The 61689-nt window shown below is 34.6% G+C and overlaps 3 protein-coding genes across 6 annotated transcripts; 2 read left to right on the top strand and 1 right to left on the bottom strand.

Moving 5' to 3' along the window:
• The first annotated feature begins 14591 nt into the window (after positions 1 to 14591).
• Positions 14592 to 24809, top strand: ECT10 (evolutionarily conserved C-terminal region 10). 3 transcript variants are annotated; one of them, XM_088207380.1, is made up of 9 exons: positions 14592 to 14778; positions 17110 to 17147; positions 17258 to 17435; positions 17655 to 17728; positions 17815 to 18231; positions 18851 to 19194; positions 19267 to 19366; positions 22758 to 22970; positions 23823 to 24809. In XM_088207380.1, exons 1-9 carry the CDS (start codon positions 14736 to 14738, stop codon positions 24168 to 24170), a joined length of 1755 nt encoding a protein of 584 aa, XP_088063506.1. In that variant the 5' UTR covers positions 14592 to 14735; the 3' UTR covers positions 24171 to 24809. The 3 variants fall into 3 exon arrangements, with proteins under 3 accessions (XP_088063506.1, XP_088063505.1, XP_088063507.1); XM_088207379.1 differs by having other exon boundaries at positions 18851 to 19366; XM_088207381.1 differs by lacking the exon at positions 14592 to 14778 and adding an exon at positions 15901 to 16041 and having other exon boundaries at positions 18851 to 19366.
• A 1519-nt stretch (positions 24810 to 26328) lies between these two features.
• LOC110811314 (SH3 domain-containing protein) lies at positions 26329 to 52714 on the top strand. 2 transcript variants are annotated; one of them, XM_022037770.2, is made up of 28 exons: positions 26329 to 26487; positions 26574 to 26855; positions 27408 to 27467; positions 27754 to 27846; positions 30267 to 30495; positions 31561 to 31667; positions 32579 to 32641; positions 35009 to 35109; positions 36587 to 36681; positions 36767 to 36787; positions 37657 to 37752; positions 37837 to 37957; positions 38041 to 38226; positions 38350 to 38543; positions 40095 to 40366; positions 40627 to 40728; positions 41079 to 41255; positions 41360 to 41523; positions 42584 to 42638; positions 43456 to 43697; positions 43783 to 43929; positions 44610 to 44826; positions 50563 to 50691; positions 50819 to 50962; positions 51057 to 51116; positions 51210 to 51389; positions 51615 to 51674; positions 52191 to 52714. In XM_022037770.2, the coding sequence occupies exons 1-28, from the start codon at positions 26482 to 26484 to the stop codon at positions 52263 to 52265; spliced, it is 3678 nt and encodes a 1225-aa protein (XP_021893462.1). In that variant the 5' UTR covers positions 26329 to 26481; the 3' UTR covers positions 52266 to 52714. The 2 variants fall into 2 exon arrangements, with proteins under 2 accessions (XP_021893462.1, XP_021893463.1); XM_022037771.2 differs by lacking the exon at positions 42584 to 42638 and having other exon boundaries at positions 41360 to 41548.
• A 564-nt stretch (positions 52715 to 53278) lies between these two features.
• On the bottom strand, positions 53279 to 56567 carry LOC110811366 (beta-amyrin 28-monooxygenase-like). Its single transcript, XM_022037849.2, has 3 exons — positions 55528 to 56567; positions 54499 to 54686; positions 53279 to 53944 (listed from the first exon to the last, which is right to left on the bottom strand). The coding sequence occupies exons 1-3, from the start codon at positions 56480 to 56482 to the stop codon at positions 53639 to 53641; spliced, it is 1449 nt and encodes a 482-aa protein (XP_021893541.1). The 5' UTR covers positions 56483 to 56567; the 3' UTR covers positions 53279 to 53638.
• Positions 56568 to 61689: the final 5122 nt, after the last annotated feature.

Below are 61689 nucleotides of genomic sequence, written 5' to 3'. Positions count from 1 at the left end.
TATATCTTAATTTATTTTCTATTTGATACCATGATTTTCGTTTTCTTTAACAATAAATGATATATAATAAATACTTTTAGAAAGTTTGTATAATTCATAAATGATTCAAAAGAGGTTAAACAATATGATAATTGCATAAAATTCAAAATAAATTTAAAATATTACAAAACACCAAAATAAGTTCGAAACTACTCATTTGTAATACTAAATTCAAAATTTTACCATAAATGTCAAACTTTATTATAATTATAATCATTTAAATATCCAAAAATTCAAATAATTCACACACAGGTTGTTACCTTATATGATCTATGGGGGTATCTAGATAGGTTGTCTGGGTAAAATTTTAATTCAGAAATAATTACTTCAAAAATTCATACTTTTTTTTTACCATTTAATAATTCCAATTTAATATACAAAAAATCCTACATCTTTACAAATTCTTCAGCCGCTACATTATCTTTTTTAACATCATGAAATTGTCTATTCAACTTCTAGTTTAAATTCTTATATTTAAATTGTAGTAATTGGATGTTGAAAAAAAAAATTCTTTTATGTATGTATATATATGTATATAGAATAATTATAGACAGAAAAGTGGTGTAGCTGGGGAGAGGAGGAGGAAACGGTGTCGTTTGGAGAAGAGGAGGAGGAAACGACGTCGTTTGGAGGAAACGGTGCCGTTTGGAGAAGAGGAGGAGGAAACAGTGTCGTTTAGAGAAGAGGATGAGGAAACGACGACGTTTGGAGAAGAGAGAGTGAACGGCTGAGATGAGGTGAGGTGGATGGGCAGGATGAGAGGCAGGTGGGGTATAAATAGGAGAAGGGAAAGAAAAAAAAAAGAGAAAAGAAAAAAGAAAGAAAAGAAAAAAAAACAGAGAAGAGGGATCGGGGGAAGAGAAGGTTCGAGAGAGAGAGAGATAGAAGTTGGAGCGAGGAGGAACGAGAAGAGAGGGAAGAAGAAGAAGGAGGACAGTGACGGTGCGAGCCACGGGAGTGCAGAAAGAAAGACGGAGATGAAAGGAACGGTAAATCTTAAGTTTCATGTGTAGGTTTGGTATAGATTAAAAATTGTGACCGTAGGTTGAGGAATATAGGCTTCGTTTGGGATATAGAGTAAAAAACTGTGATTGAGGGAATAGGCAGGTGAAAATGGTAGGTGGAAGCATGGAAGTGTGAAAGATGTACACGGAGGAGGCCGCAGGAGGAGAGAGAATGAGGAATTCGGTGAGTGAGGGAGGTCCGTGACAGAGAGGAAATTTTGTGTGAGTATGAGTGGAGGTACATGGAGGAGGCCGCGGGAGGAGAGAGAGAATGAGGAGTTCGGTGAGTGAGTGAGGTCTATGAGAGAGAGGAGATTCTGTATGAGTATGAGTGAAGATATATGGAGGAGGCCACTGGAGGACAGAGAATGAGGAGTTCGATGAGTGAGTGAGGTCCGTGAGAGAGAGAAAATTATGTGATTGTGAGTGGGGGTACTTGGAGTGGGCCGCGGGAGGATAGAGAATGAGGGGTTCGGTGAGTGAATGAGGTTCGTGTGAGAGAGGAAATTCTGTTTGGTTGTGAGTGGAGGTAGGCATGGAAGGGTGTAGTGTGTGTATTCTGGAAATTAGGGAATAGAAAAGGGAGGCCTGTAGCGCGTGGGTGTGAGGGATCGAGATAGAGGTGTATTGGTGTAGATATGTGGTGTGCGAGTGTGAGTTGCATGTGTATATAGGTTGGTATAGCTGCTGTAAATTTCGGAGTTTGGTAAGTGAACATTACTGGTGTGGGTGTGCTAAGTGTTAGTGTGTGTCAGATGGGGAGAAGCGTGTACGTTCTGTATACAGGTTAAAAGTATAGGAGGGCCTCAAGACAATGTTGTGGAGTAAGAACGGAGTGATATTGTTCTTGAGTTGGTTGCATTGGGGGGACGCCGATATTGGTTGTCGCTACCTAGAAGGAATAAGTTGATCGCCAATAGTGGTGATAGTAGGGAGACACCGACGAGTAAGGGGTTGGGTCGCCGATATTGGTGACGGGAAAAAATAGTATCTATGTGTGTGTGTGGCATGTTAGGGGTCGAGAGATAGAAGGTTCATTGATGGTCGCCGATATTGGTGACGGATGAGAACATTTGTACGGTTGAGTGGCCTAACCCGGGTCAGGGGGGGTGACGTCGGGGGACAGTCACACTTAATATGAGTAATATTTAAAATATTGGGTGGTAAGTATTAGTCCTATGTAGTTCCATGGTAGTAAAAAAGTATGACTTAGGCTATGGAGAGAAAATACATATAGAAATACTGGATTTCATATTGTTGCATATGATACTTATAACTTAATTTTTACTGTACTGGGTTATATGTACTCATTCTTTATTATTCACAAATGAAGTAGGGATGGAGTTGGGATCAGAGTTGCTGGTTTCCGAGCCTAGCGTATAGAGCAACAGTGCAAGGATTTTTATTAGCGGAATTGAGTATGTAAAAGGTAGTAGTAGTGTAGATTGTGTGTCTGCTGGGAGTGTATGAGGTTGTATTTTGCTATGATGTCACATGTATAGTTGCAGGTTTATCTTTGACTTTGAACAATAAATTGTGGTAGTGTTTCTATGTGTGCGACTGATTTGGAATGAAATTTTAATATTTGGTCATGGAACTGTTTTAGACTACGCCGTTAAGGAAAAAAAAAAGGGCATTACATAAATAATGCGTAATCAATTTTTAAAATTTAGTTTTCTCAGTACATATTAAATTAGATAATGATTCTTTAATATCATCAAATAAATGAATATGATTATATTCATAAGAAATAATTAATCAAAAAAACTATCAAGAAATAGATATTTAAAAATCTAAAACTGTTATTGTAATTTAAGTTTTTCTAGTAGTAGTCTAAATATTTAAAAATTCATAATTTTATCGATTTTCATCCAAATTATGCAATCTTACTGTCTTCAAAAGCTTATAATATCTAAATTATGGATAAGTTAGTTTAGTTAATAGAAATTTGTAATACTCAGCTGGTTACAAAAGAAAAGAAAAAATAAATTAGTCGAAAAAATAACAAAATAGTCAAAAGACCTACTGTCATGCAGTTTACGGTCTTCTGTAACCTTATGTTTTCAAAAATTTATAAATTTTTCAATTTCCATCAAAATTATATAGTCTTGGTGTTTTTGAAAAGTTTACGAAGTATAGACTATATATAATCTTGTGTGCGGTGCTGAACTCACAATGTGCGATGCTGGGCGCGCGATGCGCAGCATATGACGCACGGCACACGACGGGCGACGTGCAGTGATGGGCACATGGCGCGTGCTGCTGGGCACTCAGCGTGGGGCATGCGGTGCTGGGCGTGTGACGCATGGTGCTGGTCGCACGACAAGCAACGCGCGGTGCTTGGCACGCTATGCCACGTGCACGATGCGTTTTGCTGAGGAAGAAAAAGCAAAATGCGTGTTGGATGGACTTGATCCGCGTGAACAGACCACGATGCGACGTTCCAAATCCGTTCAAAGATCCGTTTGATGCCAAAAATCAGGGAACCGGAGAGAGAGACTGAAATCTCACTCTTTCAGATAGAAAGCCCAAATTCGACACCAATTTTGGTAAATTTTCTTCCACCTTACATTTGGTTATTACTTTCAATGAAATCCTTAATTATATGTATGAAATTTTTAGAAAAATTGGGAATATGAAACTGAAAAAGAAGGCGACTGTATGGAACCAAAATCATGCAAAAGCTTTGCTATTTCTTCTTTCGTTGGAGATCCCAGTAAAAATTAAGTTAGCTTTCATTCTGGGATTTCATATTTTTATAAAATGATTTATTAATTTCAGAATGATTAATTTAAAAGTTTGATGGATGATTTAAATGTTGTACTGAAAAGTGTTTTGCAAAGTTTTATATGTATGTGAATGAGTGTGTATTGAGCATCGGTGTTGTTATAGGGTATATATATAATAATATAGGTACAGAAATGTCGTTTGTGAATAAATAGATAAAGATGTAGTATACATAAACTGCTATTTGTTTAACATATAGGATTCTATGTATAAAAAGTAGATGGATTTTAGGGTATGTTTACGTATGTAGCTATATATATGAGTATGTAATATGGTGATGCATACAAAACTGTACGAAAATGTAAATAGGTATGTATGTTGGTATAAACATAAATAGTCCTACGCATTGAATCTATATGTGTGCAGGTATAAAATAATGTAGGTAGTTACGTCGGTGTAGAAACCGTTTATATGCATATTTGAAGTGGGAATATAGATGTATGTATTTTGTATGAGTATAAGTGGTTTATGTATGTTCAATCATAACTAGATGAAATATGTATATTGTAAGAAAGTATATATATGTACATAATTAGAATAGGTTTATGGTTAAATATAATGGTAACAAAGTAAATTTAAGTAAGCAATGTGTATAGATATAGATTGCGGTTGCTTGTTGCTTATATAGTAAGTTGGTGTACGTTTAATACGATATAAATTGTATATGTTGGACATACATGTATGCATGTGATTGCTTGCTCAGATAATTTTGTGTGAGTCGTTTATTGTTATGTATCCTCGTTATAAGTGGAATGAGTGTGCATCTCAGTTGTGTAAATAGATGTGTGAGAGTAATGAGATTGGTTGTTTGCTGTGAGAGTAAGAGTATAAATTGATACCATTGTTGAATGTGAATTTTCTTTCAAAAATATAAATACAATATTTGAGTAGAAAAAGAATAAAATATCAAGAATGTTTGAGTTTCTGAAATTGGGATATGAAATAGAAATAATTTTTAAAGAAAAAAAAACTTACCGGGTATCATAAGAGAGAGTGTACGAACTTGATACATAGGGTGAACCCTACTATGGATGAGTCCTCAGTCGTATGGAGCTGGAAAGTCTCATATTGAACGGAGTATTGAGATGACATATAATTGTGACGCCAATTACTGGATGGGGTATGGGGATTGCCGATGAACTGTAAAAGAAATATTTATACATCCACGTGTAGCAGGAATCTATATGGGCCCCCAATGATACCTGTAAAGAAAATGACAATATGTAATAAAAATAGAGATGATCTGGATACGTATCTGGTGTGGTTGATGGTATTTGTGTAATACCCGGACCCAAAATTTGACACGATATTAATTTTAAAAATAAAAAATGTATAAAAATTTAATTTTTGAAATTAATAAATTTTAATTTAATGTGAAATTATGGAAAAAAATAGGTTGAGAATGAAATTGAAAATAATTTTAGAAAAAATGGGTAAAACTTTGGGTTCGGAAGATGTTTTTTTTAAAAAAATCAGAAAATGAGGGTCAAAACGTAATTAAAAAAAATTACACCATGTAGGACCCTCCCAACCAGCAGCCTCGACGAATCGGAACTCGCTGCGTGGTAAGGCACACTAACTCGGTACCACGCGGGAGGCAACGCTGGCGATCCGCGTGCCCCGCGATTGGATGGCCCGGAAGTATTCTCCTGCAGGTGGACGGTCCGGATACGTTCCCTCCTCAGGCGCGATCGGACGGTCGCGATGAATGGTTCAAATTTATTTTCTTTTTAAACGCGATCGGACGATCAAGATCAAACATGATGATTGCCCTAAATTTAAGCGAGATGAGTATAAATATTTCGCACCACACCAAACCCAAACTCTAGCCGCCAACCTCCTGTTGGAGAAGAAGAACCAGTTGTCGAAGAAGGGAGCAGTCTGCCACCCGCCGCCGCGCCGGAACCACCTCCGACCTGTAAAAAATGTAAAAATTCTCCTATCCACTTGAAATTTGATTCTGAGCACCCTCATGGCTAAATTGGAGCAAAAGAAATGGCAAGTGAGTCAGAAACTACGGGCAAAGCCCGACGGCGACTCCGCGAGCAAAACCCGAAACCTCTTCCTATGAGCCCCTTTCCGTTTTTCGTTTCATACGATTTATCTACCATTGTATTTACCATTCTGTTTTCTACAGGTTGACTGAAGAAAAACGCTCACCCACGAAGGTGAGCTGGCAAAGCCACCGCATCGAAAAATTTCATAGTCTGTAGATTTCTGTTTCTTGACTTTTTTTAACCAACTAAGTACTCCTTACGTGTTTTCTCGCAAAGATGGGTATAAAACTGGCAGAAACTGGCTGAAAACGACCGTCGTCACGAGCGGCAGTGCTGTGGTATCGGAATTTCAAAATTGGCCGAAAAATATTTTTTACACCTATTTTGAATTTTTTAGGGTATTTTTAGGTACGTAAAACTTGTTTTAATCTTCGCAGAAAAATTTAAGAAATTTAAGAACCGCCAATAAGTGCAGTAGAAAGTTCAATATTTTGGACATCGATTTTGGTAAGAATCTCTCACCTTATTCTCTGTTATGGGATTGAAGCTTAATAATCGATAATTTGGTATTTTGTATAAATTAGAAAATTTTGATAATAATTACATGTTACTAATAGAGGTGAAATTGGTTAATCATTTATTTGTTATCATGTGTAACTGATTGTTGAATTTATAACTTCAAATATATGACGATATACTAGAATGGTTAAATAATTCAATTGTATTTCCTTAATATATATATATTGCTTGTCTTGCGTGATTTATGGTTGATTTGTGAAATTGAAAATTAATATGCAAACGGAAAATTGTTTATTCATGTGAATTAATGAATGACACTCTTATTGGATATTTTGAGATATGGTAGACGAACTGGATACATAGAGAACCCCACCATGAACGTTATTTCATGCAGGACGGGTTATCGAGAAATAGTATTTTTGGCACTCACATCGGATGGGGTATAGGGACGACCCGATTCACCATTATACTAGACATGGTGTTGAGGGATGGTACTTTTAACGCTCATACCGGACGGGGTATGAGGATAGCCAGTTAGTTGACAATGTTGAATATTGGTTAACGTGTAGTGAGACATTCTTATGGACCCTCAGAGATACTTGTAGCACCCAATTTTTTTTTTTTTATTATTGGAATTATTTTAATTTTATTTTATCTTAATAATTAATTTATTAATTAATAATTATATTGTTTTAATTTAATTTAATTAAATAGAGATAAAAATAATAATAATGATGAAAAAGGGTAAAATTATTTTTTTGATTTAATTGAAAATGATTTTGAAAAAAAGGGGTGAAAATTTAGATTATGGGGGTGTTTTTGAAAAGAAAATTGAAAACCGAGGGTCAAAACGCAATTTAAAACAATTACCCCACATCAGCAGCCACGTTAGCAGCCCGATTAGTAGCTCCGGCCAACAAAGACACGCCGCGTGGCAAAAATGTTGACGCGGGATGGCCAGGCGAAACGGGTCACGTGGGCGATCCGCGTGCGCACGATCAGACGGTTGAGATATGTTCTCGCGCGCACGGGCGGCCCAGATTGCACACGTGTGGACGGCTCAGATTTGATCACGCACGAACGGTCCAGATCGCATCGCGATGGAAGGCCTAGATTTATTTCTAATTTAATCGCGATCGGACGGCTCAGATTAAATCGTGATGGACGGCTCAGATTAAAAGGGAAAGGTTATAAATAATCTCATCCACACCCAACCCCAAACCCTAGCCACCAGAACCCTTGCCCGAGAAGACAACCCAGCCACTGGAGGAACCGACCGTCGCCACTTGCCACCGAACCGGAGCACCTTTCAGCCGCCAAACGAGGTGAAATTTCTCCCATTGGCTCGGTTTTCGATGCTGAACCCACTTGTGGCCAATCAGAGCCAAACCACCGGCCAATTGGCCGAAAAACACCGTCGAACCCCAACAGCACAGCCGCTGGTTTTCTCAGTTTTTACCTCCGATGAGGCCCTTTCCGATTCCCATTAGATGTAATTTTTACACCACTATGACCACCGTCCCTTTCTCTACATGTTGACCGGAGCAAAACACCAAACTGCGACTCTCGCCGGAGGAGCCGCCACACCCGAGAGCTCTGCCACCGGCAAGTCTCAGTTTTCTTGATTTTTTTCGGCCCACCGAGGGCCCTAGGGGTGTTTTATCACAGGAACCAATGCAAGTTTGGCCAAATTCGGCCGAAAACGGCCAACCCGAGGCAGATCACCACCGCAAGCAGCGGCACCATCGCCGGAGCACGGCAGAGCTGCCGTGCCAGAATTTTGAAATTGGTCGAATAGGCCCTGGCTCTGATTTAGGGTTTTTTGGGGACATGTGTAGGTACTGGAAGTGTGTTTCAGTTTCCGGAGAAAAATTTAGAGAATTTAGGGACTGCCCGCAGACGCAGTGAGAACCTGATTTCAGACTCCCAAACAAGTAAGGATCCCTCACCCTATTTCCTATCACGGCATTAAAGTTTAATAAATGATTAAACGGTATTTTATGAATTAATAGATATGTATAATTAATTAAGATTGCTAATGGGGCCCGAACCTGATGTATTTGTCGGTCTGTTCCTGTTTGATGTATTTTACAATCTAAATGCAGTATAGTATTTGATTATTTATTCTGTGGTTACGTATGCATGAATCACTGTTTAATATATTATTGTTTGAATTATTGTGAACCCGATGTTGTGTTGCCTTATTTGGTGTGCGTTACTGGTTTACGTATTCATGTTGATTGGGTAATTGAGCATAAGAAAAATAAGGATGGAATACGAATTTATGAACAGATAAGTCGACAGCCTCACTAGATATCCTAGGAGATGGTGGACGGACTGAGTCCATAGGGGACCCTACCAGAAATGTGGTCTCTCATATCGGACGGGGTATGAAGACTTTAAATGTTTTGGCGCTCATACCGGACGGGATATGAGGACGGCCCGCTTCACCCTCATACCGAACAGGGTATTGAGGTTTATGGTTTTGTCGCTCATACCGAACGGGGTATGGGGATGGCTCTGGAATTAAGGTGAATGATTCACGTGTAGCGGGAACCCCTATGGATCCCCATGGATACTAGTAGACTGATAAAAGAGGAAATTTGTTACTTGATGATTGAAATACAAAAGTACGATATGTGTTATGTTACAGAGTGTGCATGATCTTATGATGTTTATAATGTTATTGTTTTCATAAGTTGTTTTCATGAATCTCACCGAGGTAAGTGGACAGTAAATGGTTTTATTATTGATAAATGAACTTGTTATAAATAATGTTCCATTGATCGTTTTTGTTTTCTAACAACATTTACTTCTGTGACAGTGAGATAGTGTGACATCTTTACTAGGGTAGTGTAGCTCATTGCTTACTTAACCACTTCAGATCAGGAGGACTTAGTTCCCGAGCCCGTTCCGCAGGAAGACGGTGAATAGAAGCCTAAAGATTTATTAGTTTTCCTTATAGTATTCATTCATAGTATTTCCTTTAGTTAGTTTATTCTTTCATATCTTTAATACGTTTTGATTATTGTGTAAGGGATGTTAATTATAATCTATTTTATTTCGCTTCCACACTTAGAATAAATATATACATTTTCTTTTAATTTCCGGGGCCGTTACAATACTAGTAGACAAATAAAAATGGAAAATGGTTGTTATTGCTCACTTGAAAATGAGATTGGAATGTTGTTTGAGTTACTATCTCTATAGGTCGATTTTAAAAACCTCGCAACGGTAAACATATGCAGTAAATAGTTTTTCTTATGATAAATGAATTTATTTAAATCAAGAGCTTCATTTGTTGTTTTTATAATTTTTACCAATATTTAGTTTTTTATATCGGTGAGTAGTGTGATATTCTTATTAAGATAGTGTAACTCACCCTTTCATTAATTATTTCATATCAATATGACCAAGACCCAGATCTCGATCAACAAGAGGGTTGTGAATAATTCACCACCCGGATTTCTTTCAAAAGCTAGTAAAAATCGTTCTAGAATTTTCAGCATTTTGCATTTTATTTATTTCTTTGATTTCGTTCGTTATTTTAAAAAAGACATTTTTGTAACCCTATTGGGTATCCAAAATTATTGTGTAAGAAATGTAAACCCTGAACTCTATTATTTTACTTCTGCATTCAATTTATGGCTTTATTTGTTTTTAAGTTCTGAGTTTTTACAATTTGTGAACGAGTAAAATTATATGAATACGAATCTAATACGATATGATAATATTTATAAATGAGAATAATATGTACGGTACCTATATATAAATAAGTTAGAATGGGTAATGAAAAAGATGTGGTTTTTAATTATTTCTTTTGTTATATTTGCGATAATGATGATGAGTAAGGTTGTCTTGCAAATTGGATTTCTATGAATATAAAATTTGCATTGGTTTTATCAAGTCTGTATGAATGTGTGTTTGCATATATCTGTTTTAAACACTACTTTATTCTTATTGAGTCCGTGAAGCTCGCCCCAATTAACATCTCCCCAGTGCAGATTAGTTCAGGCCATGAGGGAGTTCAAGATCAAAGAAAGACTTTGAAGAATCTTTTAGCTACTTTAGACGTTTATTGTAAAGTAAATCTGAGTGTATTATTATTATGAGATTTCGAAAGATTGTTGTAAGCTTCAATAATTATAATTCCGTAAAAGAAATATATTATTGATTTATGGAGATCAACATAATATTGCGCAAAAATTCATCAAGTCCACATGTGAGGTGACGTTCTTTTCTCTCCAGAGAATTCGGATCATCACATCGTATCACATAATCTATTATGCGCTCTTCTCTAATCTATTATTTTTTTCCTTCTTCTATTTTTGTTTTCTTCTTAAGGTTTTAATTTTTTTTTAACTAAACCTAACAATTAACTCATATATATAGAATGAATTTTTTTCATAATTACAAAAACAAGCTAATTATTTATACTAACTAATAGAATAACACATAAGTTTATGAAATGATAATATAACTACTATTGAGTCCATAATTAAATAATAATAATTTATTTTTTTGAACGGAGTATTACACACCTTAACCCACTTAAAATGAAATGTATAAAAATATGTAATTAACAGGATATGAGACAGATGTATGTAGAGGTTTACAAACTCGAAAAGAGTATATAGAGTATATATATTTAATGATTTATCTTGCTCAAACGTGCTCCAGTAGAGCTATACAAATTCTAATTTAAATTAAAAAATTAGATTAAGTTGGTTCATTTGGTATAAGCCGGACCTGACAGGACAACGTATGTAACACCCCAACCATTTTCTTTTTTTAATAATAATAATAATTATTATTATTATTTTATTTTAATTTTTGTAATTATTATATGAATATAATGATTTATTATGTAATAATATATGGTTTTAATTTAATTTATTTAAATAGAAATAATAATAATAATAATAATAAGGGGTAAAATTATTTAAAGATTTAATTGAAAATAATTTTGAGAAAAAGGGGTGAAAATTTGAGTTATGAGGGTATTTTTGAAAAGAAAATTGAAAATCGGAGGTCAAAATATAATTTAAAAAAATTGTGCCACGTCAGCAGCCCTGACCAACCAGGACACGCCGCGTGGCAGAGACGCTGACGTGGGAGGCCACGCGAAAGGGTGCCACGTGGGTGATCCGCGTGCGCACGATCGAACGGTTGAGATCCGTTCCCGCGAGCACAAACGGCTCAGATAAAAAACGCGCACGAACGGTCCAGATTGCACTCGCACTGACGACCTAGATTGAATCACGCACGGACGGCCTAAATTGCATCGCGATGAACGGTCCAGATTCATTTTCTATTTAATCACGATTGGACGACCCATATTGAATCGCGATGCACGACTCAAATTAAAAGCGGATGATTATAAATAATCTCATCCGCACCCAAACCCTAACCCTAGCCGCCAGAGCCCCTCGCCGGAGAAGATAGCCTAGCCGTCGGGGAGTCGACCACTGCCACCCGCCGCCGCACTGGAGCAATTTTCGGCCGCTAAACGAGGTAAAAAATTCTCTCATTGGCTCAAAATTCGATGCTGAACCCACCTATGGCCAAATCGGAGCAAAAATACCGGTTAATTGGCTGGAAAATGCCGTTGAAGCCTAGCGACGGCGCCGCGGGTTTTCTCTATTTTTGTCTTCGATGAGGCCCTTCCCGATTCCCGTTCGATGTAATTTTTTCACAATTGTGACCACCATTCCATCCTCTACAGGTTGACTAGAGCAAAATACTAAATTGCGACGCGAGCCGGAGGAGCTACTGCACCGGAGAGCCCCGCCGCTGGTAAGTTTTAATTTTCAGTGTTTTTCCGGCCCACCGAGGGCCTTAGGGGTGTTGTCTCACAAGAACCAATGAAAATTTGTCTGAATTCGGCCAAAAATGGCCGAAAACAGCCAACCCGATGCGGATCGCCATCGCGAGCCGGATCTTGGCGGAGCCGCCGTGCCGGAATTCTAAAATTGGCCGAATAGGCATTGGATCTGATTTTTGAGTTATTTAGGACATGTGTAGGTACCGTAAGCGCGTTTCAGTTCCCAAAAAAAAATTCAGAGAATCTAGGGACTGCCCGTAGGCGCAGTGAAAATTCGATTTTCGACATCGAATTAGGTAAGAACCCCTCATCCTATTTCCTATCACGAGATTAAAGTCTAATAAATGATAAAACTGTATTTTGTATAAATTAAGTAGATGTGCATAATTAATTCTAGTTGCTAATGGAGCTCTACCAGACATATTTCTCTGTCAGTTCCTGTTAATTTATTTTACAGTCTAAATGCATTATTGGATCTGTTTTATTTATTCTATGGTTTTGAACGCACGAATCACTGTTTATTTCACTACTTCTTGATTTTGTGAATTTAAGATATGCTTGCCTTGTTGGATGCACGTTACTTGATTAAGTATTCATGTTTGAATGGGTAACGGAAAACTAAGAAAAAAATAGGAAAGGGATGTGAATTGATAAATGGATAAGTTGACAGGCTCACTAGATATCTGAGAGATGGTGAATGGACCGGATCCATAGGGAACCCTACTGGGAACGTTGTCTCATACCGAACGGGGTATGGAGACTTTAAATATTTTGGCGCTCGTACTGGACGGGGTATGGGGACGGTCCGCTTCACCCTCATACCAGACGGGGTATTGAGATTTATTGTTTGGCGCCCATACCGGACGGGGTATGAGGACGACCCTGAAAATTAAGTTCGTTAAGGGAATGGTTCACGTGTAGTGGGGACCCCTATGGATCCCCATGAATACTAATAGGCTGATGAAAAGGGGATAACTGTTGTTTGATGACTGAAATATAAAAGTATGACATGTGCTATGTTACAGATTATGTGTGAATTCATGATATCTATGATGTTATTGTTTCCATATGTCGTTTTTATAAATCCCACTGAGGTAAGTGGACGGTAAATGGTTTGATTATTGTTAAATAAATTTATTCAATTTGTGCTCCATTAGTTGCTTTTAGTTTTCTACCAACATTTACTTCTGTGACAGTGATAAAGTGTGATGTCTTTATTGGGTTAGTGTAACTCATTCCTTACTTAACCATTTCAGATAAGGAGGACTTGGTTCCCGAGCCCGATCCACAAGAAGACGACAAGTAGATGTGTAGATGTTTATTAGTTTCCTTATAGTATTTCATTTCTAGTATTTCCTTTAGAGGACTTATTTTTTTATATTGTTAGTACGTTTAAGTTATTGTGTAAGAGATATTAATCAGAACATTTTATTTCGTTTCCCCACTCATATTCTTTATATACATTTCTTACTAAATTTCCGAGACCGTTACAACATACATGGTTGGTAATAGTTGGATCGAAAAATTAGATTTAAATATATCAAATCACAATTTCGACCTATAATTAAAAAAATAGTTATGAGTAATTTTTATTTTTAGAGCTTAATATAAAGTTTTAGTAATTTTTTTTATGTATTTGGTTAATTATCATTAGTTTTTTATTAAAAAATAATCGTAGTCCATTGGGTTTAGATTGAGACTGAATTAACCAAAGTCATTATGGATTAATCTAATTGAATTTTAAGCGGTATGGTCTTTGGTTCAGGATTTATGTTTTTTGGTCTCCGTTTGGTTCCATTCTACTCTGGTTGGATTCAACTTTGGATCGATGTATATCCTTTAGTTCAATTATATGTAATTAATAAATTTGTAATCTTATTTTTAATTATATTCAAGTTAATTAGACATTGATTATTTACATTGTATATCTATAATATTGTTTTATATTTATTATTGAATATTTTGTTTAAATATCATTTCAAATTATATTTTATTTTGATTAACATTTGTTTAACTATTTTATAAGAATTTTAAGATTAAAAAAAATTAAATGATGAAGGTAACAGTAAAAAATTTTGGCCTATGATGGATAAAAATCTTTCTACTAATTTCAGAAATTTAGCATGTGTGGAGGGTTGACATGCATGCCCAGTGTCTATTCCTAAATATATATTTAAAATTTTTATAATTATATAAAAATAATATAAATATTATTTTATGCCAATAAAAATTATTATCATATTAATTTTATATTATAATCTCAAAAATTATTTAAAATATAAAAATATTTTAGGAGATTCCATAGCAAATCCATTATTTTACATAAAATTACATTTATTAATTATTAGTGATTTAGTATCCCCAGTAATTTATTATTTTAACTAAAATATAAGTATTTGTATGGGTATTTAAAATCTAAAACCCTCTTTTTTCTGTTTTCAAATTACAAACCCAAAACCCTCTCTCTCTCTGGATTCCTCCTTTCACATTCATTTCCCTCTCAAAATTCTCTCGCACTTCACGTTGTAAGGATCTCTGTCAAGGAGGTTTGCAGATCTCTGGTTCATGGAGCCCGCCTTTGATCAGCAAGACCGAATCGTCGGTACTGGTATGAGTTTATCCTTATATTTGATTTTTAATTGGTGTTCACCGGGTTTTTTTTTTCGTTTTTAATTCGAACAACAGCATTCTTTGTCATTGCCGGATTTGATTGCTATTTATAATTTTGTTTCTTCTTTGACCGGGCCTGTTTCTGTGGTGTTCATTTTGATTGGATTCTTTCCTTCTTCTCCAACTTAACGGTTTTTTATGCTTGAAAATTGAGAGGACAATCGGAATCGAAGCGCTTCTTCATAATTTTGGGAAATGCGTGCCGTTTTCCATCCATTTCTTATGTACTACAGCTAATTTTTTGGGTTATCTCGTGTTCTTTAGGGCCGTGCCACGATTGCACCGGTTCAGGACTTTCGTTAGGGTTTCTCGTTAATTATTGTTAGTATCCGTTCCAATGTTGTTTTATATTGGGCATCAATCTGCAGCCAGGTCGTTGTTGGGGTCTAAAATTTCCTGTTTTAATGTACTTATGTATTCATTGTCCTTTCCGCTTTTTCAAAACCTCAAATATATGTCTAAATAATTTTTTTTTTGGTCTATTATTCTTGTTTCCATGTTAGGTAGTCGTTTTAGATTGGCGGAGTCTGCTTGTGGTTTGTGCTGGATAAATTTGATTTGACTGTTACTATTTACTTTATCGTTTGATTGAGGTCTAACCTGTCTCCCGTTCAGCTTAGCTAGCTAGCCAAGATACTTTCATAAGTAGGTGGTCTATTTGGCAACTGATACCTTATTCTCCTTGACCGTGCAGGTTAGAATTCTTGAGCAGATATTGAACTGTTTTTTATGAATGGATTTCTGTGATAGTTAGCGTGAATGTTCTATTCCATGTTGAGATATGAAGAAACTAAGATAAGTTAAAATGGAAGGGCACTCTATTCCTGTATCAGGGGTGGATTTTGTGAAAGATGTGCCAAAGAATCTGCTGGTCTGTGTTAGTTTGTTGATAAAAATTTATCCTTACCCATATTCATTGATCAAAATCTTTACAGTGGTCAAATCCCAGTAACTGTGTGGCTATCCAAATAATGATGAAATGCCTGGTGTAATTCTTGAATATTCATGAGCTTGAGGTGCTTAAGGAATTAGGAGGTCAGTGTCCTTTCAACAGAGTTATGTTAAGATAATCTTGAGCAGCATCGTACTTATAAGATCGATGATTTTGTGGGAACATAAATAAGCACGAAGTAATTGCTTACTGCAAACTGTCATTTGGCCAATGCACAAGCAAAAGCAAAACAGGCGGTCATTGCTCGAGGTGCTTTTAGTTTTTAGAGACATTTGATACGAAAATATATCCTTATCTATATTTACATAAAAATCTTTGTGGTGGTCAAATACTGCTGACTTGTGGCTATTCAAATATTGTTGAAATACATGGTGTTCTTGAATCCTGGTGAGCTTTTGTTGCATAAGGAATTAGGAGGTTAGTGTCTTTTTTAAAGAGCTATGTCAAAATAATCTTAAGCAATCAGCACATTTATAAGCTCGAAGATTTTTTAACTAATTGGTTATAGCAAACTGTCATTAGCAAATCTAGAAGCAAGAGCAAAACAGGAGGTGATTACTTGAGTACTTTTTATTTCAAAGACATTTGAGAATACTGTTTGTTTAACTTCTGTTGGTTCACTGTCTGCATCTCAATTTCTTTCTCACTTATTTACTCGGTCAATTGTGGGAACTGAAATCTTATTTTGCGTAGTTAGTCGACCTACCTCGAAATCTAAGTTAATCCAGGACTTTGGAATCATGTAAAGACATGAAATTCTGCAGTAGTATAAGGAGTTTGATCAAGAAGTGATGTTTTCCCCCTCTGCTTGGCATGAATATGGATTTGCATGCTGCTGTTTTATCTAAAATTTCTGCACCTTAATACCAGTATTGGTTGCTTGTTTCTCTGCATTTGACCTCGTCTCTTTCTGTATATGGTTGTAATGCTCAAAATGTGCCTGTTTCTCTTGATTGCTTTGCATGGTAATGGGTGTTGTCGCTGGAGAGTAATGCAAGGGCCTTTTAAGGACTATTTCCTACCTCTTCTGAAATTGTGGGACAGGATTTTTTTGGTGTCTTTATGGCTAAGACCCATGGGCTTTTAGGAATATCTCTCTGTCCGTATTGCAAATAGATATGGCAGATGTTTTGTATTAATTGTTTGTCATTTTTTTCCCTATTTGTTAGGAGGATCACTTAACCTCCCTTGATATATTTTCTTAACTTCTTCTCTAATAATATTTCTAACTTAGATAATTAATAGCTTCTGCAACTTTTTGCTTAATTTATGTGTTTCCTTTTTTATGATAACTTAAACAATTGATGCTGGATGCAGGGGAAAGACCGTTTGTGGTAGACAATTCTACAGAACAGGTACTTGGTTGAATACCTTTTGATATTGTAATATTAGTACTTGTGTATTTTATTTTGGTAAGCATAGGTGAATGTGTTCCTTTAGCACTTCATTTTTAATCTATTATCAGCCACTTTCGCCCAAGGATGAAAGGATTGTTTCAGCGAGTCTTTATCCGGATGCAGCCATCATAGGCTCTTCAAGGGATGTTGCCGAACAGGCTGGAGCTTCAGATGCAGTTGGAGATGTTGGCATTATCCACCCACCAACTCCATATGCTGCTTATGAACAGAATATGTCACGTGGTGGTTAGTCTGGTGATCCTTTTGCTATGTCAATTGCTGAACAATCTAAGCCTTTCAGTAAAATTGTAAAAGATATTCCTAATATCTATCAAGAATTGTGTCTTGATTATTGCTTTTAAAAGAAAATAATTTAGCTATTTTAGAAGTCCAACCACAATGTCTGTGTGTGTTATCTATATCATCCATTATCAAGAATGTGTAGTTTTCTTTCTTTGCATTCAGGTTATGCTGACAGCATTGGTATTTGGGATGGATACCCACAATATGTTAATCCTGAAGGCATGCACTTATCTCCGGTGAGTATGATTCCTTAACTAAATTATTATGGAAATCAGTGTTTGGACAAAGCTTACTTTTTGTTTCTTTTTCTGTCATAATTCAGTTTATCTACAATGAGAATCCATCTCTTCTCTTTCACTCTGGTTTCGGTTTCAACCCTGAGATGGTGTATGGGCAGTATTCTCCTATAGCTACTCCTTTGCATTCAATGATGATGGAAGGCCAGCTATATTCTCCGCAGCAATTCCCATTCTCTCCAACTTTCTACCCGCAACATGGTCAACAGCATGCTCCAGCAACTTTGTCTTCAGCAGTTCCAGTTTCTCCACCTGAGCTGATGACCTCAGAAAGTAGTGGTGAAAACCTACTCTTTGGGCCTGGATCAGGTTACTTAGTTCCTTTTGGATCATTAGGCGGAGGGAACATATCTGGGAATCCTGCTACTAATCCTCTAACATCTCCAGTAGCTTATCCTCAAGTGATGGGCATACTTGGGTCATATGAGCAAAATGTTGTACAGGTATGTTTTGTTGGTTATAAAATATTGTGTATCATGAAAATAGTCCTTTGGAAGCAGAAGGAATCCCATATGATTTTTTTGGGGTGATCGCTATACTGTCATTAATGGTCCTGATTGTCATATAATTTTTCTTTGTTTTGTCTTTTCTGAATAACCCTGTTTTTTCATCATTTATATCATTGCTTGCAACCAGTTCCTAAACCTTGAGCTAGATATGTTGTCCACTCCATTGAATAAGGTACTAATATATCATTATGCATAGTGTTATAAACTTTTTCTCCCTTAATAATATTTCTTCATTTATAAAAAGAAAATGTTGGTGGATGGGTGGGGATGGCTCTTCCACATTACTGATAATGTGGCATGTGCTGCCCAATGCCCCGATGGCCTTACGGTTAAAATTTGTTCGACACTGTCCTTCTTACATGGAATTTACTCATGTGATTTTGTTTGAAGTTTTTTGTTCTAATTGCAAGCAAACAACATGTTTCTTACTCTTGTTATATGTTTGCTTTCAGAAAATAGCGATGCTTTAGATTCTCAGTAACATATAGGCTTGTTGTTGACTTTTTTGCTTGATGGATTTTGAACTGATATGATTCTGCATTCTCAATGACAGAGGCAAATGCATGGTTATGGACCTGCCTCAAGTTCTGTTGGAGGTTACTCAGTTGGTTTATCTTATCAAAGCCCTAACTTCACCACTCATTCCATTTCATATTTGGGAGCTGATGACCAAAGCAGGTCGAATGTTGACAAGGGAAGGAGACGAGAGAGGGATCAAGAATCAATTTGCATTTCTAATGATTCACATGGAGTTGATCACAATCGAGGGCCTAGGGCTTCAAAGTTGAAGGGCAAGAACATCTCTGAGGAGAGCTCTTCATCTGCTAATGGAAAAAATAATTTGGCAAGCTGTGAAACATATCGTACTTTCTACAACCAGCCTGATTTTGTCACAGAGTACGAAAATGCTAAGTTCTTTATCATAAAGTCTTTCAGTGAAGACAATGTTCATAAGAGTATTAAATACAGTGTCTGGGCCAGCACGCCACATGGAAACAAAAAATTAGATGCTGCTTACCATGAAGCAAATGCGATGCAAGGAAAATGCCCCGTTTTTCTATTTTTTTCGGTATGTCACTGTAACTAACTTATTTTGTGGTTTTTATGCTTCTAACCTCCTTGAGAAGTTCGATGCCTGGGGGGTCGGGGGAAGAAGGTGGTGGTGGCAGGAGTGTGTAAGGGGCTATGAACTGATGAAAGAATGATTGCATTGATTACGAGGGGTTATTAAGATTCTAGTTTGGAAAGATGGTTATGTGTCTGTATTGGGTTGGTTATCACCTACTTTGGCATTTTTGTCCATGGAGTCTAATTTGTAACACCATAACAATTAGGTAGGCGAGCTAGTTTGTTGCACTAAGTGACAATTGATAGGTATCTTCTAGGCAATAACAAGAGTGAACTCCAAAAATTTTATTAATGCTGAACTGTTGTAGCAGGCTAGTTTCCAGGGTATTTATAAGACAAAAGCAACATTCTAAAAGCAGAACAAAAACTAAATAGAAGTGATAAAGGAAAATCTGTCTCACTTCTATGTTAGGACCTGACTTTAACATGTAATTCATTAGGATCTTAATTTAGGAAAAATATTAAAGTTGGAATAATTATTGGGTAATTCTGATAATTTTAAAAGATTGTGATAAAAAAAGAATTTAGAAGAAAAGAGAGGGGTTCTGGAAAGAGAGAAGAGAGGAAGTTGGGGAGAGAGAAGAAGAGAGCTTGTGAGAGAGAGTGGAGATTTTAGAGGAAGAACGAAAGAATGTTTTAGAAAGAGAGAGAGAGACTGTTAGAGAGAGAAACAGAGAGAAATATATAGAAAGAGAGAAAGACAGAAATATATAGAGAGAGGCTGTTAGAGAGAGAAAGAGAGAAATATAGACAGAGAGAGAGAAGAGAGAAGAGAACGACAGGAAATTTAGAGAGAAAAGAAGAAATAATCCAATATTTTATTTCAAAAGTTACATGTCTTGGGTTTGATTTACAACTAATATTTATAGACATGAAATGGTACATGAATCCTTATCACCCATTACAACTATTTGGATAAATGAGAATCCTTACCAACCATCACAACTATTTAGGTGCATAACTTATCAACCATTGCAACTGTTGGGTTTCTTAACGTTCTATTGGATCAAGGACTACCCGTGTGCCTTATTTCATAAAGAGGCTAAAAGCACCAATCTATCCAAGGAAATGGGGGGTCTGAATATGCTCCTGGAGACCCTGGCATTCTGTTTTACTACAATATTCACAAGCCAAATCTCTGTGGTGTAAGACAAATAGGATTGTGATTTGTTAAATTGGGGATTGAGGGATAAAAGACTTGGACATCATACTTAGTTTTTGAGACATTACATCTAAGAAGTATTAAGCATTAGACTTAAGGGTTTGATGCATCATGCAACCAAGGAATTGAGGAACTCTCAAAATGTATTAATGAATACTTGAATGATTCTCTCGAGGGGTTACAATCATATTTATAGGATGCTAAGCAGTTCTTTCCTAACTAGAATAGGAAATACAAAAACTAGTTTAGGAATAATATTTCTAAAAGATAGGAGTACTAATATTGAAAAGATTAGGAATACTAATTTTAATGCAAATTGAAATATAAACACAAATAGGAAACTAAATACTAAAAAAGAATAAAATGCTAAAGTTATCAAAGCCGTAATTGTAAACTCTTAAATAGTATAATAGTTTTGCATTTAAAGAATTGTAACTTTTAATCTATTTACGCATAACACATTCTTCATCACCCTGGCATTATGCTCCAATCACAAAGCTAAAAGGCTAGCTAGGATAATTCACCTCACATTGTCTTATCTAGTTTACTCCTATTTCCTTGAATATAAATGGAAATGAAACAACCAAATGTAGCCTGAAACAATCTAGCTGGCATTATACTGTAGTTGATTGTCATCTCAGTTAGAGTACCGACTATTGGCAAGCAGTATAGATAGTGCATTGAGGCTGTATGGAGAGTAAGCAAAAATCCAATACAAAGAATCCAGTATTTCTCTCTGTTGTTCTACTTACCTTTTCTCTTCTAATTCTCTCCTATTTTTGCTCCTTATTTCTCTCTTTTCTCCTCTTGAATTAACTCTTCACAAATTAAATCATAGATCGGCCACACTTAAGCCGTCTAATGAGTCAGGCACCTGAAATTATGCTAAGAACTCTGGCAAGAGTCAAGACCACACACATATTAGGAGATAAAGCATTATGCAACTTGCAGCAAATAACTAGTGTTTCTAATTGGATCTCTTGGTCCAAACAAACATTTTAACCTTTAAGGGAGCCTTCACATCTCACAAAGATTTCATGAAGATTAAATTTGTAAATGAGGGATGAATTGTCAAGAACTGAAAAAATTTTTTTGCTAGTAAATATTTTCTAAAGTGTCTAAGCCCTAAGTACCAAACTCTAAATTCCTGTCTAGGAGGAAAGTGAAACGAAACCAGTGAGGATGCTAAGTCCAAGGTATCTGTTGCTAAGACTCTGGAAAAATAAATTTTCCAAGAAATTTGATCCTCCTGTTCTTGAATAAGTAAGGAAAGATGATGTGATGAAAAACTGGAAAGATCAGGAAATGGTGGAAAAGAGGAGGTTCACCTAATCAATTGTCCAAAAAAGAAAGCAAGAACCATTTCCAACATTCAACTGAAGCAAAGAGATTTGGACTATACACTTTAGAAATAAATTTAAAGGTGCTTCTTTGCATTGTGAGAGTTCCTGCCTTGGCATCCATCTGTTTCAGTGAAGACCATTCTTGATCCTGACCACTGTTGTAGAGAAGGTATACAGTAAAATGCCATAGCCAATTGGCGATGGATATTGTTTTTCCGAGGCCTAGATTCTCATCCATTTCTCAATTTGCAATTCTTCTCCTAGCTAACCAAATTACCTGATTGAGGTATACTGCTGCCTTAAACACACTGCTAATCTACAATGTGGAAGTTGAAGATTTGCTCGATACAGGCTCCTTTTTAATAGATTTATTGAATATAAAAAATATGCACTGTTACGGGGCTAAGCATTCATTACTTCCTGAGTTGTAGTATGTGTGCAGATGTTGATGTTACGTTGGATCAAATTATCCTTTATGATTTTGGGCGTGGATATGCAATGGAAGAGAAAATTTTAGGTGTTTGTTTATTCAGGTTGAGTCCTGCTTCTTTAATGCAAAATTTGAAGATGCAGGAGAAATCAAAATTCTGCTTTGCTGCTTATACTAATTTTCATTGATGGCTAAAGCAACATTATCATATATGAAGATTCAGCAGTCAGCATATGCTATGTCTACTCTTTTTCCAGCATTGGTATTTATGCTCTTAGAAGCTGAGAAACCCGCTTCCTTGGTGCAGTTTCTTTTGATTATGTTGTGTTTTTTAATCCATACCACCTCTTAGCTTTTAGTGGAACTATCAAGTCTTCCTGACCACAATTTCATGCAGGTTAATGCTAGCGGACAGTTCTGTGGGGTGGCTGAAATGGTTGGACCTGTTGACTTTGAGAGGGATGCTGATTACTGGCAGCAAGAGAGATGGAGTGGGCAGTTCCCTGTGAAATGGCACATCATCAAAGATGTACCAAACAATCGATTTCGTCACATACTCCTCCACAATAATGATAATAAACCTGTGACTCACAGCAGAGATTCTCAGGAGGTTCAATTTCCCAATTCGCTTTTTAAAACTGTTGTACTAATTTATTTTTGGGAACTAGAAATTTTTCAAGCATTTTTTCTGTGTCCTTCTGAAGGTGTATGTTAAGTGGAAAGGTTCTCAATTCTGTTGTTTTTGTGCAAGCCTTGGTAATTGTTGCTTAATAAGGTGAGAGATGTGTAACTATATATATTGTTTGCTGAAACAAAAAATGAAAAGGAAGAAAGAACCTTAGGTGTGCCTCAAGCATTTGTCACTCAAAAGACTATAGTTAAGACAGTGATAGATGACAGTGACTGACGGCTCTTTTCCGGATTTCCAGAGTGATTGAAAGCTCTGTTCCAGACTTCCAGTTCATTTCATTTAAAAATAGAGATACCCATTTAAAGATCTTGTTTAATTGTCAGTGCTCCAATCATAGTAGTCTACTATCCCTCTCTGAAACTGCAGGTCTAAATCCATATTGACGGGATTTGGAAGAGGAGAGAAAATTTTCTCCAGATTGCAGGATATTATAGTTGATGGGTGGGACTTAAACATTCCTGGACTTGAATATGGGGAATCTGGAATTCTTAGGATGTTGGTTCTGAATAACTGTCATATATTTTTTTCAATGGTCTGTGTTCTCAGTGCGAGTAGTGAAAAATGTAATTTCATGACCACAACATAGCTAAAACATGCAAATGTTTGCCCACTTGTTATCTATTGGCTGATTTCAACCAGGATGAAACAAACACATTTCTTGGCAGATCTCTTGTATGCCTTATTTTTTGACAATAGAGGTCTTTCTATTTTTGGTTCTGCTGGTAAATTCTTTTTATTAACTTAACATGCTCTTGATTTTGGGATAATCAGGTGAATCAAGAAGAGGGTATCGAGATACTGAAGATTTTCAAAGATCATGATGTGCGTACATCCATTCTAGATGATTTTGGGTATTATGATGATAAGGAAAGAATTGTAAAAGAGAGGAAGGCCAGACAGCAGGCCAGCTCAATGAAAGATGTTCCCCATTTACTTGCTGATGATTCTATAGAGCAAATTTCTGGTCTTCTTTCTGAAAGCCTACATCTGGAAGATGGCAATGAAAACAAACAAGCACAGGAAACAAATTCTAGGCTAGGAGAAAGACTTCATAACAAATTCATAAACCAATCTTCTGATAGCTTTTCTGTGGACCCACCTGCCGGAAGAGAAGGGTGATAAAAGAATTATTGGCATCTGATGTATGTGCAGCAAATAGGGAATTTAGCCTGTTGAGAACAGGACTACAGTTAACAGCTAGAAGCAGTTAGTTTTAGGTGTGTAATTGACAGAGCTCCCTGGTCCTTTTTAATAATTCTATAGATTCTTTACTTGCTGACAACATTTGAGGAGGTAGATGAGGCATGTTGGGCCAGGGGAGCTGTGCAAGGTGATGGTCTGGTTTTTGGTCTGGTTTTTAAGCATCTTTTGTGGATTGTTCTGGGAAAAATTGTGAGGTCAAGTTACATGCGTACGGGATGGAAATTGGGACACATTGAATAGTCTGTTTATTGGATTCTCAGTTGTTTTCTCTGAAGTTTGTTGCAGCTTTGCACTGTGGGACTTTGAAGTAACAGCATGAAGAGGTATGTTTTGGGAAATTAACTTTGGTATATACTGTGTCCTTTTGATGCATTATTTCGTGTAATCTCTCTCTCTCACACATTTTTTTTTTCTTTTCCTTGGTTTTGACTTTTGAGAGGGTTTTGGGGTAATGAAAGGATTTGTAAACTTCCCCATTTTGGGAGGTAAAATCAACATTAATAAAGAATACAAGATGTTACAGATTGGCAATGAAATTATTTTTCTGGTCCTCCATTACAATATATATTGATTTTGTTTTCTTTTTGGTTTTGATGAAGTTGATGGTTTGTAGATTATTTGTAAATTTTGTTTATTTTAATTAGAAAATAATAATATCTTTTCATAAAATGATAAATTTTTGGATTTATATATAGGATTTTTATATTAAAGTAGTATCTTCCAATTTCCAGAAATATTTTGGCATAAATTGTGCTGCAAACATCTATCTAGCTGAGTAAATTATCAAGTTCATTCTAAAACTTTTTTTTCAACCTACTGCTTCAGAATATGAAGCTACTTATTTTTTAATTTCAACGCGAATAATTTATATTTATCATAGATAAAAATTAATTGCATTACAAAAATTATCGAAAGCAAATACCTCATTTTGCTCAAATGTAAAAAAATAATAACAGTAAAAACATAAAAAATGTCATCTTCCATAAAAAATTAATGAAGTATAGACTAGCAGGACATTCTTAGTATGGTGATAAGAACTAATTAAATGATTAATTAGCATAGAAATGAAGAATAAATTGAAAAATAAATGAGAACATTGCTCTTAAAATTTTAGAATACTAATGCTACTTTTTTAATTAAAATAAAAAAAAAAATATTTTTTTTAATTTTTAAAAACTGTTCTCGAATTTTGTTTACTTATATAAGTATGGAAAATATTTTTAAAAGGTAAAAATGATGTAGTAGAACAAATATGTTAGTAATTAAACATTATATTTTTATTATTTATTTGGTTTAATTGTTGCAAGTAAATTCATGTTTTTTTTTATAAATATTATTTAATTAATTTATTTATTGAAATAAATATATTTTTTGGGACACCATATATGTGATCTAAATCTAACCAACAAAACACAATCTCTACCACTTTGTTTTCTTTGATCAAAATTGTGTTCTTACATTTTATTTAAATTTAATCGTATGATATTTTTATAATCAATTTGTGATAATCTACTTATCATGTAGTAATAATATGTCTGAAAAATCTATTCATTTTAATAGATAAATTAATTTAAAAAATAAAATATTAATAAATTAATAACAATAGTTAAAAGTTAGGGACTAAATTAAAAATAAAGAATTATTATTTGTCGAGTAAACTAAAAAAGAAACATCATTTTTCTATATTTCTTCATTAATCTTTATATTTATATATATTAAATTATAATATACACTTTTAATTGTTTGTGCTAATGTACACCCTAAAGTATTGTAATATATTAAATTACTCAATTCATTAGCAATTTTGTTAACCTTAATACCACTCTACACCACATTCCCAACCCTCCCATAAAATAAACCATAAAAACCCTAAATTTTCTTTGTCAAATTCTTTGATATAATCTCCTCTTTTATTTTTGTTTTAAACCAGAAATCCACCACCTCAAACCCTCCATGCTATTCTTTTACTTGTGCAGGGTGAAATTTATAAAGGGGAGATCAAATTTGGTAATAATTAAAAATATGGGGTGTTGTAAATTAATAAATTGCAAAAGTATACGGGTGGTTTTTAATATTAGTAATAAATTTTAAAGTTCATTCATTTATATTTAAAATTTTTTAACCATTTTTTTTTTTTTTTATATCTTGTTTCAAATTTAACTGGCATCCTGTACAGAAGTCCTCTTCTCAGAATTCCTTCTGATCACCCCCGGACCAACAACCAACCATGACGGTGAGTACCTTGGATCCCCAGATCTTCCTCGAAATTTTCATTTTCTCGGAAATACATCACATCATACGTGTAATTTCTTTCGACAGGAGTCGTCGGGGACTACGCTGATGGATCTGATAACGTCGGACCCGGCGCCGGCGCCATCATCTTCGACTTCTTCTTTAGCGTCATCTACGGCGGGTTCCGCATCTGCGTCGATGGTTTCGCAGCTCCAGCAACCGCAGCAGGTGTCAAGCAAAACCACTTTGGGGGAGAAGAAGTCTAAGAGAGCCAGTTTGATGCAGTTCCAAAACGACACTATTTCTGTTGCCAAAGCGGCTCTTAATCCTGTTAGAACCAATATAATGCCGCAGAAGCAGAAGAAAAAGGTATTCTCACTCTTCCTATTTTGTGCGTATACTTAATTACGCACTTGATATTTGTAGAAAATCGTATGCTATGTTGTGAGTGCTTCTCTAATAGGTTGCTTCTCAATAATTTCCATAAGTTTCAGTGAAAAGGTGTTTCTCAGTATACTTTAGAACGTTCTCCTCCTAGGGCTTCTTACACTTTCGTTTCTGATGATCTGTTTGGAGCTGAAAATCCCCTTAAAAGAAAGGAAATTGGAGACTTGGACATAAGGATTTACTGTTAATTTTTAGAAAAAAAACAAAAACTCTATTCGTTAAGAACCCACTGCATGACTCGGGGAAATGGCTTCTAAAATTTAATTTGAAATTCTTAGCAAAACGTGGCAATCGAGATACTGATTTTCTTCAGCTACAATTGTCAAGTATATTGCCATAATAAGGAAGAGAAACACTTAAGAAACTCCACTTGGATTAAGTGTTTGTTCTGTCTACATTTAATTTTTCTTCTCAGCAAGCTGGCTCTTTTTCTGGAAACATGCTGATATTCAATGCAATTCTTAATCTTGACAGCCAGTTTCTTATGCACAACTTGCAAGGAGTATTCATGAATTAGCTGCTACTTCAGATCAGGTGAACAGCCCGTGCTTCTGTTATTTAAGTTTCTATAGTAGTGTTTTAGTTGTAAGTTCTGTTATCATGCATTTTAGGTTAGTTGAATTTGTTTATTATGAGAGAAACATCAATTGGTGCCTCCAGTTTGACTTTGACCTCTTCTAAGACCTTTCCAAGTTATATATAAGTCATTTTCCCTGTTCTTTGATAGAGAAACTTTGTAGTTTAGAGTTTAAGCTTTCAAGTCATATTTGCTATTCAAGTATTTATTACTGCCATAATAACCTTTTTAGCTTGTAAACAGAAAAGCTCTCAGAATCAATTAGTTCATCATGTGTTTCCCAAACTTGCCGTCTACAATTCTGTTGATCCTTCCTTAGCACCATCTCTTCTCATGGTATGCTTCTAATTTTTCCTTATTTTTTATCGATATATGATTGTTCTTGCTGAAATATTAAACTAGTTGTTGTTTACTTAGTTACATTCTGTAAATATTCTAACAAAATACTACTTCATGTATGCTTTTACTTCTGGCTTCATATTACAATGACCACGGACATTTTTTGTCCAACATGGCAAAACATTGACAACAGCCAAAGTTCATGCTAATATGCACAGAAACCCAGAAGATATCTTATTAATTTGTCAACTTTTTCTCTTGTTTTCTTTCTTATTTATTATTTCTTTTCCTTAGAGGTCACATTAGCCTCTTCCTTGATGTAATATTTCCTTCTTAACAATATTTTCTATTTCTTTGAAAAAAAATATTTTTTGCCCACGGAGTACTGCATCTGTTCTCGGATGCTTCGAAGCCTTCAGTTCTCTTTAAGGATTTATCTTTGAGAATGTGTAGTGGGATCTGTGTACTTTTTTCTGGAAATGTCGGTATAAATCATTTTGAAGTTGTTGCCTACTGTCTTGTCTAACTGATGTGATGATTTGACAAGGTTATGTTGGCACCGGTCCCCTGTGTCACACTTGATTAAATTTAACTGTTTCATATTTTCTACAAAATGATCTAGTGATTCACACTTGGTTGGAGGTACTGTCTTCAAAATATCTTCCCTTCTTAATAGTATTTTCTTTTTCTATGGAAAAAATATATCTTTTTCCCTTGATGAGTATCATGGACTACTGCGTGTCTTCTTTGATGCGTCATCCTTTAGCTCTATTTAAGGACTTGTCTTGCTGAATTTGTTGTGTGATTTCTACAATTCTTTTGAGAAATAAGCCAGCACAGGGGCAGCTTAATACTTTTGCAAGGCAGCTAAGGAATTAAGAAACGCCCCCCCGGAAGAAGACACAGACCATAACCCAAGTGAGGTGAAAAAGACCAATCTGTCCCATATAAATGGGGGAGATTGATAATGATATTTAAAACTTGACATTTGTTTCTAATGACAGTGTAGCAAATATAACCTTCTTTATAACATTTTTCTCCTTGTTCCTTCCCAAACCACATAGAGAAGAGTTGATGGAAACCTCAAGGGAAGGGGGAAAAACCCAACAAAGAGCTATAGCTAAGAGCCCAGTCCAAAGCCTCCAAGCCACATAATAGTGAAGAAATAGATGGCTATGAGAGACAAGATTTATGAAAGCACATCCCAGATTTTAAGAGATAATGCTATATTAGGTCTATATGTTTGGGGCAAATAATTAGTCTTAATTTAGTTTAAGACAATAATCCAGATAAGCCCCTTAACCTTAGAGGGTATTTTCATCGTCTAAAAAGCACCATGGAAGGCCAACTTTTGATAAATGGGATTTTGGGTAAAGAATTTGGAGAAAGGTTTCCAAGTGTAGACGTTAGGTAAGTCTATTCGTCACCCTATATAGCCTGGGACCAGAACAGTTTATAAGGGCTTAACAAGGTTAACAACAAAATTGACTCTAGTCTCTCTTAGTCTTTGAGGTTTTTGAAAAAAGAATGAATTGCACGAACTACGGCATACTTTTGAGACTTGAAATTTGGAATAAGGATATTATAATGTAGGAAGGGTCTATAAAGGTGTGGAAAGCAAATAGAACAAGGATATTCTCCTAACCAATGGTCTTCCCTGAACATGACGTGGGACCCATCCTTCTCCTTCAAGCGGAGTAAAGGAGTATAGAGGAAGAAGTTCATTACAATTTTCTTTTTCATTGAAAATTTTCTTTCATTTCATAAAAGAAGTATATTGGAAGTAGAAAGTGAGATTGCACTTAAAGCAGGTAATAAGCTGTTATCCAGAAAGGAAAAAAGAAAGAAAAGCATGTTCTCCAGCTGAGTTAATATGCATCCCGCTTTTTGCATAAATAGAGAAATATGCCCTACGAAACTATGTGCTTTAGGCTAACGAGACGAATTAGAGCATTATCTCCAAAAGCTCATTAACCAAACAAGGTTGTTGTTTCAAAGTTCTTGATTTTTCTCCAACCATAGGCCTAGAGACTTACAATAATAGCCCATCTTCATACACCAAATGCTCTTTATTCTTCTTGAAGCCACGTATAAAGAAGTAGAAAAGAAAATCCCCAAGTTTGGGGGCATGCCCAATACACGAACATAATCTAGTACACTCAAATCCATTGCATAATGTGGAAATAAGTGACTCTTCTATTCTGAGCTATCAAAAACACATGAAGCACACATCTGTGGTGGATATTTGCATTACCTTGTCACCACACAAATGATTAAGTGCAATTATTCTTAAGCATAGTGTAGGGCATTTTTTCTTAGCAACTTTGAAGATAGAACTATGAATTTGGTTATCAATATCATTTATCATATTTTACTTACAGTTAGAGTAATTATGCATACTTTTTGTTTTCACGCAGCTCAATCAGCAGTGTGAAGATAGGAGTGTTCTACGCTATGTCTATTATTACTTGGCCAGAATATTATCTGATACTGGTACTCAAGGTTTAAATCCAGGTGGTGGGATTCCCACTCCAAACTGGGATGCTCTAGCTGACATTGATGCTGTTGGAGGGGTGACCAGAGCTGACGTTGTTCCACGAATTGTGCATCAACTAACTACAGAGGCATCGAATGTGGATATTGAATGTAAATTCCGTTCTTTTTGTATGATTATGGGAATCCAACGTTCCAGTTATTTGCTCATCTGACTTTGCTAGTGGCATATGTTTTAGAGAAATGGATCCAGGGGCCCTCATTAAGTTCTTGGTTGTGCTTGGAAAGTAATTTTTTTTGTCATTTTACTTGTTAAGCAGCTTCTAGTTGATTCAGTTGATATCTCCTGAGACATTATTCCAAAATCTGACAGGGCCATCTGTTTATTCTTTTGTTTTGTTTTTGGTTTCTCTATTTTTTTTAAAAGTTAACAAGGTGGTGTTCAAATAAATCTTTTATCTTGTACACTTGGAAGTTGGTCCTTTTCAAATGGACTTTTTGCAATTAATTCTAACTGATTTGCTATATCTTCATGAAGTAATGGAAGGATTTTTGTTTTTTTCTTTGTTATTCTCGTATTGATGCCTTATAGTATCTATTTTTTGTTGTAAGTTTTTTCTGCTTTTCTTAATAATATTTATTTTAAGAAAAAATTGGAAGGAGGTTTCATGTTTCTAAAACTTCCTTGACTCAACAAATTTCTTCAGTTTCAGTTGTTTAACATCAATAATGATTACCTGCAAAGGAGTTTTTTTTGAGTTAGATCCCTATTGCTCCTTTCTTGGTTAAATGCAGTATTTCTTCGAAGTTCTTGATTTTATCAATTGATGCTTTTCTTGGTTAAATGTAGGATTTTTGTTTTTAACTTTTAACATTCTACTTGTTAGATCTCTTGAGCATGCTTTTATTAGAATTGTCTTGAAACTATGATTTGATGGTAAATGTTGGCTGTTGAGGTCTGTGGGTCTATTCCTTCATTTTTCAAGTCAAGAACTTAACCAACCTTCTTATGCATTTCTTAGGGATTGTAAAACCATTACATGATTGTTCAAAACTGTTTGTACACGTAAATTTCTTTTTTACTAACAGAAAGGAAAAGATGGGGTCATATTTTTGGACCTATAAATATGCCTATTTTATTCTAAAGCTTAAGATATTAGTTTCTTTGATGTGGCTATGTATGTTCTTCAGAATCTTATTTATATCTTTTCCTTGAAGTTCATGCACGAAGACTACAGGCCGTGAAGGCTCTTACATATGCTCCATCGAACAACACTGAGATATTATCAAAGTTGTATGAAATTGTCTTTGGAATTCTTGATAAGGTTTGTTCTACACTAAATTGTCTTAGTTTGATAAGAAATGTTGCATTACTCTCTCGGCAAAGACAATTTCTCTTTTGCTATTTTGGAAGAGACTGGGTTGCAAGTCTGTATTGAATATAAGGTTTTCTGTTTTTTCTTTTCTTTTTGCAATTTCTTTGTTTTCTGATTAGGAGGATATCTTATTCTCTGGTGTTGTACTTTTTGCTTTTCTCTCTCTACTAATATTTCCTTTTTTTACAATAGATTATTTTATTGTTGAAAGTGTTAGAAAAAAAGGTCCTACTCTTAGCTGGTTTGTCATTTGACTGGAAGTTATAGACATTCTTGTCATTTTTCAGAATCTTTGTTTATTTTCTTCTGTTGATCTTGAATTGTGAATCTTTATATTAAAATGGGACTCATTAAATCCTGAAGTTTCTGGTTCAAACATTGTGAGTGTAATATTTTGATCCAGTTGAAGTAACTGTAGGTATCTTCTATCAGAAAGAAGCTGTGGGCATCTTAAAAAATATTCTAGCATTTCTTGTTTAGTAATATGTATTTTTTTTGTAAAGAAAATATGATATTATTAAGAGAGAGAGAATATAATGAGGGTTATAAGATGTCCTCTAACAACATAAAACAAAGACACAAAACAAGGAAAAGAAGAAAAAGTCAATATAAAAGAGAGTCCTAGTCCCTTTTACATTATAGACAAAGGTTGCGGCCAAAAGAAACCATGTGTTTTGGCCCATAATGAAGCCATGCTGAATGCCGTGTGGAGGCAAATTTAATCATTATCATTGTTTCTACTGATGCTGTATCTAGCGTCCAATTCTTTTTTCACATTGAACTTTCTAATCTGCTTTCTCTTTTTGTTAGATTAATAAATTTTATTGTAGAGAATGTTATATTATTTGCATTTTTTTCAGGTTGCTGATGCCCAACAAAAGCGTAAGAAAGGCATTTTTGGGGCTAAAGGTGGTGATAAAGAGGTAAAGTATCATCAACTATGATTGTTGATGTTCCTTTACTTCCCAGTTATATATCTGAGCATAGTTGTATTTGCTTGGAATCTTTCTTATAAAATTCTTCCGAACTCGTTTTCAAAAAAATTCTCCAAGAGTCTATTCTCTTTTCATCTTTTACCAAGAAAAAAAAGGAAAAAAATCTTTAGAACTATTTTTGCTATGTAGTCGAGGTTGCCAAGTTCCTCGTGGATATTTGAACCTCTTTTTCCAGAGACAAAGTGAATAACTTTAAAAGGTGCCGAGGGGTTGCCCATATACATTACAACTGATCATATGCCAATAATCAACGAAGGTTCTCAGGTCCTCATTATAAAGGTTTGGCTTCATTGTCAACAATGGACGAACTCAAGGAATGAAACCAAGAATCTGTAGTTCTCACAAAAGGAGAGCTAGTGCCCTCAAGCACTTTTTTATTTATCTCTTTCAAAATAATCCAAAGAATAGATAATGGGATAGGCATACAAAGTTTTTCCTAGCTTTATTTACTTCGATCCTTCCCCAGGGCCAAAGTTTATCAATTGCCGATCTATAAACAATCCAAGATAAACTAAGGATACTTATTTCAAAAGGGGACAAACTAAGGATACATGAAGCAGAATCCCAGAAACTTTTAACCTTTAAGCATCAAAGGAGGTTATGGTTGGGGATTCGCACTCCTTGAGGCACATGCCAAGAATAATTGTGTTCCATCTTCATTGAATAATAAGTTCCTATATATACAAGTTTTAGGAACAAAAATGCAAACTTGTAACTAATTAAAGAGGGTTTGTTTTTCTTTAAGACCCTTGAGGACACAAAGGTTAGTTTTATAGGGTTAAGGTTAGTTGATTTCAGACTTTAGGTTTTTTGATTAATGGTCATCCTCTTTATTCTTTTGAGACATTGGGGATCTTATTGACATTCTAATTGACATGTATATGCTCTTTGTATATGATTTTTTATCCTCTTGGTGCATGTGAATGAATAAATACATATCTTTTATTTCAAGAAAAATTTTACTTTAATATCCTTTAACCTAGTTTAGCCCTATTTACACATAAAGCACATTCTTTAACGGTCTTCCTCAAGTTGGTGAATACATGTAATCCATTTCTAGCTTGCCAGTGATGGTGTGGAATGTTGGATTATTCAAGTCTTTCATCAACATGTCTGCAAGTTGTGAATTGATAGGCACATAGGGTGTACATAGTGGCCTATGTAGCTTCTTTTTAATAAAATACCTATCAATTTCAATGTATTTTGTCTTGTTATGCTGTACAGGATTATGAGCCATACTTGTTGCTGATTTTTTGTCATTGTAAAGACACATTATGCCATCCCATTTGACTCTTAGATTTTCCAGAAGTCTTCTCGACTTAGCTCATATATCCTTGTGTCATTGCTCGGAATACTGAATCTGCACTTAATCTTGTAGAAATTGATTTCATGTATTTCTATTATATTTAAATTCTAATTAATTATTGGTTAGGACTTAACCACTTAGGCTTTGTTTGGATAAATTTCAGTGATGGTTAATTAATGTATAGTAATGACAGTAATTGAATGATAATAACACAGGATTGTAATAACAAAATTTTTTTGCGTTTGGATAATGGTATATTAATGACATATTTTTATTTGTATGATGGGATGGTATGGTTGTATTTTTAGCTAAATTACTAATTTACCCTTACATATTATACGTAATAGTAAATGGTATAAAAGAAATATGTAAGGAAAAAAAAAAATTTATCAATATAATTATATTTGTATTTAAATAAATAATTATTATACATAATCAAATTAAAATTTTATATTTAATAAAATAAATAATAATTATTTATATTATTATATTAATTTAATAAGTTTTTAATTGTCGGGACATATATAGAATTAATTAAATTAGATGTATAATGGGAAACAAATAGAATATCCATCAAATACCACCAATTTGGTTGTTTAAAAATTCACCCCAAAATTTGCCAGTCAAATACTATTGGAAATTGAAACAAACATGGTTTTCTCACACTCGTAAAATACCATACATTAAAATTTTATCATTTACCATGATCCAAACAGATGGTTAACCCACAAGTATGTTATTTATATTAAATTGTTAGCATGTGAATTATATGTTTTTTTTCTACACATGAAAATCACCTTTCTTTTTCTGGTATAGTCTTTTGTTTATTGTTGTTTTTTGCATTTGCAAGTCATGTATTCCTCCCCTAAGCTTGCTTTATAAACCAGCCATATGCTCCTTTTTCCTTTTTCTTTTCCTCTTTTTGTTGAAGAAATTTGTAAACAATCTCATTGCTGATTAAGTTTCGATTATTAATTTTCAAAAAGTAGTCTATCATCCGGAGTAATTTGCAATATGCCGCACTAAGTGCTTTGAGAAGGCTTCCTCTTGATCCAGGAAATCCTGCTTTTCTGCATCGTGCAGTCCAAGGGTAAAGTCCTTTCTCTTTCCTTATGCTTTTTTCTAAGTTTTCTTATCTTTGACTTTGCAAATATATTTTAGGATAAATTACACAGGAAACTATGTTTTGGGTTTAATTACAACCAGATCCATTATTTTGAAAAAATTACGTTTGGTCCTTCTGTTATGCCTTTTTCTTTTTTTCTCTCCTCTTATTTTTCTGCAAGAAGGAAAAAAGTGCCTGTTACCATTTGCTTCTTCCTATCCTAATTCTGCACTCTTCTTGTCCCTTGGGCTTTAGAACCCTTTGCTTCTCCAAAAAGCAGGACGGATACTTCCATTTGCCTTACTTTTTCAGTAATTCAAACATGGTCTTGAACACTGTCCTTGTTATTATTTATCTTAGTTGTAGTTCTTATTTTTAGCCCTCCTCCCTCTTTTTCCAATGTTTTTGTGCTTCAAGCTCTTCTGGATGCTTCTTCATGATCCAATTATGTAAAAGAGGTATCCTATTTTGGACTTAAGAGGGTATTTGGAACACTTTTCTGCAACTTATAAGCAACTTTAAGCATCTTGCCCCAGTCTCCTAGTTTGGTAACATAAAAGCAGGATATTTTTTTATTGTTAAAAATGGTTTTAAGAAAATAAAAAAGAACCATTTTGTTCTTAACTTCTTAAGATTTTATAATTTTTTATTTAACCAGTTTACTTAATTACCCTCTTAATACTCTCCTAAATCTAACTAATATAATAAATATACATATTCTAATTAATTCTTTAGCAATTATCACTTTATCTTAGTATGTAACTGTTTATTTTTTAAGTAAGAACTTGCATACTTTAACTGTTTATATTTTTAAATAAGAACTTACATTCTTTGAGTAGCTTACTTTTCTGGTTTAAGCAGATTTCTTTCGGCAATCCTGAACACCCTCTCAATGTTCTCTCTCCCTTCCCCTAAGTGCTTTATCTTTTTGTCACTCGGGGTTCGTAGAAGCATAGAGAGGATAGGCTACTTAAGATATCCTGTCTTTATGCTGTGTTGCAAGCATTTTGGTTGGAGGGAAATGCTAGGATCTTCAAAGATGAACTTTTACCCCCTTAACTGTTCTTGGATTAGATGACCTTTTTGGTGTCTCTTCTCACTAATGCCCTTGGACATTATAAGGATACCTCTTTGGCTTTCTGCAGAGAGATTGGGCAGGGGTTCTATATTGATTTTTGTTTTTCTCTCTTTTCTTCAGTTTGGAGGATTGTTATTCGCTTCTAATTTTCTGTTTCCTCTCTGATAATACTTATTTTGTTATCCCATGAAAAGAAAGATGTTTATTTTGTTATACTTATTTTCTCTCTGGTAATTACTTATTTCGCTTCTAATTTTGGTAATACTTATTTCGAAGGATTCTTTATTTTGCTATTTTGGACTAGATGTTGGTTGCAGTGTTAGTAATACTTATCTTTAGACATTTTGTTTAATGTTGTGTTTAATGCAAGTTTATATGTAGCAGGGTTTCATTTGCTGATCCTGTTGCTGTGAGGCATTCTTTGGAAATTATCTCTGAGTTGGCCACAAGGGACCCATATGCAGTTGCAATGGCAATAGGTGACTTGCTTGCACACTGAACAATATATATCTTTTTTAAGTTATAAATATCTACTGATGACTCGCCTTTGTCATCTTGATGCAGGAAAGCTTATTCTCCCTGGAGGTATTCTTCCCCATCTTTGTTCTCCTCTCTGTCATTTTTTTGTCTATTTGATACCAATTAATCCAATGTCCAGGCACTTCTGTTGATTGGCATTCTCTTGTCTGATGATAGTGAAGTGGACTGTAGACTTTAGGATATGTTATCTAGCCTTTGGTTTCTCCTGACCTTCACCTTTTTGTTCTTTGAAGTAGGAATTAGGTCAAGGTCTAGGCGCACAAACTTGGAAGGGTATTTGGTATTGATGTGCTGTCCGATTCCTTCCTTCGTACTTTGCTTTCTTCTTCATACAAGGGTACTATATTGTTCTTTAGAAGACAAGGATACCATCTGTTTCTTTTTGGACTCTCTTCATCTCTTAATAATGTCTTTTTTCAGTAGACTTTCTCTGTTAACATATCTCCTTTCCTTATGAAACAAAGGGATTAATCATTTAGTACTCTCTATTTGATTCAATGTTTAGAAAGTAATGTCAAGACTCAGATCTCCAGTCAGTATGTCCTGATTTTACTTTTCTTTGTTGGTATAGGATGGTGTTCTTCACCTCCCTATGAGGTAAAGAACATGGGTTGTAAAGGATATACCTATATCTAGTTTGCAAGAGAGTTGGGAGGTCCTTTTAGTGTCATTTCTCCCCAGTTGTATTTTTTGGTTTTGTTCTTTGTTTCTTTTCCCTAAGATGATTCTTCATCCTTCTGCCATGCATTTGTCTCTTTCTTATGATAATCTTGTCATGTGCTTATCAAAAAGTTTCTAATTTAGAATTAATTTTAATGTCGAGTAGTCCATGTTATTGAAAATATATTTTCCTCTTCTATGATGGTAGAAAATAATGTTGCACTGATTGAAATGGTTTTGTTTAAATGATGCAGGCGCTTTGCAAGATGTTCTCCATTTACATGATGTACTTGCTAGAGTCTCACTGGCCAGGTTATGCCATACAATATCTAGAGCTCGAGCTTTAGATGGTAAATAACATTTTTCTAGCACTACTAGTTCTTGGAATCCATAGAATGAATGAGATGACTGGTTTCTCAATTGCTTTTGTGCAGAGAGGCCTGATATTAAATCTCAGTTCAACTCAGTTCTCTATCAACTGCTCCTTGATCCCAGTGAACGAGTCTGCTTTGAGGCAATCTTATGCATACTGGGAAAATATGACAACAGCGAGAGGTATATGTTCTTAATGCGAGATGATTTGCTTACTACACATTTAATAGCTTCCAAGATGTAGTTATCCAATTTAAATGTTGCAGGATGGAAGAACGGGCTGCTGGATGGTACCGTTTGACCAGGGAGATTCTTAAGTTGCCGGAAGCCCCATCTGTGTCATCAAAGGGTTCTAGTGCTGAATCAAGCGATGGACATCCAGCGAAGGGTTCCAAAGACAAATCCCAAAAGACAAGGCGTCCGCAAGCCCTTATTAAACTTGTAATGAGAAGGTTGATGAAGCTCTTTTTTGTCGACCCTCCATAACCAGAAGTTTGCTTGACAGTTGTTTGTAACTGCTGTTCAAATTAGCATTTCTTCAGCATTAATTCTATTTTTTTTTTTTTTGGATTCAGATTGGAGAGTTCGTTTCGTAGTTTCTCTAGACCTGTACTTCATGCAGCAGCAAGAGTCGTACAGGAGATGGGAAAAAGCCGGGCTGCAGCATTTGCTTTAGGTTTACAAGATATTGATGAAGGAGCTCATGTAAATACAGTTTCAGACTCTTTAGACTCCCTTGATTCAGAGGCTGACAACTCTCACCCTGAAGGTTTAGTTGTTTTCCTACATCTCCATTTGCAGTTTTTATTGGTCCAGATTTTTGTTTCTCAATTATTTAATTCACGTGCTATAGGCTTCATTTGGTAGCTTTATGTGAAAAAACTTATTCTTAAGAGAACTTAAACTAGTTATTGTGATTTAGTTTTGCTGTTATAAGAAGTAATTGGTGTTCGATAATTTATTTTTTTAGAAATATTATTGCGATTGATGTAGAACAAGTTAGGGCTTAATTTGCTGACTTAAGGATTTGAGGATACAAATTTTGACATCTCATATAGGGTTTCTTAGATATCACATTAATAAGTCTTAAACATCATATTTAAGGGTTTGATTGTATATACAATCAGAAAATTGAGAAACTCTCTAAGTGTTATATTGGATAATTGATGATGATCTCGAGGAGATTAGAAAGATATTTTATGAAGTGTTAAATGGAGATTAGAAAGGTCTTTATGAAATGTTAAATAATTCTTTCCCGAATAGAATTAGATTAGCAAATAAAACTAATAAGATTAGGAATGCTACTCCTAGTAAGATGAAAAATACTAATACGAATAAGATGATGAATAGTATTACTAATATACCACGCTCTATCTCCAGATATGTGTGTCGTGATTTAAGAAGTGTAAATCTCATTCCTATTTACACCTCCATTGTGAGAAGCAGGGAAAATATGGACTAGATTGCTTAACATGTTTGGAATTGTTCAGGTCATTCCACCCACAGTTAAGATCTGCCTATTACCCTATACTTTATATTTGAAAAAAAAAATGATCTGCCTATACATACCCATAAAGGGCAATGTGGTAAGGAAGCAAAAAATTGTGGAGAGGGGCCATTTTCTCTGGTTTATGGACATTATGAGCTTGTGAGGAGCCAAGAACCTTCAATGACAGACATACATCTTCTCATGAGCTATGAAAGAGAATGATTTTCTTGGCGACCTTATGGGTCAAAGAACATAAATACTTCTCGAGATAGCAATTTCTGATCTCCATCGAAATTGAGAGAATATCATCTTTTCCGATTAACTGGTCATGCATTTTGTCATTTAATATTGTGTTAATGTTTTCTTTTGTTTGTTATCTCAGAAAAAATATTTTCTTTTTTTTCATTAGGAGGATGTCTTATTTTCCCCTTTGTATAGTTTCCCCCTTTTGTTAATGATTTTTTTTCTATCTAAAAAATATTGTTAATAAAAATAGGAAAACTAAATATTAATAAGAATAAAATCCTAACATTACTAAATCTATAATAATAGACTCCTAAACAATATATTAATTTTATATTTAACAGAATTATAATTTGTAATCTATTTAAGCAATTTAAAATGAATCTACTTTGCAATTATCTACCTTGGTTGGAGAAAACTTGACCACGAATTTTTAAAGTGTCAAATGATATAAAACATTGATCTTTGAGCTTCCTTATAAAATTTTAACAAACTATGCTCGATCTTGCTTCAAGAAACTAGGCAATTCAAGGGTTAGTTATTTGATCTTGCTCTGCTTTTCTCATTTCTCTACCTTATTTTAACCAGGCATCCGGAGGACCACATCTGTGTCTAATGGTACTGGCGGCAAGGATACAATTGCAGGTCTGTTAGCTTCGCTAATGGAAGTAGTTCGAACAACCGTTGCATGTGAGTGTGTCTATGTCCGAGCGATGGTAATCAAGGCACTGATATGGATGCAAAGTCCACATGAATCATTGGATGAATTAAAATCCATTATTGCTTCAGAGCTTTCTGATCCAGCTTGGCCAGCAACTTTATTGAATGATATTTTGCTCACTTTACATGCTCGTTTTAAGGTGTGTAATGGTTATAAGAAAACTTTGGATGTGGTATTTGGATTATAACATGTCTGATAAAATAGAACAGGGAGGTGATAATATGCTTCCTTTATTCTGGAAACTGTGATTAAGGATCCAATATGAGTTTGGTCTTCATTCAGAGTATGAATGGAGGCAACTGATAAGAGATTGGCAGTCCTTGTACCCTGTTTGTAGTGTTCTTTGATGTAACTTTTTTTTATAGTGCAACCTTTTTCTTTGTTTAACTGGTATTACAGGCTTCTCCAGACATGGCTGTCACCCTTCTTGAAATTGCAAGAATATTTGCTACTAAAGTTCCTGGGAAAATTGATGCTGATGTGTTACAACTACTATGGAAGGTATGCTCTTTAGCAGTCCTTGTACACATTGATTCTTTTTAATTCATTGCCTCCAAGTTTTAACTTCTTCCATTATGTTTTTTATTGGTTCTTTCTGTGTGTGATTGCCTTTTCTATTTTACTTTCTTTCGCTCTGCTGAATTACTTCAACATGTATGGTTTTTGTCTCTGCATTTATTTGTTCATTACTGGTTGTAGAAGTGTTTGACAATGGAATTGTGAAACACGCATATGCTACTGTTTGCTGACTAATGCTTTTGATGTTAGGCAATGTGTATCATTAAGTAATATACACTTCATAAGTTTTTCAAAATATTATAATTTGACATAGTTGGCTAATCAACTTCTAGACATGTCTTGTTGGAGCTGGTCCTGATGGCAAACACACAGCTTTGGAAGCAGTGACTATTGTTCTTGACCTACCACCGCCTCAACCTGGGTCAATGTCGGCACTTACATCCATAGATCGAGTTGCTGCATCTGATCCAAAGTCAGCTCTGGCATTAGAGAAATTAGTGCAAGCTGCAGTAAGAAATTTCTTGTAAATTCTGCCTTTTAGTGTTCTTCAGTTATGAATTTTTCTTTCCGAAGATTAGACTGAAGGTTACATGGAGTTGATCTTTCATTGCAGGTGTGGTTCCTTGGAGAAAATGCAAATTATGCTGCCTCAGAATATGCATGGGAATCAGCAACCCCACCAGGTACTGCATTAATGATGTTGGATGCAGATAAAATGGTTGCTGCTGCCAGTTCCCGTAACCCCACTCTAGCGGGTGCATTGACTCGACTCCAAAGGTGTGCATTTAGTGGCAGTTGGGAGGTACAAAATCTATCTTCATGGTGGCTTCGTCATTATATTTTGTTACTGCATTTGGGATGATGTTAAGTTACACATCTAGCATGTCTTCTACCTTTGTGGAGCTGACTTGTTGATAACAAGGATGAGGTTACAATGGGTGTAGTAGGAGCAGTGCCTCTCATGCAATTTACAAAATATTCATGATATATAGAGATCTTTAGTAATTTGTATTTTCCTTCCATAAAATTTTAGGAAAAAATGCAGACACTATTAGAGCTCCATGATATTTGGCTATCATGAAAGGACAAAAAAAGGAAACAGTTAGAGGATTATGTCTAATAGATAATCTAGAAATGTGAAGGAGAAGAGATGCAAGTTGGTGTATCCCCCACACACACATCTTCCCAAAGGTAAAAACAAGACCCATCCCCCTCCTTGGCCTGCACAAGTGGGTGAAATAAAACAAGCGCCTAACTAATTGCTTTCCAAGGGCTTCTTTGGGAAATGGAAGAATATGCTTCAGTCTCCCAACTTTTCTCATGCAAGCCAACTGGCTTCTTATCATCCTGTGCCACAAAGAATCAAGTTCATGTGGGAAATGTTTTAACAATTTGGCTAGAATGGAAATGTTTTCCAACCCCAACTTAGGCATTTATTTATGTCTGTTTCCTTATAACCTTCTTCTTGAGGCAAAATCGTCAAACAAACAACCTTTTATCTGAGTGTTTACATAAAAAAAAAACTTAAGACAGAGTGATACACATGCATAGGTTTGAAGTGTTTCGCAAGTGTGTGAGCTTAAATGTGTCTTCACCAGCTTCAGGCAATATATCTGCCACAGGTCTGCTCAGTGCATGGTATCTTACCCCTACCAATTTCCTATGCATAAATCCATGCACCATTTTTATTGTTTTTTGCTGCTTATTTCTGCTGTTCTCTGGTAGCCTTGACATCTTATATAGTGAGTTTATGGTTATAGTAATTTGTTTGTGGAGATCTGTATTCTATTTATTGAAGCTATGGCGGTCGTTTCATTCTGCTCAATTTCTACTGCAGTAATTCAAGTAGGAAGGTTGAAGCAAGGAGAAGGGAAGTATTGGTGATGGATATAGTAAGGACTATTTTTGTTCATTGAAGCTATGATCTACTTACCCTAGATTTCTTAAGTGCAGTTCTGGGTTTAGGAGCTTGCACTGGAGATATTATGAACACTTGAGTTGGTTAAACTATGTAAGGTTAGTTGTTACTAGGAAAAAAGAAAGAGAAAAAAAGATATGAAGCAGTTGAAAAAAAACTGTGATAAGTTGTGAACCATTAGAACTTTTTTGGTCAAGAAGATGACTGTTAACCCTTAGAGCATTGCTTGAGTTTTTGTTGTGAGCCTTAGAGCTTTACTTGAGTGAGTGAAGCTTTGTTGTCTAACAAGAGGCTCTTTGCCTCACCCAAAACAATTTGCTACCTGAGGCTCAAGATTGTTGTTATGGAAGGATATTTCATTAAAAAAAAAAGATTGTTCCTGTGGAAAGGTTACTGTTCTTGTTCATGGTACATGGTACCAACAAGTAACAAGTTGATAATTTGATATTCATGGTTCACGGAACTCTTCATTTGGGGTTGCTAGCAATTTGTGGAACTTGCCAATTTGCAATTGCTTTTGTTTAGTTTATTTTCTTTACTTATTGGGAGCATTAGAGAATTAAGAATATTTTATATATAGTATATTAGAGAAGAGTGGAGTTTTTCCTATAGTCCTTCGCTATATATCCATATTTCTTTGGAAGTGAATTCACTATATTGTCTTAGCTAAGTAGGTATTGTTCTTAGCTCTTATGTTTCTTACACAAAATATCTGGTGCAATATCATAATAATATTTCAGTTTATTCTTCTAGCAATAACCTGTCCTGCTCTTAATTCTATGGTTGCTCAGGTACGCATAGTCGCTGTTCAAGCTCTTACAACAATGGCAATCAGGTCTGGCGAGCCTTTTAGGCTACAGATCTATGAATTCTTACATGCCTTAGCACAGGGTGGCGTGCAGTCTCAATTATCAGAAATGCATCTCAGCAACGGAGAAGATCAAGGTGCTAGTGGTACAGGGCTTGGAGTCTTAATAACTCCCATGTTGAAGGTTCTTGATGAAATGTATGCAGCCCAAGATGACCTGATCAAGTAAGAAATGAAACTTTCCTGCTCTCTCTTCAAAAAGTCACTCCACAAGCATCTGAGCAAAATTTTTCATATTGACAACTATCAGGGAAATACGCAACCATGATAATGCAAAAAAAGAATGGACAGATGAAGAGCTTAAGAAACTCTATGAAACACATGAGAGATTGCTAGATCTGGTCTCCCTCTTTTGTTTTGTTCCAAGAGCAAAATATTTACCTCTAGGGCCAATAAGGTAAAGACGTTTTCTAGTTTCTCGTTATCATATGGATCTACTTCACATTGAAAAGAATAAAAACTGAGATTGTTGATCTTTGTTCAGAAGAAGACATTCTGGAAAAGGATATAGTATTACTTTAATATAGTTAATGCATAAACATGCCCCTGTGCACATGTCAAATATGACTTTCTCTCAAGCTTCAAAGACTTGTACCATATAATGATTCTTCAAATTCCAAAAATGATGACGAGATGGCTTGGTGCATCACAAATTTCATTGCTTCTATCATATTAGAATTTTTTCATAAAAGGGTTTCATCAACTGTCTACATATTTTCCAGCATCCCTTCTCAAAAGCATTTTATCATTTACAGTTTGTGGATAACAAAGTGATTTGCAAATCCCCATTATGATTCACTTTCCATCATATACTTTTGGTCAAAGCCACTTGGGGCTGAATGGTTTTGATGAGTAAAGTATCTGAAAATTTTGTGGGATGGAAGATAACGCAGGAGTTTGATTCTGCATTAAATGTTTTTTATGAGTATGCTTCTGAGATGCCTCCTATCTTGCTGTCTGTTGTTCGTTGTTTAATGTTTAAGTTTGCTGTGTTTTAATTTTTTTGGTTTTTGGTTTTAGAATTCACATATCTGATCTTTGTTTTTTCTTTGTTTTCCCTCTTAAAATCTCATGAAGTGCAAAGCTTATTGATATCTACCGCACACGGCACAACATCAGTGCATCTTCTGGTTTGAGTGATCCAGCTGTTGCCACTGGAATTTCTGAACTTATTTATGAATCTAAACCTGCCCCTGCTGAGTCTGATACACTGGATGATGACCTAGTAAACGCTTGGGCTGCAAGCCTTGCTGATGATGGCTTGCTGGGAAGCAATGCACCAGCAATGAGTCGGGTAAAAATTTGCTTTTCCTGATTTGAAATGTCAAATATTCTCTCGGCTATTATAATTTAGAAAATAAACCATGAAACTTTGTGCTAGTTAAGTTTTTAAAGCATGAACTGTTATAGTTAATACCTGTGCGGGTTAATACAGGCTTGAATGTACCTACCACTGCAATAGCAATACAGTACATTTTAAATTCCTACAAGAGAGAATAGTGGTCAAAATTAGGTAAATCAGTCATGACTGATCAATATAGGTGGTACAATCAGTACCACTACAAATATTTTTCAAATCAATATTTGAAATAAATCCAGAAATATTGCGGAATTCATTTGTAAATTCGTGCATGGTTTAGTTAGGAGCGTAAAGAATTAGGGAAGAAGAATACTATATATTTCTTATATTTCATTCCATAGGTTTAAGGATATATATATATAGAAGAGAGATCTATATATGAAAACATAAATCACCTTATTAATGCTAGGAAATCAACTAATAATTACATAATAATATTTCGTAATATATTTTGTAATATTCTAACATTCCCCCTCAAATTGAAGTATAAATATTAATCATGTCTAACTTGTTACGAAGATATTCAATTCGGATTCCATTCAAAACCTTTGTAAATATATTATCTAGTTGTTTCTCTGTTTCCACATAAGTAGTAGAAATAAAGTTTTTCTGAATCTTTTCACAAATGAAGTGTCAATCAATCTCAATATGTTTGGTTCTTTCATGATATATCGGATTTGAGAAAATATGAAGAGCAACTTGATTATCACACTAGAGTTTTGCAGGTAGTATGAGATTCAAACCCACTTCCGCTAAGAGGTGTTGTATCCATAAGACTTCACATGTGCACTGGGGCATAATTCTGTATTCGGACTCTGCACTGAATCGGAACACAGTGGTCTGCTTCTTACTCCATGATATTAGATTTCCACCAACGAAAACGCAATAACCTATAGTAGATCTTCTATCAAGTTTAGATCTCGTCCAATCAACATCTGCAAAACATTCAATGTGAGTGTGCTCATGATTGCTAAACAATATAAAAGTCCTGAAACACCTTTTAAGTAGCACAAGATCTGTTCCAAACTTTCCTAATGTTTGACTATAGGTGCATGCATAAATTGACTAACAATACTGACAAGATATGCAATATCTGGACAAGTCACTGTGAGATAATTTAGTTTCCCAACTAATCATCTGTACCTTTTTGGATCATCAAGGGGGTCGCTATCATCTTTAGTAAGGTGTAATGTTGGTACCATTGGTGTGTTACATGGTTCATCTCCCAACTTTCCAGTTTCTGCAAGTAGATCAATTACATATTTTTTTTGAGATAAGAAAATTTCTTTCTTGTTTCTTGTTATTTTTACTCCTAAAAAGTATTTTAACTGACCCAAGTCTTTGATATGAAACTTGGTATGTAAGAATGATTTGAGGAAAGATATTTCTGCACAATCATCTCGCGTAATGACAATATTATCAACATAGATAATAAAAAGTAAAAGACCAGTTGCTGATTGTCTATAAAAGATCGAGTGATCACATTTGCTATTGTTCAGCTTAAATTTCAGAGCTATTTCACTAAATTTGCCAAAACACGCACGAGAACTCTGCTTCAAATGACAGATTTTTCCGTATTCCCCCTGAGCAACAAATCCAATTAGTTGCTTCATATATACTTATTCCCAGAGATCACCATGAAGTGATATATTCTTGATATCCAACTGGTGTGAGGGTCAATTTAGAGATGCCGCAATAGAGATGAATAAACGAACATATGTAAGCTTGGCCATTGAAGAGAAGATGTCAGAATAATCAACTCCATAAGTCTGAACATAATCTTTTGCTACAAGTTTGACTTTAAGTCTTGCTATTGAACTATTTGGGTGTACTTTGACTGAAAATACCCATTTGCATCCCATGACCTTTTTTTCTTTGAGTAAATCCATCAAATCCCAAGAATGATTTTCATCGAGAGTATTTATCTCTTCAAATATCGCATTATGCCAGACAAGATTATTCAAACCTTCCTTAATTGTTTTGGGTATAGAAATCGAATCTATCAAAGCAATGCACGAGCTAGATTGAAGGAGACGGATGATCATATGAAGTAAAATTAACGATGAGATGAGTTGTCTTAGAAATGATGCACTGACGTTCACCTTTATGAAGACCAATGAGAAGATTGAGGTCCTATGAGACAGAATTATAAGACAACGGATCTGGTGCAGTCTGTTGTTTTTTGAAATAAATATGAACAATTGGTGGTAGTATTTGGGTCAGAGGCACACTAACACTATCATCAACTTGCTCAAGTAGGGCTGGAGGTACACCATCTGGAAAAATATTATTATCTGTTTGCTCAGTGAAGACTCCTGGTGTGAAACTATAGATGAGCCACTCATTGTTCGCCCCCTGACTTATAAACTTTGACAATGAGAAGAAAAACAGTGTATTCTCTGAAAATATCACATAAGTTGATACTGAGTATTTATTGAAATGTGGAGAGTAGCACCAATGTCCTTTCTGAAGGTGAGAATATTCCAAAAATACACATTTCAAGACTTTTGAGTTCGATTTTGTCACATAAGGTCGCATATTTCAAACATAACAGGTGCTACCAAATATCTTAGGTTGCACTGGAAATAAAGACTTGTTTAGAAATATAAAATTGTAAGGAACATCTCCATCAAGTACTGTAAATGACATACGATTAATAAAAAAACAGACTGTGGAAATAGCATTAGTCCATAATTGCTTAAGGACTTGCATTTGGAACAAAAGAGTTTGAGCTGTCTCAAGTAAATGTCTGTTCTTACTTTCAACAACTCCATTTTGAGATGGTGTATGTACACACAAGAATTGGTGAAGTATCTCGTGTTGAATCATATAGTTCTGAAATGAATCTGACATACATTTTTTGGCATTATACTTCTCAATACATGTATAGAAACATTAAATTGTGTATTGATTTCAACACAAGAAGTATAAAAGTGAAAAAATACTTCAGAATGATTTTTCATAAAATATATCTAAGTCATTCGAGAGAAATCATCCGCAAAGGTAAAAAATACTTAAAATATGTTTTAGATGGAACAGGATAGAGGCCCCAAACATCATAATAACTAACTCAAAAGCAGACTTAGCTCGTTTATTAACCTTTGGACCTGATGGACTACGGTGATGTTTTGCAAACCGATATGATTCGCAATATAGTAAAGGTATATCATAAAACTGAGGACATAACTTCTTCAACACAGGTAGAGAAATATGTCCTAATTGACAATGTCCTTTAAATGAAGAGATAACACTAGAGCAGACAACCGATCGAGGCACCTAAATATCAAGAATGTAAGAGACCATATGATATATTTCCTTTACCAATAATCTATTTTATCGTAAGATTTTGAAGAATATAGTGATCAGAAAAAAATGTAATACAACAATTCAAATATTTAGTCAGCTTACTCACAGAAATCAAATTGAAGGCAAGTTTAGATAAACTTAATATAGATGACAGAGTTATAAATGAAGTTGGTTTTGTGGTCCCAGAACTCACAATATTATAGGTCGATCCATTAGCAATGGTTAATAGGAAAATGTGTTTTGTGTGGTCGAAAATTAGAAAAAATATTAGGATTACTTTTTATATGATCTGTAACACCAGAATCAATTACCTATCTGTTCGATTGAGGAGATAAGAAATTTTTTATCTGATTCAGTAAGAGTAGAAAATTTATTTAAAGATTCTTGATACTGAGTGAATTTAGCATATTCGTCAACTGAATTCATAACAATTCTATAAGAAGATGAGCTAGCAGTAACAACAACAATATTAGTTGTCTGTGTCATTTGACTGCGATTTTACAATTTCTTATATTACCGCTTTATATGCTCTCGTTCATGACAGTAATAACATATAATGTTATCGATCATTTTAATACATGAATTATAAAAAATGCCACCAAGATATCTGAAACACAGTAGCCAAAGATACACGAAAAATACTGCAAATAAACTAGAAATTATGAGAAAACAGAGTACCTCTTATCATACGGAAACCAAAAGGACCACACTGCCATCGCCGGAGAGTGATCGCCGCCACATGTGCGGCCGTTGGAGAGTCATGCGCCGCTACTGGAAAACCACCCCCCGCTGCCAGAAACCACCAAACAACCTCCCTTTGGCCAAAAATCACCACAGACCCAGAATACACATATGAATCCGAAATGTAGCTCCCAAAATCGCCCCAAATCGCGCTGGAGAACCAGAAAAGGCTTGCTGTCGCGCAATCCGCTCAGCCTCGAGTTTCCTCTGCTCCGGCTTTTTGGTTTCCTACTCAAAACCGGCCGGCTGAGCTTCTCTTCACCTTCTGACTTTGCACGGGACAGACATGACGCTGCAGCTTCCAATCGCGGCGCAAACAGTCGGAAAACTTGACTCCGTGACTCCAAACAGCTGCGCAAATGGCCTCCTCCTCTTTGTCTGTGTACATCACCGTTCTGTCCGCACTCTGAATTGGGTGGAGATTGGTGGTTGACTTCCTTCAGCACCGGGAATGGGTTGTTTAGCACTTCTTTGATTTGATGTATTCTAATCTCTTAAATCTTAACCTACCTGTGATACCATGTAAAAGGTTAGGGAAGAAGAATACTACATATTTCTTGTATTTTATTCCGTAAGTTTAGGGGTATATATATATAGAAGAGAGATCTATATATGGAAATATAAATCATCCTATTAATGTTAAGAAATCAACTAATAATTACATAATAATATTGTGTAATATATTTTGTAATATTCTAACAATGAGAAAATATAAATCATATTATGATGATAAGATAATTAACTTTATATGAAATTTCATGTAGAATTATAAAGATATACTCCTATTCCATGTAGGATTCCATATAGTAGTTTTTTTTATAATCATTTTAAGAAGGATTATATATCTTTCACTTGAACTAAGGATGAATTTATAAATAAATTTTTAAAAATAAAGTAGAAAATCTGTTATTTAAAACAAAAATTTGAAACTAAAGATATTATTGTTTTTTTAAAAAATAAAAATTGAAACTAAAAACATCATCTTTTAAAAATTGAGAAGTAAATCTGAAAACATTATTATATTATATAGGACCACAACTTGATGAAAATATTGAGTTAAGTACTTTCCTATTTGTTTAGTATGCTATTCTTGTGTTTTTTTAATTTATGAGCTTGACATCCTTAATATATTTGTATATTAAATATATAGGCATGCTCCATATTCTTTAATGTTTTTAAGGAACAATGCCTTTTAATATCATAAGTTTTTATGTTAAAGGAGTGGCTTCTTTAAGATAATACCATTATAAATTATTATAGTCATATAAGTTGCTTACGTGTATTTTATATATAAAGCATAATTTGGCAATAAGTCTAAAACAGTATATTGAAACTTATAATTATTGGTACAGACCGTTCCAAAGTCAAAACCGAGGTACTGGTTGGTATGCTATTTACTCGTAAGAACCTACAAATGCATAGGATGAAGATACACTTAGTTTCTTCTTAAGAAGAAAGAGAAAGATACCCTTTAATTTTGTTTTAAGAAAAAAATATCAAATATGGACTTCGGAGTAGTTATTCAAAATATGAATGCATGACGCTGCAGGTGTCTGGGTTTTGTGCTATTTGTCAATGTTTGTGGTAAGTGCCTTTTCATTTTTCATCTCTGCTTCATTGTAGGTTAATGAATTCTTAGCTGGTGCGGGGACTGATGCTCCTGATGTGGATGAGGAGAACATAATCTCGAGGCCTTCAGTTAGCTATGATGATATGTGGGCAAAGACACTTCTAGAGAGCTCAGAGTTGGGGGTATAAATTCTAGCATAGTCCTTTCAAACTACAACATGTAGTTAAGCAGGCTATAGCCGGATGTACATTTTCTGTGGAATCTTTAATGAGTCTAATTCATTCTTCAATTATCCATTTTAATTTGCAGGAAGATGATGTGAGATCATCAGGGTCTTCTTCTCCTGATTCTACGGGATCAGTTGAAACATCTATATCATCCCACTTTGGTGGTATGAACTACCCATCATTATTTAGTTCACGCCCAACCACTTATGGCTCTTCACAAACCTCGGTAAAATTTTTGCATACATCACTTATTGTGGAAAATTTTTTGTCATCAAAACTGTCTTCACATTTTATTTTCGCATGGTTGTTATCTGTAACAGGAAAAATCAGGTGGAACCAGACATTCCTCTAGTTCCATTTATGGGGGTATTGGTTCTCCGGTAAGGCCTTGCTTCTTCTAACATATTTCCGTGTCCTGCTGACCATTAATATCTTGGTTCGATTTCTGAACATTCACTTTTTATCTTTTCTAGATTAGAGAAGAACCTCTGCCGTACACATCTCCTATCAGGCAAACGTACGAGTCATTTGATAATCCCCTATCAGGGCATGGGTCCCAGAGTTTTGAATCCCATGATGATGAACGAGTTTCTTCTGGGAATCCACAATTTGGAACAGCACTGTATGATTTCACTGCAGGAGGAGATGATGAGGTAAGTTTCTTCTTACCTATTGTCTTGGTCCTTGAAGTTAAGATTCTGCTTCGTAGATTAAGGTTTGACTTCTCAAGGATCCAACATTCCCTCTGTGATGCATATAAGTCAGCATTCTCAAAGATTTCTCTTACTTTCTGGTTTCTCCACAAAGTGTCAAATTTGTTGATTACTTCCAAGTTTGCAGATAGAAATGACTAATCTTGTGGTTTTCGTACCGTGCAGTTAAATTTAACATCTGGAGAAGAGGTTGAAATTGCGTACGAAGTGGATGGATGGTTTTATGTAAGTATTAGAGAAAAGGAGAGGAAACCATTACCTTATCTTGAACTGATTGTGAAATGTCTTGTTGATTATAGGGCATAGTGATATATCAAAAGTTATTTGGTATATAAAAATACTTTTCAGTCTTTATTTTCTATATTAAAGAGATATACATAAAAAATTGAGTGTTATCTGAGAACATTTTTTTTTATTTATTTATCTTAGCACCATGTGTACATATACTAAGATACAAACACACACATAGATATCCATATACTATTCTGTTTTATACCCAGAAACATGTGTATTATCAATTTATGCACATATATCAAGTCATCTAAGAGCGTATGTACACATATATTATGCCTATAAGTATATGTAGATAGAACGGAGCCTTAGTTTTTCTTTACCCCTCGGCTTCTTATTCTGCTACGTTCTTAATGAATAGTGGGTATCGAGGTTGTGTGGTGAGGTTATCATTTTTCAATGGGATTCATATGTATATGGATAATTGATTAGCATTTTACTTGGTTACAGGTGAAGAAGAAGCGCCCAGGAAGAGATGGTAAAATGGCTGGTCTAGTTCCTGTCTTGTATGTGAGTCAATCTTGAGATGGATGTAGTCAAGGAGATTGACATATTTTGGCTTTTGCTTCTGGTGGATCCTTCTTCAAAGGGTTATATGGTTTGTTTTCCAGGAATATATAATTTACATTCATCATCCATAAGTAGGAGATTAAAGGAATCAGCCTGCGAATGAAAATTTATATTGTTTGTATCTTAGAGAGTTGTAATGTTCCCAAATTTTTTTTAAAAAAAAATTCAATTTTTGGGGTAATATTTCAGTCATGTGGGATGCAGTTGTAACTTGTAGGAGATTAGTTTTTCCAGCAACATTTGAGAGAGAGGTGTTTGATACTTCTGGGGCTTTTTATCCCCTCCTTTATTTGATTGCTGAGTAGCCAATGTATTACCATTGTTTTTTGTATTGTGTAAGTAGCACATGAATAATGAATCTATTTTCAAATTGGAAAAGTAATGCTAACCCATGTCTTGGTAAAGACTCAGTTTTACTTTTGTCATGCGGAAAAATTTAAATTAGAATGTTTGTCTCACCTACCATTTGTTTCCACAGATAAGACTTCCTTGTCGCCTGTCTTTATTATTTGTATATATTTCTTGTCGCCTCATCTCAAAATTTTGTTGCTTTTATCACTTTTTTTTTTTTTTATTTTTATTTTTTAACAATATATATATATATATTTATATGCGCATTTATAAGTAAAACTATAAAGTATCAACATGTCAATTCCTTTTTCTAAATTTTAAATATAAAAATAACAATATGTAATAATTATTACTTTGAATTTTTAACACATGCATGCAACATGTCAGTTCCTCGTGGGCTAAGCTTGACGAGTCACCTCTTACTTAAGCCTGATCTCGTGCTTCGAAACAATGAGCTTGCGGGCTCATTTCCATGGTGGATTCTGCTTCTTCTTCTCACGATTACTCGTTGAAAGTGTTGCAGATCAATTTCCCACGTATCAGAATTTATTATCAATTTTATGCGATTCCAAGTTTTCAAAACAATATTAAAGTATTTATATTATTAAAACTTGATATGGCAAAAAAGCTATTCAAACTCCATACGTAATCTTTTTTAAATTTCTCTATATATTACATGTACATATTATATATATATGCTTGCAGCACATATGATATACATACGTATGTACTTCTATAGTACACATTTAAGATCGTTTTACAATGAATGTTTTAACTTGTAACATGATCCGATACAAAAGCTGAAAGTGACATTTGGTAAACAACTTGAACATCGTGCAAGATACAGTGGAACTGCTCATCAACTACAAATGAAACAATTTTGTTTTCTTTTTAAAAAAACAAAAGCTCTTCTTTGAGTATTATATATATATATATAGGTAGATACATAATTTTTATGGGAGGATAGGTGGATGGATTCAGAGAGCGTGAGCATGAGGGTAAAGGCGAACAGGAAGGCCCTTCGCAGGGACTGGCATTGGATCGACGATAATTTTCTCGTCGGGCAACACTTTCTCCCACTTAAATCTCTTGATGACATTATGCATGAAAACCAAAATCTCGAGCCTTGCATACTCTTTTCCAGGACACATTCTTGGACCTCCTCCGAATGGAACAAAGGTGTAGGGTGCAGGACCATTGCCTTCAAATCTTGTTGGGTCGAATTTTTCTGGCTCTGGAAAGCACTCTGGATCTTTGTGTGTAGAGTTTGCACTCCAGTATAACTGCACCAGCATTAATTTAATTACATAATTTGCTCTTACTAATTCATTTTTTCAATCAGCTTAAACTTTTAATATTCAATTATAATTTATTAGTTAATTTAATCTAGACCGAGTGACCTTGCTCGTGATAGGTGTATTAATGTATAAATAATAGATGTTAATTTCATACTCATTTTTTATTACTAATTCAAAGTAATAGAGTTAGTTCATTTTCTGCCAACTTAAACTTTTCATATTCAATTATAATTTCTTATTTAATTTAATCTAGACCTAGCGTATTTGCTCATGATATGTGTATTAATGTATAAATTATATATTTTATAATTTTCTATACCAACTCACTAATTTAGAATACTGGGTCACATTTTTTTTTTTTTTTTAATATAAAATTTTACACCCATTTTCTTATTAATCACATAGCTTCTTGTAGTTGTATTAATGTATAAGTAATAGATTTTATTATTTCATGTCTGCCAAATCAGTAATTTAGATATTGGGTCATATTGATACTTATTTTCTTATTAGAAAGAAGAGAAAATGAAGGAGGAAGTTACCTTCCAACCCTTGGGAATGGAGAAGCCGTCGAAGATGAAGTCATATAGGGCTTGTCTAAATGCGCCTTGGAGAGGTGGAGCAAGTCTCAGAACTTCACATGCAACGTTCCATGAATATTTCATCTTCTGTATGTCATCCCAGTTCAACATCTCTCCAGCTGCTTTAGATTTTGCTATTTCCATTTGCTCTGTGTGTGTGTATATATATATATATATGTACAGGTAACCCAATTATATCGTAAAATATTTATAAAGAGTCAACTATCTATACTGATGATTTTATATTATTATATATTATCTATCATAATAATAAATATATAATCTTAAAATAGTGGGGTTGAAGTAATCACGTTCTTTCTTGCTGCCGGCTTAATATTGACAAATGGAATATATAAGACAACGTGGAATATCCATAAAGCTGGCGAATTGCTAAGACTAGGATATATATATACTGTATATGATGTTTCCAACCTACTTAGTCGTGCATGATTGTACTAATAATTATTACTTTACGTAACTCCATAGTTGAATTAATACACTCCAATAATTCCACACTAATAACAATATAAGTAAACTTTTAAGGAAGTCACATGTAAAATATGCAATTTATTTCTAACTCATTTTCTCCTAAAAAGAAGTACAAATACTAACTATCTAAACAAGATGTAACTAAATAGTTGAAAGTTTAATTTTTTATTGAATAGATATGTAAACAAAAGAAAATCAAATATATATTTCAAATTTGTTAATATGTATTTGAAATAATCTGTTAGTTTATGGTTTATACTTTTATTTACCTATGAGTTGAGTTCAAATCGAATTATGTATTTTGTATATGTTTTTATCAAGAAATTAAGTTTATTTATTTTTGATTAAAGTACTAATTATATTGTTATGAGTGTTTAAATTATGTTTAAAAAAGAAATAATCAAAGTTAATCATAATCATCCGCAAAGGGTAGACAATAATAATAATAATAATAACAAGAAGAAGAAGAAGAAGGAAGAACATGTTTAAGTTTTATTATACCTTCATAAACTTTCTGATAAATATGGGGAAGCTCAGCAAGATACTTGACAATAAAAGTACAAGCAGCACTGGCCGTGTCATGTCCTCCGATCAGCAACCCAAGAATCTTATCAGCAATGTCCAGCTCGCTCATGAACTGTCCACTCTCATCGCTCGTCAACAGCATGTGAGACAATATATCCTGAGTCGGTGATGCGCTACCGTTTCCAAGATCAATCTTTCTCTGCTTGATAATCTTCAACAGCTCCTTCCTAATGAAATTCGACGCCTTAATCCCTCGATTAAACGCCGTTCCCGGCAAATCAATGGGAATAGAAATCACCCCAGAAGCTAAATGATGAAACGGCTCTGCAAATCTCTCAACATGGTTAGGATCTTCAATGCTCATGAACAAACGACAAGCAATCCAGAAAGTATAGCTTTTCGCCAAAGGGAAAACTTTAACTTCTTCTTTATTCTCCCACCCGGACTCAAAATGCCGCTGGGCGATTCCATCCATGATCCCGATATATCTCTGCAAAGCTTCCGGTTTCAGAAACTGAGGAAGGAGTTTTCTCATCTTCTTTGATTCTTCTATTGATGATGTTTGAAGAGACGTGGGGAAGATCTTGTTGACTGAGTTTGGCCACCATGCGGTCACCAGTTTGTTCTCGTTAGAGAACAAGAACTTGTTGCAGGCTGCACCGCAGAAGACGGCGGCGGGTTCTCCGAGAAGATTGGTTTTGAAAATGACGGAGGAGTATCTGGCGATGCGATCGAAAATGAATTTCTCAGGGTGGCCTTTCCAGCCAGTGGAGAGAAACTCGAGAGACTCGCCGACGAAGGGGAGGCCAATTTTTCCGGGAGGTAAGTTGGGGTAGGCGTAAGGAGATCTGTGCTTGTAGAAGATGATGAAGAGGGAGAGGGAGACGAAAGAGACGAAGGCGAGGAGGAGGGTGAGGTACAAGTGCTCCATGGTTACAGAACTATGGAGGCTTTTGACTTGGTTTGGAAAGGAGAAGATGTAAGTACAAGTGGGTTTTGTGTGAGGTTAATTGGGATTTTATAGACATATGATATGAGTGCATTAATACTAATACCAAAGTTAATTAAGGTCAAATTTAGGCTAGTTTCGTTTGCCAGTTTGACTAATTTGATTTTTTTTTTTTTTTTTTTTGATAATGTTAGTTAATATCCCAATTTTCTTTTAATTGAAACGGTATTACCTCTTCATATTTAGTTACTCTTATAAATAGTAGACATCTTTAAAACTATATATATATGTTATATAAAAAAACTACATTGACTAAAATCCACAACAGATTTACCTTAAATTTCAGTATGTGACTGTCGAACAATAAAACAACTAAACTAAATAGATAAAATTAATTAAAGATTCTTTACAACCTTACCTAAAAATTATAAGTAGTAAAACAAGACAATGTCTTAGATAAGAAAAGAAATCAAAGAGCATATTCACTTTGCCAGAATAAAACTGATTCTTACAAGAAGAAGACATTATAACTACACAATTATAAATAGACAAAATGAAGCTGAAACTAGCTATTCCAGAGCAAAAGCCATCATAGCCTATCAAAGAGATTGAGGCCAAGCCATAAAGGCAGGAAGGGGTACATCTCTTGTCAACAAGAGATTTGTATCTAAGAGAATGTAAGGCTCAAAAAATGAATAAAAGGAAAATTCCATTGCCTTTGATATCTTCTCAACAAACTAAAGCCATAAACTCAGGATTTAGAGATATTTACTTCAATAACATACTAAAACTGGAATAAATCATTCATATATCTCCTGAGATAAATACATTTTACAGTATATCTGAATTGAATTAACTTTATTAGTTTTAAAAATATAGTAATAGATACATGTGAAATAAAGTTAACAAGAGTTCACACATCTCTCTTAAAACATAATTGCCATATTCTTCTTAACCCAAGAAATAATTACCAACTAAAAGTAAAAATTGTTTAGCGATGAGGGTAAGAGAGTAGAGTTAAAGCTTCTTTAAGGGCCATCAACATGCAAGATGCAAATGAACAATTCTAATATTCTTTAAAAAAGAAATATCTTATATTATCAAAGTAATGCCTCAAAAAGAGCATCAATCCTCATTTGTATAAGCTTCCAATGGAAAATCTATTATTATATTGAACTTCCAACTTCTTGTAGGTGGATAACACCATGAAAGAGTCTTATACTTCTCAAAATTTTAAGAGCTAGACAAAGATATATAAGTAATGCATAAAATATAATAAATAATAGATGTTGAGACAACATAAGAAACTATAGTCTTAATCTACCAAATCCGCTTTGTTGCAACTACATGAATATATCCATCAGTGAACACCTTAAGAACCATCTCATAATGTACTGGTCATTGAGTCCATACAATAACATAATCTGAAACATCAAAAAAATCTCATATTTACACCAAAGCTACATCATACTCTTTCCAACAGTCTAACTCATATCAAACTCTGACAAAACCAACATTGAGGACCGTACTTTATAGGAATAGAAACAATTAAGGAGCACATAGTCTGATAAAAATTTGAACCATCTAAAGAAAGAACATAAGTTGACTGGATACTAATATTTATAAAACTTAAAATTCTAATATTTTATTTTTTCAATTATTAATATTCTTTTTATTTTTATATCTTACAACAATAATGTTATAAATTTGTATTAGGAGATGTAATAGCAATAGTATGTATGAAATCGCTCTCTTAAAATTAATTTATCATGAGAGAAAATTAAAAAAAAATAAAAAAAGAAAATTCAACGATTCCCATATGGTTATGATAGTAAACGAGTTTAAAATATATTTTAAAGTCAATTAGTTTGTAATTAAATAAAATCAATTAAGTGAACTAGAGTTATATATATATATATATATATTCTACTTATATATTTTTTTTACTAATATTTTCAGAAGACTTCACGAATCGAATTAAAGTCTTGTCATCATTTCCTTTTCGTGGGTGTTGTTGAGTTTGGTAAAATATCATTTCCTTTTCGTGTATACGTTTGATTTATAATTTTGAATAAAGAGATTTTTATATGTTAATTTTCTTGGTATATAGAAAGAGGAAGCAGACCAGAATTAATTATATACATACATGCATACATATATATATATATATATGTGTGTGTGTGAGATATATAAGCCCGTTTGAGATCTCCTTTGGCTAATTAGTGAGATTTGGTCAAACAAAAATTAGATTAGTGGAAATCAAAGTATCATGCTCTCTCCCCCACTCAATTACATAACAAACACTATGTATACTTCTTTAAATTATATATTTATAGTGTATTTCTTCTTTAAATAAAATGAGTTAGGTAAAGATATTATAATCTAATTAATTAATTAACTAATATTTTGAAATTAAGTATTCTTAAAGTCCCAACCCCTCACTCCTTTAGACTCATCCGTATACATTATTTTAATTTTAATGTTCTTAATTTAAATTAACTATATTTATTCTAGGATACTTTTGATGAAGAGGCTTTCACATTTAGGCATGTCATTACTTATGGTATAATATTTTATATTCTTGTGTTTAGTTGGATTAAATTACTCTCCCTTAACTATGGTAATTAATATATTTTGGTTTGTTACACGAGTTTATATTAATTTTGATGTCAAGATAATAAAATCAAGAATAATAATATTATGGGTAGAATTTATATTTTGAATATAAAAAGGAGAAGAATATAATATTCAAACTATTGAATATAACAAATTCTAAATTTGACATTGATTTAATTGATTAAATTAATATATTTCAATTTAATTTAGCAGTATTAGTTTAACTCAAGTTTCAGTAAGACCCAATCTAACAATTAATAAAAAAGAGTCACATGACTAACTTATTGAGTAATTAATTACATCAAATGGTTAATTAATTAGTTATAATGAAATATAATTACCAATATAATATTAAAGAGACTAATTAATCAAATTAATAATAATTGAGATTATCAAGAGGCGAATTTTTCATTTTACAAGAAATCACCTGTATTATTTTATGCTGGATCTATTAGGTTCGATTTCTAGCTTGTAATGAAGGTTTTTCTGGGGGATCAACTCTAATCGATGCATTCACGGGAGATTGTAGAGGAAAATTTATTGTATAATACATACAAATAACGCTTTTGTTATAGACGGCAGAAGATTTCGTTTTTTTGTATATATTTATATAAAAATATTTTATAGAAGAAACAGATAGATAAAAATAAAATAAATTGTCTTATACTTCTTTTATTATCTAAGCACAAAAGAAAAAATAAATAAATTTATGATTACTTTGTGATTTACAAATATAAACACTATTTAAAAAGATGACTATTCTGATACAATTTGAACGTATATAGTAAATATTGATATAAAATTTATGCATGGACTTATTTAAAAAGATATCAATTGTAATAGAACTTTCAATGCATGTATTTTATGTCATCGTAAGCTGATAGTGTGCAAAAACAACATTCTTGTCGTCTACTTTTATGTGTTTAGTTGAATTGCTTATTATCTAATTCAAGTTATTTTGTTTATTTTGATGCAGGATAGGAGACAGAACCTAAAATTTAAAAGAACAGCGAACAAAAGAACAAGAACTGTAAAAAAACTATTTGTCAGAGTTTAAATCTTGGGCAAGGCTTAGACCTTGCAGCAACAGCAAACTTTGACCCACACACTCAAGCCTTGCCCAAGGCTTGCATCTTTACAAGAAGAGATAAACACAACCAACTCTTGGGCACAGCTCGCAGCCAAGGCAGTAAAATGGAATTAGGATTATATTCAACTAAGCCTTGACCAAGGCTAAGGCAGCACATAAGTTCTCAGGCCCCGTGCGTAACCGAAACAAGCTTTGCCTAAGACTTGTGTTGCGAATAACATACTATTTAAAGAAAAAAAAAATATTTTTGAATTTGAAAAAGATCCTATCCCATACGAGATCAAGGCTGTAATGATATGCTTTTTATGGAGAGAAAGGAGCGTTACCACGTACATAAACGTGATAAATTTTGCATAATATTATGCCAATATTTTTAAATTAATAATAAATCTCTTGTACGGAGTAACAATTCATGAAGTTCACAAAAATCTTTCAAAATTACGTCATAATAATATATGCATATCTACTTTATAATAAACATTCAAGATAACTAAAAGATTTTTCAAAGTCTTCCTTTGATCTTGAACTCACTTGTAGCGCCCGGGAAATTGAAGAAGAAAAAAAAAAAAAAAAAAAAAGAGGCGCGCGTCACGTCAGCAGACCCAGTCAGCAGTCCTGGCCAACCAGGACCTGCCACGTGGTAAAACCACGTCGACCGAGGAAGGGCCACGTTGGTAATCCGCGTGTGCGCGATCGGACGGCCTAGATCAATCGCGCACACGGACGGTCCAGATTTAATCGCACGGACGGCCCAGATTTAATCAAAAACGGACGGCCCAGATTAAATCAAAATGGACGGCTAAGATCAAAAGGCAAAAGGGTATAAATAGAACCCCCACACCAGACCCCAAACCCTAGCCGCCTGCCCTCGCCGGAGAAGACGAACCAGAAGCCGGCCGCCGCCACCCGTCGCCGCACCGGAGGGATTTCCGACCGCCGATCGAGGTAAATTTCATACCCCCGACTCGTTTTTCCACGCTGATTTCCCCAGTGGCCAAATCGGAGCCAAAATTCCGGCCAAACGGCTAAAATACACTGCCGAAAGCCAGCGACGCCGCCGCGCCCCTCCTCGGTTTTTGCCTCCGATGAGGCCCTTCCCGGCCTCCGTTTAATGCAATTTTTATACCACCGTGATCACCATTCTTTTCTCTACAGGTTGATCAGAGCCGAATCACCAAAACACGAACTTCACCGGAGAGCCGCCGCACCCGAGGGCACCGCCGCCAGTAAGCTTCGATTTTCTGTAAATTTTCGGCCCCCCGAGGGCTGTAGGGTTGTTTTATCGCAGGAACCAATGCGAGTGTGGCCGAATTCGACCGAAAACGGGCAACCCGAGGCGAACCGCCGCCGCAAGCGGCGGCGCCGTCGCCGGAGCACGGCGGAGCCGCCGTGCTGGAGTTGCGATATTGGCTGAAAGGGGCCCTGGGCCTAATTTGGGATTTTTTGGAACACGTGCAGGTACCAGTAGTGCGTTTCAGTTCCC

The sequence above is a fragment of the Carica papaya genome, chromosome 7 (assembly GCF_054855325.1).
Source record: "Carica papaya isolate Zhongbai chromosome 7, ASM5485532v1, whole genome shotgun sequence".
Lineage (NCBI taxonomy): Eukaryota > Viridiplantae > Streptophyta > Magnoliopsida > Brassicales > Caricaceae > Carica > Carica papaya.
The sequence above is the reverse complement of the archived record's forward strand: the minus strand, read 5'-3'. Positions and strand labels throughout refer to the sequence as shown.

What these genes read in the sequence shown, in the direction of transcription:
- ECT10 (XM_088207379.1), top strand. Translation starts at nt 14,736, where the DNA reads ATGGAGCCCGCCTTTGATCAGCAAGACCGAATCGTCGGTACTG. An exon ending in ACAGAATATGTCACGTGGTG is followed by an intron (nt 17,436 to 17,654) that starts GTTAGTCTGGTG and finishes CTTTGCATTCAG; the next exon opens with GTTATGCTGACAGCATTGGT. An exon ending in CCGTTTTTCTATTTTTTTCG is followed by an intron (nt 19,367 to 22,757) that starts GTATGTCACTGT and finishes AATTTCATGCAG; the next exon opens with GTTAATGCTAGCGGACAGTT.
- LOC110811314 (XM_022037770.2), top strand. An exon ending in CTAAAGGTGGTGATAAAGAG is followed by an intron (nt 32,642 to 35,008) that starts GTAAAGTATCAT and finishes TTCAAAAAGTAG; the next exon opens with TCTATCATCCGGAGTAATTT. An exon ending in GCCCAAGATGACCTGATCAA is followed by an intron (nt 43,698 to 43,782) that starts GTAAGAAATGAA and finishes GACAACTATCAG; the next exon opens with GGAAATACGCAACCATGATA.
- LOC110811366 (XM_022037849.2), bottom strand. Translation starts at nt 56,482, where the DNA reads ATGGAGCACTTGTACCTCACCCTCCTCCTCGCCTTCGTCTCTTTCGTC. An exon ending in TTATCAGAAAGTTTATGAAG is followed by an intron (nt 54,687 to 55,527) that starts GTATAATAAAAC and finishes ACACACACACAG; the next exon opens with AGCAAATGGAAATAGCAAAA. An exon ending in CCATTCCCAAGGGTTGGAAG is followed by an intron (nt 53,945 to 54,498) that starts GTAACTTCCTCC and finishes ATGCTGGTGCAG; the next exon opens with TTATACTGGAGTGCAAACTC.